General features: G+C 38.9%; 1 protein-coding gene across 2 annotated transcripts; it reads right to left on the reverse strand.

Annotated features, from left to right (window-relative positions):
* Nucleotides 1–6,074: 6,074 nt before the first annotated feature.
* Nucleotides 6,075–42,546, reverse strand: Ppat-Dpck (Bifunctional Phosphopantetheine adenylyltransferase - Dephospho-CoA kinase). Of its 2 annotated transcripts, none has more exons than XM_083120737.1 (7): nucleotides 42,422–42,546; nucleotides 29,707–30,493; nucleotides 25,745–25,893; nucleotides 17,087–17,287; nucleotides 14,523–14,777; nucleotides 9,904–10,086; nucleotides 6,075–8,115 (listed from the first exon to the last, which is right to left on the reverse strand). In XM_083120737.1, the coding sequence occupies exons 2-7, from the start codon at nucleotides 30,398–30,400 to the stop codon at nucleotides 7,858–7,860; spliced, it is 1,740 nt and encodes a 579-aa protein (XP_082976863.1). In that variant the 5' UTR covers nucleotides 30,401–30,493; nucleotides 42,422–42,546; the 3' UTR covers nucleotides 6,075–7,857. The 2 variants fall into 2 exon arrangements, with proteins under 2 accessions (XP_082976863.1, XP_082976864.1); XM_083120738.1 differs by lacking the exon at nucleotides 42,422–42,546 and adding an exon at nucleotides 42,257–42,275.
* Between the last annotated feature and the right edge of the window lie 29,543 nt (nucleotides 42,547–72,089).

Consider the following 72,089-nt stretch of genomic DNA (forward strand, 5'->3'; position numbering starts at 1 on the left):
AACACCTAGTAGGCTTAAAATCAATTTCATGCAATTTTGTTTTAATTTATTGATTTTCAATTCCTGTTGGTATTATTTTGTTTAATGTCTAGAGAGCCATGTATTTTGGTTCATAGTAACCATAGTAACAGATATTATTGACATTGTCATTGCTGGTATTTTTCTTGCAAATGTATTGTAAGTTTGCTAGCTTGAAAATGAGACGTGAAGAGGTAGTAAAAGCAGTAGCTCTTCGCGATGATGGTCGTAGTGTACACTATATTGCTAGGGTGCTAAATATAGCACGAAGTACTATCCATGAAGGTCTCAGACGGTATGATGCAACTGGTTCCTATGGTAGAAGACCGGTTTCTTGTCGGAAACGATGCACAACAGCATGGGAAGATCGTTTAATGCGTATCATAGTCTTAAGAGACCGTCGTACGACTTCAAATATTGTGGCACAGCATTTGAGAAATGTTCATAGAGCTGTGGTTTCTTCACGAACAGTTCATAGAAGACTGAATGAAAGTGGTTTATCATCTCGGAGGCCAGCTGCAGGTCCCAGGTTGTTAGCACGTCACCGGAAGCAAAGACTGGAATTTGCTACAAAACACTTACATTGGAATGTGGAGCAGTGGGAAAAGGTTTTATTCTCCGATGAGTCAAAATTCAACCTACGTTCATCAGGCGAGAGTGAACATGTGTATAGAAGACCTAATGAGCGTTATGCGCAATGTTGTTTCGTTGAAATAACACCCTTTGGAGGCGGTGGTGTCATGTGGTCTGGGGAGGTATCTCTTTACAAGGACGTACAGAGTTGGTTTGTAGAGAATGGGGCACTGGCAGCTTGTAGGTATATTACAGAATGTGTGGCAGATCATGTAGTACCATATGCACCATCCATAGGCCTGGACTTTGTTTTTATGCATGACAATGCGCGTCCTCACATTGTGAATATTGTCACGGAGTACTTGGACGAAGTTGCAATTAGAATAGCCACCACAAAGTCCGAACCTAAATCCGATAGCGCACATCTGGGATGAACTGAAATGACATATCAGAAACCGCGCAATAGTTCCAGAAACAATTGAAGAGCTAAAACGTGCTATTCAAGAAGAATGGGAGCAATTGGACCAAGAAGTGATTGCCAACCTTATTCGAAGTATGCCACGGTGGTTACAAGCTGTAATTGATGCCAGGGGAGGTAACACCCGCTACTAGACAGCTTATATACCCCAACAGTACCAGTTAACAATATGAAAAAAAATATTGGTAAGATTTCCTTTTTTCTTTGGTAGTTTTCTGCAACTTTCGTTTTTGTTCTAATTTATCTTATTAACAATACATTTTAATTTGCCTTCTGTTGAATATATTCAGGTTTTCTTATTTCCAATAATTTCTGCAACCTTTAGTTAACCTTCGAATCAGAATTTATGCATTATCACAAAAAATGCAAGTGTCCGGTTTTTTTGTCCAGCAGTATAGTAACTTTATTCAAATTGCTCCTCACTCTTATCTGAGTATCTGTCCTGTAAGTCATTGTTTTCACACTTTTCTTCATCTGCACTACGAAGACACAGTTCAGTACCTCGCAGTGACTGATCCCGGCATATGCATGAACATTTCCTCTTTCCACAATCACATGTCAACTGTAATCTTCTCTGAAGTTCTAGGTAGTGTGAATATGACAAGAATGATAATTTTGTCATCCTCATTTTCTTCTTTCTCCATTCAACAGCCTATTGGGCTGGGTAGATTTGGATGCTTCTTTTCTGCTTTTATTTCACTCGAATACTTGGAAGTAACTCCTCCTGTTGAAAGGTGTGAGAGTCACTTTGGCGGCAGCTTCACATTATTTATTAATGGTATCCCAGTTTGTGTTTGTACTTGCAAAGAAGGCAAAAAAGTTGTTGTTGAACGCATTTGATGGTGCAGAAGATGAAGTGCTTGAATCTCTTGCAAATCTTGGCTCTCCTGGATTCGATGAACAAGATGACATAATGAAAGAATGAATTGATTTATTTTACTTCTCGTTTCTGCTACTTTCGGCTAATTTCAAAGATGAAATAGATGAAAGGACAATCACAAACATGTGTGGGCAGCACACAACTCAAGTCCCATGGGTTCAGACGCTAGAGCATAGATTGATTGAGTTGGTGTTTTATTTAAGTCCACTTTATGCACAGTAAGGCTAATTTTGACTGGACCTACAATTTAAAGTGGGATCTGAACCGCTATATGTGCCTCCACTGGGTAACGCACTCAGGACCCCTTGATTACAAGGCGACGACGATACCACTGTGCCATCGGGGAGGTCCTAGACGTCAGAGGAATGTTAGTCTGCAAAATACAGTCCAGGGTGTACTTCGTGGAAGTGAGGTTGATATTTGGTTGTCTCTTACACCCCGAATATGATGACAGGATTTTGCACAACACCAAAATCAAATATTTCGGCAAATTACGATGGTATCTGTTCGCGAAAAGGGATATTCAAGGCTCACGTCTTGCTCCAACCAAAGTTCTCCTCACACTTTTTATCAGAAGAAGTTATTTCCAAGTATTGGAGTCAAATAAAAGCATAAAAGAATCATCCAAATCTACCCATCTCAATAGCCTGTTGATGGAAAAAGAGAAAATGAGGATGACAAGAAGATCATTCCTGTCATATTGACACTGCCTAGAGCTCCAGAGAATGTTGAATGAGGAAGTCACAGGCGACATCATTAATCCTTTACCATCATACGGTAGTGTCCAAAAAGTAGAAAAATTGAAGGGGGACACCTGCACGATCACCATAAATAATTATCAAGGAGTGTAACTCATCTTACGTGCATAGGCAACAGTACTGCTAGTGTCAAATAGGCCCGTGATTGAAAGATAAACAAAACACAACATATCAGAACAAGAGTGCCTCATTCTTATCGAACGCTCATTGGGATCGGAGGACAATCTCTTGGTAAAGCGTTCAATGTACAGTAAGAACATGGCACAAAGACGTCAGCAAAGAATCATTGGACGTCTGGAAGCAGGTCAAACTCGGACTGAAGTCACGGCAGCATTGACTGTCCCACAGTCATCTCCAGGCTTTGGTGACGGTTCCAAGACACAGTAGATGTTCATGGTAGGCCAGAACAAGATTGTAAACGAGTAGCAACACCACAACAGGGCCGAAATCTGGCTTTAACTGCACGAAGAAACCGGACGATGCCTGCAAGACAACTGTCCTCAAAGCTTGTAGCCACCTCAGGGGTTAGAGTTTCTCTCGCCAAACTGTGTACTGGAGACTCAGGACAGCTGGTCTCTATGTGTGTCCTGCTTGATCCAGTGCACAGAAGGGCCCGCTTACAGTGGAGTAAGCCAGGGTGCGAAATCATTTAAGACTGGGGGGGGGGGGGGGCAGAAAGATCTTAATCAACAAACCCCCCTCCCCCACAAACATACATATAAATTATACAATATACATATTTATAATGTTATTAAAAGTAAAAATAAATTACGAATGCCACCACTACAAACTCACAAGCCATATGAAAGTGATACATCACCAGCATGCAGACTAGCTGTGGCCAACGTTAGCCACGAGACAAGCAATGTGATGTGCCATGTAGGTCAGCCTGGAGTAAGTGAGAATGACACAGAACTCATATGGGTGCCTTTCCGGCATTCACCACATAAATATATTCGGAGGTCCTCAAAGTGCAATAATGATATACAAAGTACCAAAAAAACATCTTAGTTTGTATTTGCACCAAACCACAACTGCACAGGTGATTAAACTGAACGACAAGCCAAAATATATTCACTTTGTCCAGAATGTTTACAGGGAGATGGAAATTTCATAAACAAAGGGGCATTTTCTAATGACTACACTTTTCAAGTGTGGAGTAAATTCAACAAACATAATGGCTATATCTGGGGCCTAACCAATGAACACACTACAGTGGAACCACAGGCAAAAGAGATTGCACAGACCCGTGACTTCAGTGCATCGTACTCCTGTGTGGGAGGGGCAGGATCGAGCATGCTTCTTTAGCCCGAGTTGAACCGATGGAGGGGAAGGTGAAAGGAAACTTTTGGCCAAAGGTTCTTTTCCTTGTGGTCGCTCTATATGAGGTGCTAGGTAAGTGTCACAAAATTAATGGGTGGTGCTGTGTGATGATCGACCACATATCTAATTTTTTCCTCCAAAGGAAGTCAATGCTACAAATTACTTTGACAAGCTGGATCTGTACTAGAGTCATTCGAGTCCACAATTGGGTGACTGTCAACCAACAGAATTTTTCTAGCAATCTGGTGCACCACCACACTGGATTTGTAGAGATTAGGGCTGAACCGATACCAAAGATTGATTGATTGATTTGCTTTATTTTACTTCGCTTTTAGTGCCACTGGATGAAAATGAGTGGTGATATGATGAAATTGATGAAAGCACACTCACAATCATTCATGCCCAGGCCAGGATTCAAAGCCGGGACCCCTGGCATCGTAGCACGATGTGCTAACCACTCCAGCAACGATACAAAAAAAGATTCTAGCCACAGTGGCCAAGAGAAACAACTGATTTGTCAAGATAGGTCCTTTTCAAAGGTTCGTTCACTCTTGCTTGTGACAGGCTGGGGTCCCGCACAAGAATTCCATGTACATTTCCGAAAATGATGCACCCTCCTGGGAAGCAGATGACAAGATCAAAGGGAGGACTAAAGTGAAAGCGCTGCACCCAAAAGTGACATTGAAGACATGGTCAACGCTATGTGGAAATAATAGAAATCATTCATTGCCAATTCTTGCTTGCAAACTCGTGGGTTATGAACATGTTTTCAAAACCAGCATTATTATCATGTTAAGATCATTCCCGAGTTCCTGGGAAAGGGATGAATGTCGCTGTGGGAGGTAGGGTTCTTCATGTGTTCTTGCCCTTCTGTGTGACTGCTGCCCGATGCCGACACTGTCGTGACTTGTTTTTATTGCAAATGACAGAGAATAATGTGCAGTAGAGCATATGCAACACATAATACCATGAGAATTTCCCCTCACCAAGACAGCTGGACAGTCAATTGGTTCAGTGGTCATGTGACCCTCCCTGGCTTTCGATGGAAAAGACAAAAATAGAATTTTGAAGTTCTTTCTCTTACTGAACAGGCTTTACAGCATCTCAGCATGACAACCATCAAGTTCAAACTTCATCATTGAGGACAACAATCACTGGAAAGAACACCTCTAGAAAATGAGGTGAAAATAATGATGCTATGGAGACACATTGGAACATGCTGCATATGACAAAGCCCAATCTTCACCACTGTCAGGCACTGCACGATGCAGCCTTCAAAGAGGAAATTGCGAAGGGGTCAAAATGAGCCCTCCTGATGTTCTAGGTATATTAGATGAAATAACCATGGCAAATAAGATTTTCCACATTGAAATACATTATCGTAAAGAGAAAAATATAAGGAAAAGTCATAATATTTGAAGGGAGAAATTAGAACCGTGGAAAAGTTCTTCGAGAAAACTTCGACTTTTGTAACCCCAAGGTTAACTCTTTAAGTGGCTTGTCATATGAAGCCATGCCATGTGTTATATATAGTATGCCACTTCATTGTGCAAGCAGTCTAAAAATGGAAATTTTCTCTTTGTGAAACAACTACTTACTTTTTCATTAAATATAATAATAATCCGTTGCGCAACAGCCCATGAAGGGCCTAGGCTTACCTACCGACTGCCGGTCTCCCTCCCACGCTTTCCTTCGTCACCTCTAAGCGTGGAGATCTTCAACCAGTATTGGAATAGTCGGGGGGTCGGCCCGACGTATCCCCAGCCGTTATAGTAGGTCTCCGTGACCGGATTACGCTCACTCACTCGGAGCTCCCCAATTTCCTCACGATGGTGGGTTGCCACCGGCCCTATACGTAGGCCGAATAAATTCCGACCAGAGCCGGATTCGAACCTACGCCGTCCCGCAGCGAACGATCTCAAGACGAGTGAACGCCTTAACCCGCTCGACTACGGAGGAGGACTTTCATTAAATATACATACCAAAATATGAGAACTACAGTAACCATTATCAATACTTGTTGGTAAATAAAACATTGTTTAACATAAGTAATGTTTATTTTGAACTAAAATAACAGATTAGAATATAATATCTTAAACTGACAGTAGTTTCATTTTTACAAATATGCATATCTACATCATGTACACAACCCATATAATAAAAATATAATGTAACACCAATAACGACTAGAGGTCGCAAAACTCTCCTATAAAATTTTAATATAAAATTTCATCAACCAATCTTATTTACTACACACAGATTAATAAGTGCAGCTATATGAAAAGCAATACCACTTATAAAAATACTATTGTCTTGAAATGGGAACAACATTTCCATACAAATTCTCATGTACTATACTTGGCTATGCAAGATGTTGTACAGTCAACATATAATATTTTGTATGTGCAACTAAAGCATCTGATGAAAGAAATAATAGTAGAACAATAAATTCAAAATGACAAGAAAATATTACCTCAAGGTCATTCTACCTCAATGAAACAAAAATTTAGAACAATGATTAGAAGCAAAAGCTTGAAATGAGGAATTTTGAATGTGAATATTGAGGGTTTAAAAAGTCATTGAGAAACTTGAAGATAAAATTAACAAGAGTCAACTTTATGTATGAAATGGACATTATTTATGAGCATTGCTTGAATATGAATGGGCAACATCATTGCAAGATATCTTGTGGCATGAAACAAAGCAGAGTATGAGTTACTGCTTAAAAGGAAGATTTATCTTATCTGTCTGCTTACCATTTACATGCTCATGCGGTATTTTGTGATTTTTGCATGGAAGCATCAATTTTATTGCAATTAAACTTATGTATTTGTAAAGATATGATTCTACTATAGTACTTTCCATTCCAATACATATTACCAGCAGATTACAAATTGTATTTTTAAATCATAACTGAGCCATAACTAAAGTTATTCTCCATATGTTCATTAAATGCCCATTGAAAATTGACACTTTCAGTCTTCACATGAGGTCAAAAAAAAGGCACATCTGCTCTACTGAGTTATCTTACTTACACATTCAAGATCCTGAAACTATTTATGAGTTTTGAAATATACTAGAACGTACCTCTCAGAAACATGATATATTTGCAGTTTACACCGAGTCAGTATCCTAAGTTCCCAAACTATGCAAAAAATAAAGTAGGCAAATTGAGTGTGATCAATTAGAGCGAGAAGATTAAAAACTATGGTATCAGTTCCACGTAGAGTTCTAAAAGAAGAATATTATCTCAGTGTACTGTTTCTTCTTGAATTTCCCACCTGCCATATGAATAACGTACCAGCGTCAGATGAACTTATGTTGTCACATAAGTGCTTATGTGCTAGCGATGTAGAGGACTGTGCATTCTTGTGCAACATTTGTCATTCATACTTCCCCAGTCTCTGAAGTTTTATTGAAGTACGAGCATGTAATCACTGGATGTTTTAATTTCTTTCCATTGACAGAACAGAGCAAGGATATTTACCGAAAACAAAACCTTTCATGGAGCTTCCAATGCTTGACTAAAGGCACTAACAAGTGAGAAGTTAATTCTAGCCATGTAAGTTGCAAATAAGACTGCATAGCAACAAAAATGACAAAAATATCACATTTATCACACGATGATAAAAAGCAATAAAATATCACCAAGTATCTCAGACAAACAACCTTTATGGACATAAAGACAAAGTATATATCCCACGATGGCAGCAAAATTGTCCCTGTTTCTACTACCATCTTATAAATTAATGACTTTCTCAAAAGAAATAACATGGCCACCACAACAGTCATAGCTGTAAAAGAAAAGACTTACATAATTTTTATAGTTACAATGATGAAACTTGACGGACATTTTCCACAGAGCTTTCCGAATGAGTACCAAGATCCACTCCTATGCTCTGCAAATGCTGATGAAGGTTCTGCCATGCTCGCTCCACCTGCTGCTGCGTATATTCAGGGGACCACAATGTTGACAACACCACATCAGCTTTACACACACGAGACTCATTAGGTGGTTGAGCAGCCAAGCGACTACGGGCATCACTTTCACTCAAGTTATTTCGTGCCTGCAATCTTTTCACAGCCTACAAGGGAAACAACTAATCAAACAAGGATTTGGAATAGAACATTTAGCACCAAGTATAAAAGTTAGTTGCTAATTTCCAGAATGAAAGAACATTGGACATAAAGACATAAATCTCTGCACAACATTTATTTGTTAAATTTATCCCAGTGTTATGTGGCCGCGGTGGCTCAGTCGGTAACGCGTCTGACTACCATGCTCAAGGTCCCGGGTTCGATCCCCGGCCGGTTCAAATCCGGGAACTTTTCTAACGGTGGAAGCGGCCCCGGCGCCCACCCAGCGTCGAATAACATGGGTACCTGGGGGAAACCCTGGGGGGTAAAGGCGGTCAGGGGCGTGATGCTGATCACATCACCCCCACTCATGACCGGATCAAGAAAGTGTGGGGCGTTACCCCCACACCCCCTATACGCCTTCATGGCGTGGTGCTATGCACAGGGGAACACTTTACTTTACTTTTTACTTTATCCCAGTGTTATAATTGCACTGATCAAACTACTAATGAATGTCTGAATGTGTTCTTCTGAAACATTACTTCCAAAATGTGGCTGAATGCTTGTTACAACTGTAAACTACAAGAGGAATAATTCTTCAATGAAAGCAATATGTACACGAGGATTCATACCAAATTATACAGGCAGCATGATTTAAAAATGTACCGCTTTTGAACCCGAAATTGACTCTGTTTTTGTACCGAAATTTTGCTTTTTTATTTACCAAAAATATGTGCCTCTAATAATATGTTACATTTCATATAAATTTCCTCACATTCATATTTTTTTCTGTAACAATTTTTTAAAAGTAAAAAAAAATATAACATTCCATAATAATTAATGAAAACATAATTTGAATAGGTAATATAAAATTAACTCATGAAAATAATGTAAAAACTTTCTATTAGGATCAAAAACATCACTAACTGTAAAATCCGAAACGGGATCATTGTAAGAAATTTCCACAATGTGGATATAAATTATTAAATGCTATTGTAAACAAAAAGTATAAACAAAAGTACAAGTACACATAAATTTCAGCAGTTGCACAAGAGATGCATTGTACATTCACAATGGAATTTTATAGTGAACTCATCTTATTGGACAGTAATTGTACAATTTGCTATGCCCGTTACTTGTCTGGAAAGGGATAAAACTCACAACAAGAAAAAAAAAGAGCTGGTTTGATCACTAAGAGCTTTCTGTATCTGCAAGACAATGGAATCCTACATACTGGCCACTGTACAAATTTTCACACTACAGAAACTAGTCTGGAAGTTACTGCCACACTCCCCTTACAGCATGAACCTCTCTCCAAGCGATTTTCACCTGATTGGATTCCTAAAGGAGTTCCTCGGGGCCAGCATTTCAGCAGTGACAAAGAGGTGAAGCATGCAGTCCAATCACAGGTCGAGAATACCGAGAAATCTTTCTATGCTGCTGGTATTCAAGCAATAGTGAAATGATGGGATAACTGCATTAGCGTAGAGGGACATTACATCCAGAAATAAGTATTTTATATGCCCAAATGTGTTCTGTAATTCTGTAAAATCAAAGTCCTGGTGTGACTTGAATTGGTAATGATACTAATTGTTCTGCAGAAAACTGGATTGCACTTCTGATGAAATCCATACTGCACTACAAATGAAATTAAAACATAGTCATTTACTGAAATGGACAAAGAGCTGACAACTGAGTTGGAAGTTTGTGGACACTTAGCCTGGGCTTTGGCTCTAAAGAAACAAATATACTCTGTATTACTTCAATGCATATTTAGAAAGGCATACTGTACTCACCTCATCTGGTGGAACGAAAACCACCCATATTTCATGGCAGGACTCATCCCACCCTGCATCTAGTAAAAGAGCTGCATCAATCACAATTATCTTTTTTCCTGCTTCATGTAACTTGATCTGGCATACTTGAATTTCTTTGAAAATCTCAGGCCATACAATGACATTCAATTTCTCTAACTTTTCCTGCGAAGAGAGAATAAAAATACTCATCTCGGTACATGCCAGTCCAAGAAATAGAAAGTGAAGCAAACCTGTAATCATCACATAAAAGAAAACATGGGTATGTACAAGCTTATTCACTTTATTTCATTTAGGAAAACAACTATTAATTTTAACCCTTTCCCTACCACAGTCATGTATACGCATTCTTGTCTCTTATTGCCACATACCATGGATGCGTTTACATGTTCGCACTGGACTATGCTCTCTATAGGTATACCACGGTCGTGTTTCATTCTATTTCTCTCTCTTTTTCTCCAAGCAGTTACTGTTGAAATGTGTAACTCGTAAAACTGATCCTACCTTCTGTTGTGGTTATATGAAAGTGAAGAAACTAAAGTACTCTATTGGGAATAGGGCCTCCCCAATGGTGGTGTGGTAGTGTCATTGCCTTGTAATCAAGGGGTCCTGGGTTCGATTACTGGTTGGAGTCACATAGTGGTTCGGATCCCACTTTAAACTGTAGGTCCAGTCCCGATTAGCCTTACTGTGCATAAAGTGGACACGAAATCAACCAACCAAATCTTTTGGGAATAGTTTCTAGTTTATTCAAATATGGCAGACAGTGAACAACCTAGTAACATTAAGCAAGAGACTTAAGAATCAAAAAAGGGAAGGAATGCAGATATATGTGCAGGGGATGTGGAGTTGAACTTAGTGTGGATGAATCCTTCCGGAAATATCACACTCTCACCAAGTACTAAACTTCAAACATTCCAGGAAAACAAAAGTTTATTCTTCCAGTGATACAGTTGATTCCCATAGTATCTCCCCTCCCCTGCCTTCATCTTTCCTACTTCACTATCAATAGGATCATACCTAGAGGTGTAGAAGTATACTTGAACAACTGTAAGTACGAGGGTAAGTCAAAAATTATCTACACTTTTCACCCTAACTTTCTTTAGGTTGGCCACACTGTTCACAGCTCTCGTATCCTGATAAGTGGTACTCTTGTGGTTACGTGGCCGAGATTTCATATTAATCGCTCTATTTTTCTTTCTTTTGTAACAGAGTAAACATGACCGCTCTGCTGGCAGTGTGCACCAACGCAGAACAGAGAACAATGATCCGTTTCTCTGCTCCGAAGGTGTGTCAGGGGTTGTTTTTCACCTTAGCTTTCAGTACAATGCGGGGACAGTGCTCTACTCCGTAGAAGTGTATACGAGTGGATCAAGAGGTTTAAAAATGGCCGAACAAGCAGGAAGCACGAAGCAGGAGCAGCACGCCCATCAACCTCCACCACTGATGGAAAGAATCAACAAGCTCAAGAGATGATTCTGACGAACAGATGGGTCACAGGGTGGCAGCCGATGAGGTGGCATGCTCTCTGCAAATTTGTCATCAGTGACATGCCTGAGGTGGGAGGGTTGATTGGGGTTATAACCCCTCCCCTTTGGCCCAGTATTCTTAAACAAAAAGAACGTCAATGGCAGGGTAAGATGGCAAAATGAGGACAGACTACTAAAAAAAGTGTACATAACCACCTCCCCTTTAGAAAATTCGGGGCACGCCACTGTTATAGCTCTTTTCAGTTCTTACGGCGGGCACTCTAGAAGCTGGCAGGGGAAGTGGGGAACGGGGAAGCGACCAATCCAGCGGCCAGTAGAACGAGTTTCACGTAGTACTTTTTCCGGCCGCGTCGTGTGTCTCGGCGCCACTGCTGTTGTCTGGTTGGTCTGTTCCATAATCCCCGCTCCCCACTTTCCCTGCCAGCTTCTAGAGCGCCTGCCATAAGAACTGAAAAGAGCTATAGTCATGGTTCTGTGTGCGAAATCGTCCACGACAAGCTTCAGATCACTGATCTCTGTTTTCCCTTGGTGCACATTACCAGCAACACAGCCATGTTTACTCTGTTATAAAAGAAAGAAAAATGGAGCGAATATGAAAACTCGGCCACGTAACCAAAAGAGTACCACTTATCAGCATGCGAGAGCTGTGGACAGTGTGGCCAACCTAAAGAAAGTTATGGTGAAAAGTGTAGATTTTTGACTTACCCTCGTAAATCAGATGTAATTCATGCTTTGCATTTTTTTAAATTTTATGAAAAATAAATGAATGTCACATCAAAATATTTTCCCTAGCATGGTAATGACACCGTGGTAAGTACATAACTGAGTTGGTCTTCGATGGTAACATATTGAATCTTAACAAGGTAGGGAGAAAGGGTTACAACACATTTGTATGTAAGCTTCAGATATTCATGTTAAATATCTGTGTGTTCAAATCTGAATTTTACAACATAAAAAGAACCTCAGAACAGCATTTTCTTTTGCATATGAAGGGCCAGGGGGAAAAACGATGAATGTTCATTCGAGACGATTTGCCAGGAAATGAAAAACAAAGTATTTCTTTTCATAAGTACATTAATATATGCCAAAATAATAATGCGTTTTTCAGGCACTTCTCATCGTTTCCCAACCAAGGCCGTTCCCATTCTTATAGTACAGCTTCTGAACTATCAGATGGCGTTGCAATCTCAAAATGGGCGAAAAATCGACATTCATCGTTTTTCCCCCTGGCCCTTCATATAAAATGAGCTTCACATGAAAATGGTTGGAGTAACATAACATTTACTAATACTCATAGCTTACCAAAACGGTGGAAAAAAATTACTGGAAGTACTGAATATCATTTTCCTCCTCAATTACTGTAATTGACTGAGTAATAGCTTTAGAAAGAAACACTGTATTTTGAAATTTATTTTACACAGGTCACATAACTTAAGCCTATCTGATCACAGGTACTGCAAATATAAATTGTGTATCAATAGCATTTCGTAGGTTTGGTACGTATTACTCACAATTCCAGAATATAAAAAGACCTTTATTTTTTTTTAACATTAAAAACTGTACTTACGTATGCGAGTATGTTGTTCCTATTTTTCTTTCTGTAGAACTACGTTTCGGAGATTAACTATCTCCTTCTTCAGATTCGTATGAAAAAACTAGGTACTTAACACACATAGTCTTACCATAAATACTGTCACAAAGTCTTAAGTAAATTGACACAAAATGCTGAGAGATATTGTAATATCCTAATAACATTACTGAAATGGATGCATGACAAATCAAAATCACAAATCAATATTCATAATGGCCACGCTTAGCACGCACACATTCCGTAAGTCTTTGTGGCCACGCATCAATTGAAGTACGCAACACATCGACTGGAAAATGAGCAACTGCCTTCAGAAGAGACCGCTTTAAACTTTCAATATTGGGATGTCTCTTCTTGCAAGCCATCTCCTGAAGCTTGGACCACAATTTGTAGTCCAAAGGGTATAGGTCCGGACTTGCAGAAGGCCAATCCGAAGTGGGAATTAAGTCTGGTACATTTGCCTCCAGCCTCTGCTGTGTTGTTCGGGCTCCATATGTTGGGGCTGAATCCTGCTAGAAGCTCCAGTTCTGACCATGGAAGAGAGTGTTGTTGACATTCTTGACTAGTCTCTCAAGCACTGTCTGCTGGTACACTTTGGTTGATGTTTTTACCCCTTTTTCACAGAAATGGAGCGTGCCCTCATAGCAAATGTTAAAGACTTCATTTCCACTTCAGATTGGCCTTCTGCAAGTCCGGACCTATACCCTTTGGACTACAAATTGTGGTCCAAGCTTCAGGAGATGGTTTGGAAGAAGAGACATCCCAATATTGAAAGTTTAAAGCGGTCGGTATCTTCTGAAGGCACTTCTCCATTTTTCAGTCGATGTGTTGCATAATTCAATTGATGCGTGGCCACAAAGACTTATGGAATGTGTGCATGCTAAGGGCGGCCATTATGAATATTGATTTGTGATTTTGATTTGTCATGCATCCATTTCAGTAATGTTATTAGGATATTAAAATATCTCTCAGCATTTTGTGTCAATTCACTTAAAACTTTGTGACAGTATTTATGGTAAGACTAGGTAGTAGCTACCACGTTGAAATGCAATATAAGGATTGTGGACAAGGGTTGATGTGGATACATTTAAAATATTATATCCTCGCTCTAGAGGAATATAAAAAGCTCGTCGTTCACTAAAAAACATGCACAATAAACTATTATTAAATTGTGTATCATTTAACATCTCAGAAATGTTCACTCAATTATAGATTATTTGTAGAGACATCAGACTGGTGTAATAATTTGCAACCTGTACCAAGAAACTAATATACCAATACCAGTCAGGCAAGGTGTTTTAAGCAGACTATTTTGCCATGTAGAATATTGTAGCACATCCATACGCACATTGTTCTTCTTTTTTACATTTAAACTATGCCTATTCTGTATATGTTCATGCTTTTCCATTATATTGTTATTATTATTTGTATATGGCACACTAGTGAGTCATGATATACTCTTTGAGAACCATTATGTTAGAGTATGCTCAATTGCTTCAATTCTCAACACACACAAAACTTACCTGATCATTAAACACAATCCTACTTAGAACACCCCTATCAATTTCTAATTCTGAATCAAGAATTTCATCTCCAAACACTTTGACGAGTCTTTGGTAGCATAGCTTTCCATTTCTGTACACATTATGTCCAAGTTTATCACAACTGATTACGCCTGCTCCAAGAGCTTCCAGGCGAGTGGCAATAGAGGACTTCCCACTGGTGGTGCCTCCTGTCAGCCCTATTATGTAAGGCACCAATGGAAGATGGGGCTTGGGCTGCACATGAAAGAAATAAAACAAGTAAGATTACTCATATTACCAATTCCCAAGAATAGTATGTACAATGCAAAGCACGAGGCGCATGTAAAAAAAAAAAGGGTGATAATTTTTTTATGCAGGGTTGGCAACACTGATGAAGTTGCTTAGGAGCATGCCCTAGTATTCTGTGCTTGCAACAGAGATAGAATCGTCAGAGTGGGTTGCGTACGTGTGAGTAGCAGTAAGGTGAAATGACTGCCGTAATACAAAATCCCGCCAAATGTGAAGTGAGAACTGTCATGCGATTTCTGAACGCCAAAGGACAGAATGCAGCTGACATCCATCGGGAATTGTGTGCCATTTATGGACCGACAGTGATGAGTGAAGGGAAGGTCAGGCAATGGTGCAGAGTTTCAGGAAGGGCATTCAAATGTCCATGACGATGAGCGTAGCGGAAGGCCTAGTGTTCAGACGGACAATCTGGTGGAACGCATTAATGAGAAAGTGCGTTCCAATTGCCGGTTCACAATATCTGAACTCGCCAAAAAGTTTCCAGAAGTGTCTGCGAAAAACAGTGCATCGAATTCTGACTGACAACCTGGGGTATCACAAACTGTGTGTGAGGTGGGTACCAAAAATGCTCACAGACACTCACAAAGAGCAAAGAAGGACAGCTGCACGTGATCTTTTGGCCTGCTGGGGGGAGGATGGGGATGACCTCCTTTCGCACATAGTGACGGGGGATGAAACGTGGATATCATACGCCACTGGGAGTCGAAGCAGCAGTCAATGCAATGGCAGCACTCTGGTTCTCCTAAAGCGAAGAAATTCAAACAAACACCGTCAGTTCACAAAATCATGGCAACTGTGTTTTGGGACCAAAAGGGTGTGATTTTTGTGGAATTCTTGGAACCAGGACGAACAATTACAGCAGACGTGTATTGCGAAACACTGAATAATCTGCGACGTGCCATCCAAAATCGGTGGAGAGGAATGCTACGCTCTTGAATTTTTCTGATCCATGAGAACGCCCGCCCACACACAGATGCTAGTACTGTTGAGACAATTGAAAGATTTCGATGGGAACTATTCAATCATCCCCCTTACAGCCCGGACCGTGTCCCCAGCGATTTCTCTCTCTTTCTGCACCTGAAAATGTGGCTTGCATCGAAGCGTTTCAACGACAGTGACGTGCTCAAGACATCAGTTCTGGACTGGCTGCACTCTCAGGCGGCAGATTTTTACGCAGAGGGTATACGGAAGCTTGTGCCACGCTATCAGAAATGTCTGGAGGTTAATGGTGACTACATCGAAAAATAGCCAAGGTATGTACTGGTTTATCAATCACAATAAATTTCTTCTTCTTATTTTTTTAAAAAAGATCGGCCCTTTTTTCTGACATGCGCCTCATATTAAACAATACTAAAATAATAAAATGTATGTAGCAAATCTAAATACTGTACCTCCTGCAATGATAGGTGGGAGAAGATGATGTTATTTCGTTCTATCGCAATGTCATTTATCATTAAAAAATATTTGACTGCAGGCATATAAATAGCATTTGAACCATCAGAAAGAAAGTCTACAGGATTTTTTTTAAGAATATCAAGCTAAAATATTGAACATGCCATTTTCTAAAACTTAGCACAACTAAAAAAAACAACAAAAAAACAGTGCTTTTATTGAAAATTTCCAAGTTATACCTGTCCACTAACATTTGATGTAACTAACTAAAACTAAAAAGTACAACACAAACACAACCATGCAAAACATTTAGGATTTTAATTATAATTCAACGCACATTTAAGTTGCAAATGGAAAATTTGGACCTGACTTTCCATGCTGAGAATTCTCAGAGTAATTGAATATTCCCAAATTTTTGGGCACTCCTGATGGCATTTTATTTTCTGTTCCTTTGACAACTTTATGTGACTGATCACCAAATTAACAGGTAAAAAATATAAGATGCAATTATAAATAGCATGCAGGCAAACAAATGTAGTAAATTAGATCACTGATGCAAAATTAGGAAAAGTGTCTACTACCATAAAACATTCTAAACTAAAGCCAAGGTCTTTTACTCTCTCTCTGTTGAAATTTCCCCTATTCACTTATCTCCCCTCTTCAAATACATTTCTGGATTTCACATGTTCCTTCTCTTACTAACAGTACTTGTCAGTAGCTACATTAACCATTTTCCTAATTTATTACAATAATTTACAATAATCTATATCACCATGCCACAACAGCATAAATGCCCGAAAAAAATCAAAATGTTGACTCACAAGGTGCATCTCTCTGCAAGTATACCACACTATAAGATTTACCTTTGGTGTCCGTAGCCTCGTTCCCAGTAATCTCATTCTTCCAGAACTTGAGCTCACTTTCTCCTCCTCTTCCTCAGCCTCTCTCCCTTCATCTTTGAGTAGGGGAATTGTGTGCACCGCAAGGCCATTCAAACCATTCTCTGCTCGAGTTTCATTCACTTTCTTAGCTCCATTAATTGTCTCGGGACTTACAATCAACATCTATGAAAAAATGCAGACAGAAAATTGTTCAGGCTACAATAATTTAACGACAAGTGATGTCTGAATGACACTGCAGGTCATAAGTTCAGGTACTAATAGTTCTATTTGTATGAGTTAACAAATAAGTTTACATTTGTACGTTCAGTAAGTTAAGCTGTTGTCAGGAGGTGGGGGGGGGGGGCCTTTAAACTGTATTCACATATTTTTTGTATTTCCGAAATTACAGTGTTGCAAACTGTGCGATTATGACAATTTTTTCCAAAATCTTGTTAATTTTAAATTGCAATATTTCGGCAACCAGGGCACCTATAGAAGTGATTCAGATGGCGTTGGAAAGGTCTTAAAGGGCTCTTTCACACAAGATATAGCATGCCTATGGCAGAGATAAAAAAAACAATTACTCAATAAGCATACAAAGTTTAAAAATGGGATGCCAATGGGATCCGGAGTTATGTTAGATTTAGGCTTGGTTAGAGCAGGCTATTGTAGGTTAGGTAATGGATGATAACAGATTTTGATAGACAAATTCCGAACATTCAAAAGTAAAAGTCTAACAGAAATCAAATACAATATTGTTTGAATTAACGTACATGAATATGATGTTTAAATTCCAGTTTATTAGAAATACAGGGTGACTCAAATGTCCGGTTCCATAGGCAACTTCATAATTAGGTCACATAGCGTGAAATAAAATGAGAGGAAAGTTGGTGGAAGTAGGCGAGTTTGAATCTAAAGTGCTTGAAGTTTTCAACTTAGCATGCACCTTTCAGGATGTACACTGGTAGGACTTTAATTCTTAGCCAAAAATGACACATGCTTTGCCAGGATTACTGTGTTATTGCAATGCCATACAATTCTGGGTACATTAAGAATTGATGATCATAATTGCCTCTTTTGGTGAGTTCCTTTCAATTTATTTTAATATATTTGTTTGTTCTCATGGATTTTCTTCACACTTAAAATGTATTTTCTATCACATATAAATAACTGTTGACTAGAAAGTAATAATGTTATTTTGCTTTCATTAATATATTTATGTAGATCTCTACTACTTAATAGTAGTAGCAGTGGTGGTGGTATTAGTAGTAACAGCAGCAGCATGAGTAGTGACAGTAGTAGTAATTAAACTTAATACAATACTGGTAATGTGAATTTGGATAAACAGCTTTTCAACCTCCCCCCCTTTGATGATATCCGTGTGCGCTACTAGTTGAGCCTCTTCTAGTGGTCTGGAGAGGGGAGCGGGAATGCTCATCTAGAAATCAACGTTTTTACTTGTTTTCTTTGCCTTTAAGGCAATGAGGGACAATTACGCACCAGTTGTGCATTTATTTCAATATCATCGGAATGGGCACTGCTATATTAAAAAGCTTCTATCTCTCGTCATGTGGCAAGTGGAAACGGTTTTTCAAGTTGATTATTAAGCTAGCCACGATGTTTAAAAAAATATGATGAATAAGAATTTTCAGACTCTCATGTATTCCTTATGCAGGAAAAAAAAAACAAACAACTTAAACTTCAAGTTACGGCTAATCAAGTGGAGTTTTCGACTTTTCCGTCTACCATTCAGTACTTCAAAATGTCCTTTTTCCGTTGACATATATTTTAAGGCCATCGGAGGTTTTATGTTCCCCGGAGAACGAATAAAAAAAATTCTCCCATAAGGATCAATGTTAACTCCCAGTCTCCATCAGCGATCGTGGCACAGACCTCCCTCCCCCTCCGCAGCTTGCTGTGGAGGGTTATGGGGGGGAGGAGTCGAGAAGAGGTGTTTCTGCTGGTAATCTGAGAAGAACAGCATGTTCCTTTGAGAGGGTCCAATAATGTCCACCACAGTAAATAAAGATTGGATTCGCAAGCCCAGGTCAAGTCGGGCGAGGAAGCTGTGGAAAGCACATAGGGGGAAAAAGCACACAGCAGGAAATAGATGATTTGAGATAGTAAAGCAAATTATGAATAGTTTCTTGTAATATCCTGCAACGTACTTGAACAAGCCTGGAAAATTATGGGCAAAATACAGGAAAGGCATGGAGTTAGTATAATAATTATGTAATCTTCATTGATTTGGTCACAAGATGTCTTTGGGATAGAACATAAATTGCATAAATATAGATTTACATTATGTTCCATATTTATTTGATTTACCATTGTTTAACTATTGCAAATTAAAAACCAATGTATGTTCTTATTTAAATTGTTTTTCTCGCCATTACACTTTTCCGTTTCTGTACAATACATATTAATCTTTGGGATTCCTCTGCCTTCAAAAGGATGATTTATTGGTATTAGGGTGAGTAATGAAATCATGTTATTTTGTTCAAAAGGCTTCTTAAAAATTGTCTGAACAAATTATTTGGATTAATCTTGGATGCCTTTTGCTGTTAATGATAGTGAATTTCACACTGAACATACATTTATACAGTGGCCGAATTGGAAATAAATTACTGCTGGTATGCTCATGAGCCACGGTAGCTAAGTCCTTAGGGCATCTGACTACCATGCGAGAGACCCTAGTTCGATCCCCGTCATGGGAGAACCGGCATATTTCCCACCTGTTCAAGCGGCTCCAGCACCCACCCATCATCGTATAAAGTGGGTACCTGGAGGATGGAGGAGTAAAGGTGGCCAGGGGCATGGTGCTGATCACATCGCCCCCACTTTTCGGCCGTGATCAAGAAAGTGTGGGGCCCTAACCCCTATACACCTTCATGGCATGGTGCATATCACTTTAATTTACTTACGGTATGCTCGTACGCACAGGCCTGTCTATCTATTGATACAATCTTCCCCTTTGAAAAGGGGGGGGGGGGGGATTTCTTAAATAATATATATATTCTCATTCTCTCTCTTTTATCACCACTAGAGAGAGAGAGAGAAAGAGGAGGGAGAGAAATGAGCGAGTACATTGTCAGCCATTGCGTAGCTATTTGTGCCATCAGCTACAATAAATAAATGGAAATATTAAAAATTTACTGCCAGTATGCTTTTTGGCATCTTAATGTACTACCGGTATGTCATACCGGCTCATATCGACCTAATTCGATCACTGCATTTATACCATTCAATAATTTTCTTCACATTTTCTACTTTTAAGCATACCACTATTTTACAAAATGTATTTTCCATCATGGAAATCATGGGGAATTATCGGGGTTCCATGAAATAAAATGATTACTTTTTCTTTGTACCAGGTAATAATTGCACAACCATATTGATTTTATTTTACTTCATGTTTTGTGCCTCTTACCTAATTTGCAAAGATGAGTGATGAAATGATGAAATTGATGAATGGACATTCACAAACAAACATGCTTGAGCGAGATTCAAACCCAGGACCGCAGGCATTGCAGCGCTATGTGCTAACCACTCAGCCACAAGGTCCAGCACACAACCACATTCAGACACTGACCCACAAAGATATATGTTCACAAAATTGTTTCACAATTTTTCGTGTATTTTACATTCTGCTTTTAAAGAAATAAAATGCACTGATTGTAGCTGCTTGTACTTTTGAATGTTAGGAATTTGTCTATCAAAATCTGTTATCATCCATTACCTAGCCTACAAGAGCCTGCTCTAAACTAGCCTGAATCTAACATGACTCCAGACCCCATTGGCACTTTGTGCACTTATTGAGTAATAGTGTTTGTATGACATTTTTTTAAAAAAAATAATAATTAAAAGACCCACTTTTGAGAAAATGGTTACCAAAGTTTTCTTTACACCACGTTCAATTGTTTTTTTTTTTACCCTGGGATAGGCATGCTCTATCTCATGTGAAAGAGCCCTTTAAGACCTTTCCAACTCCATCCGAATCACTTCTATAGGTGCCCTGGTTGCCGAAATATTGCAATTTAAAATTAACAAGATGTTGAAGGAAAAATGGTCAAAATCGCACAACATTGTAATTTCGGAAATACAAAAGATACGAATCTGTAAAGTCGTATATTTTCGTACCTCAAGTGGCCCTTTCAATGTGCCAAATTTCAAATGAATCAAAACATTTGAAGTTGAACAGTGCCTCTTCACTTGCTGATTTCACATGCAGGGCAGCTACGATTTTTTGATTATGAAATTCCCTGACTTTTCCAGGTTTTCCAGACCAGAAATAAAATTTTTCCAGACATGTTTGTCATCATGATTTTTGCTTTTGAACCTCATGTTTTTCAATTAAATATGCAGGCACGTTAATTATTATGAATATGAATATACAAAGTTATTAGCTGAAAATTTACCAAGTGATTAATATAATGCTATTCAATGAAAAATTAAATAACTATTGTACTTCCCCATTTACACTAAGTCATTACAATTAAGGTGGTGTAAAAAAATCAATAAAAAAATGTGGCATATATCAAAGCTTTACAATGTAACCTGTATACAACCTCAATTAGCCTATATCAATACAAATGAGAAACAACAGAAAATTAGGTCATGTACCTTTAGAAAATATGCAATACGTTTAATGATTTTTAATTTATTGAAAATAGTACATACTACGGAAATTCAGAACTTGAATGGGGTCGGTGACCAACCATACACCTAAAAAATATATATACGCTGACCATACTTAGGAATCAAATATCTCCATTATTTGAGTTTTCCACATGCTGGAACCAATTTTATATTACGGAAAACATCGAAACCTGTCTTTTAAAAGGTAACAGTTCTGAATGTTTTATGATTATTTATTTTTTTCAAATTTTCCTAGCAGGAAGACTAATTATTATCATAGAATTTTGGCAATCATTGTGACACGAAATTTGAACCTTCCTTAAAATAATGAGCACTATTTGGATTCGAAAAAAGTTATTTATGTTGAAAAAAAACCCTTCAAAATGACCTTACTCAATCATACACGCTTCCCACGGACAAAGTATTCTCAGGTTGACAAGCAACAGTAAGTATCATAAACTAGTGGGAATGAATGTAGAAATAAATAGGAACCTTAGTAGAGTGCATTCAGGGTCTTTATTTTAATTCTAAGACAACCAAACCAGACATTCCTAACCTAACCACAAAAGCATTTATTCACAAAATCTTAAGTAATCACTAAACCTCTGCAGTATGTGTTAACAGACATAAATCGAAATCAAACCATGTAAAAGTTGCATTTGTAGCATGATGAAATCGTAATAAAACAAAAAGAACTTGGGCACATTTTCACCACTTTTCAGCATAATTTCATTCTACATGCAAAAAATACGTAAAATTACTATCGGCATGAAACCAACATACCTAACCTAACAACGATATGTGATCAGCGTACGTTTAATTCCTCTACTTCGCACCAGTTTTTTAAAAATAAATTCGTTCTACATGCACAAAACACGTGCATATTCAAATAATGACGTCACTGATACTGCATAAAATCAATAATTTCTGGGGTGTAACACATCTCTGCAATGTAAAAACTACGACAACGAGCAAATAAACTAGTTGATGAGATTGCTTCTGAACGGGTCGCCAACGAAGAACTCAAATTCACAGAATGGGTTCACGGGGGGAATGAAGTAGTGAGTCCCTTTGTTTTTACTCGGCGTCCGCACCCACCCAGTGTGATGTCAACCACAGACAGTTACGTGAAATTCTGCTCTTCAAGCTTTATTGCAGATCCAAAACCGATGAACTGTCCGAACACCAACCTGCTCCGCTTCACGTATCAAAAGAGAACTGGTTCCGAACAGGTGTGTTCTTGCAGAAAAAAAATTTCCTCACCACACACAAAGCTAAAGCAACATTTTTTCAGCAAGAAATTCTGAGGATGGCTGGTGCGTAGGTTTCATCTTGAGTAGCTTGTTCTCTAAGGACAAATCTCACGCCTCTCCAAATTCTGGTCTTGAACAGGTTCACAAGAAAGAGTCGCAAAATGAACGGATCCAAGAACCTAGATCCGAGAGTGAATAAATATAGAATTGAAATGCGAAGGAACCATAATTTTGTACGTAACAGACTAGAAGTCATAATGACGAGAGGAACAAGTTTCTGAACTGAATCTTTTGGGGGGACTGGAATCACAAGAACCGAATTCGGAAGTGGAAATGAACCGGTTCTCCTGCAACTCCAAAATGCAAGTTAATTCCAGAAAATATCCAAAATTCCCTGACTATTCCCTGACTTTTCCAGGTTTTCCAGTCGCATAGCAACCCTGCACATGGAATGCCCGTAAAGTTGGTGATTTAAGTCCACTTTATGCACTGTATGGCTAATCGGGACTGGACCTAGTTTAAATGATTGATTGATTTGGTGTTTTAAGTCAACCTTTTGCACAGTAAGGCTAATCGGGACTAGACCTACAGTTTAAAATTGGATCCGAACCACTATGTGCCTTCACTGGGAATCGAATCCGGGACCCCTTGATTACAAGGTGGTGACGCTACCACTGCGCCATCGGGGAGGCCCAAAGACTGGCAAGATGGAAATTATCACTCATTTGGATATGAAGATTACATTTAAACATCCACTACCAAGATCTTTCCCAAGCTTCCCATTGGCACGAGTTCACCACTTTGAAGAAATAGAATCTGTTAGGATGATTACATGCAAAGGCAGACAGAAGAAACTATAAAGGTAGGTGCCACGGCATATCTTTTTTTTTTTAAATGGTGATTCATTTGTGTTTGCATCTTCCTTTACATACCATGTCATAATGCTGTTCCTAGTTGCAGATACAGTTGTGGATAAGGGACTTCCGACAATTGCTTCAGCAGCAAAAGAGAACCAATATCCAGACCTGTCACTATGTGACTTTTTTTCTTCTTTTTTTTAATATTTAGAGAGACAAACAATCTCAAACCGACTATGCAGGATACAGTCATACCAACTAATCAACATTAGACAAGTAGTAATGGCTAAATTGATTTATTGTTGAAATTCCACTTTATGCACAGAAAAGCTAATCGAGACTGGACCTACAGTTTGAAGTGGGATCTGTACCATTGTGCCATGTGTCTCCACTGGGACCCCTTGATTACAAGGCGACGACATTACAAGTAGCAATGGGAATTGATTGGTTGAGATTGTTTATTTCACTTTGTTTTTCTGTCACTTTTGGCTAATTGCGAAGATGGGAATGAGTGATGATAGAATAAAATTGATAAGGGACAGTCACAAATAACAGCCATGCCCAGGCCGGTGAGTGGCAATGGGAAATTAGCTTAACATACTAAAGTAAATCTTTATTATACTCATATATTATGTATTTCATATACATATACAAGGGTCGTTCAAGGTTGACCGGGACTTTTATTTCTAGACAAGAAGTATACATACATAGAAGCACCAAACTATGTCAGGTTTTCAAAGTAGTATTCCCCCCGAACACTCAGGCACCGTTGCCATCGTCGAGGAAGTTCCTTGATGCCTTTGGCGTAGAAAGAAGTAGGTTGGTGTCGTAACCACCGCAGGACAGCGTTCTTGAGTTTCTCATCTGTCTGGAAGTGCATCCCGCCCAAATGCTCTTTAATTAAGAGCCCCAAACAAGTGGAAATCACTGGGGGCTAAATCTGGACTCTAAGGACTGTGTGGTAAAACCTCCCAGTGCAAGTTGGTCAGTGTTGTTTGAGCCAAATGGGCCGTGTGTGGCCTGGCATTGTCATGGAGAAGAATGACATGTGTTTCGACAACATTACAGGTCTTTTCTTCCAAACGGCCCAACGTACAGCACCGTGAAGCAGTGTTGAGTAATACTGGGAATTAATTGTAGTACCCTTCTCCAAAAAATCCACATGGATAACACCTTTCATGTTCCAGAAGACAGTTTCCAAAATCTTACCGGTTCAAAAATCCGTGCGGTTCATTTGCTACAAACTGCCGCCCTTCACTGAACTGTTGACACCATTCGTACACTCTTGCCCGTGACAGTGTTTGTTCATCATACTGTGCTTGCAGTCTACGCCAAATTTCAGCAGGTTTCACCTTCTCCTTCACGAGAAATTTTATTATACACTGCTGTTCCACAGCAACAGATACACTACTTGCCGCCATGTTCGCTGCAACTGCTGCACATGCGCGAAATACGAAATGCGCTAGTTACTCACGAAGGAATACATTACGTCACCTGCACATTTCATCATGATCCGGCTATTCATAGATTTTTTACATACGAAAATCCCGGTCAACCTTGAACGACCCTTGTATTATACTAAACTGAATCCTGTACCCTATTGTTAATATTGTTAAATAACAATGAAAAATATTTGTTATATTTTCTTAAGTTTTTGTTTTAGGTTCACTTTATGTACAGATAGACTAATCGGGACTGGACTTACAGTTTAAAGTGAGTTCTGAAACACTGTGTGTCTCCACCGGGCATCAAACCCAGGGCTCCTTGATTACAAGGTCATGATTACCACTATTCCATTGGGGAAACCCCAAATATTTCATTTACATTTCATATTGCTAATTTCAGTTTGAAAATTGTCAAGTTCCCATGGTCCACCCTGTATTAATAATTACCTGCAGCTTTGGATCATCTCTTGTTGGACCTAATGCATCTGATATTGGTACAATGTTGTATTGGAGGGTGGAATCAACATCCTCTAGGAAGTCTCTCACAGACTCAATGCGTTCAGAATATGGTTGGATCAGTTCTTTCAGCTTCTTTGCTGAAACAATAAATAATTTGATTACGTTGAACTAACAGTTCACAGTATTTAAAAATCAAGAAATTTTACACAAAAATTACAATTGCACACATTGATGTATTTAACACTGAAGTGACAAAGCAACAAGCATCACTTGGAAATGAACCTTTAGAAATAAATGCAACCTTTTCTACCGAACACAAGCTGAACATGGCAATTGTCGCTTGCAAGTCACCTGGACTGGGCCATCTTGTTAATAACTTGCATCATGTCACCACAGTCAGGTGGTTGCACTTGCGCGATGAATGTCTTTTTAACAGATTAGAGTTAACCATGTCACTTCAGTGTGAAACCTGTATGTTGCATGTCACTTGTTGCTTTTCAGTCTGAAAGTTATTTATTATTGCACTTGAATACTCTTCCTGAACATTGTACTAGTTATCACATGACAATAATTTTTTTAAAACATTCTTCAATACTACTGTTCTGAAACTACATGTTGAATGTTTGAATTCCTAGGATATCATACATACTAGACAGCCACAACACAGGTATGACAATGATTCACAGCTGCAACAGCTAGCTACAAGGCCAATAATGTTTTGGTTCTAGATGAGCAGCTTACTCTTGATAAAACATCAACCTGTTCCTAGGCCTCCCCGATGGCGCAGTGGTAGCGTCGTCGCCTTGTAATCAAGGGGTCCCGGGTTCGATACCCGGTGGAGGCACAAGTGGTTCGGATCCCACTTTAAACTGTAGGTCCAGTCCTAATTAGCCTTACTGTGCATAAAGTGGACTTAAAACAACAAATCAAATCAAATCAACCTGTTCCCTGATTTGTTGGTTCAAGTTTTGCAGTGGTAAGTTCTTTTCTATTTTCATGCCAAATATGAGAAATTAATGGAAAATTTTTAGAAATCCCACAGGTGAGAAGTTTGAGTTGTGAAGAAATGCAGCTTTAAGTTTAATCAAGGAAGGTCAACGGGTTTAAGATGAAGATCTCATTTCATTCATGCTTGCAATAGAAATTGGAAATATTGGGTTGATGCATAAGTTGTTAGAGTTTGTGTTTTGTATGGCAACACTGCAGTCTTAGGAGTTTGTTTATCATTTCATGTTCATCAATTGGAGTGGCATTGTTGTGTTTCTGAATACGCATTGAATTTTACAGATTTGAAGAAAGATGGTGTTATTTATGGGCTAAAGAACAATAAGTGTCCAGTGGGGGGAAAAGAACATTTCCAACATATTCTTCTATCCGAGTCTAACATAGGGGCAAAGGCAGCGGAGGCAGGTCGAAACATTTGTCCTTTGAATGGGGAGAATGCAAATGTGGAAAGCAGGGAAAGAAAATGGTTTTGTCATTACAAATACGGCATTTTTGACTTAAGCATTTCTCCACGTTCAGGAAGACCATCAGGCTTTAATGAAGACAGTTTAAACGATTCAATGCACGAGGATCCACATCAGTTGACTCGAGAATTAGCAAATGTGATGAACTGTGACCATTCAACCATCATCCAACATTTGCATTCTAAGGTTAAGGTTCAGGATACTGCATGCTTTAAATGGAAACAACCAAATCAGTGAGTAGGCCAAGAAGACAGCATCAAGTGCTGCGACACGATAATGCACATACACACTCCACTAACATGACAAAAGCTGTTATCCAGGAGCTTTGTTGGGTAGTTATTCCACATCCTCCTTACTCCCCCCAATTTTGCACCCTCGGATTGCACCTTTTCAGCTCACAATCCATCGATCTTCAAGGAAACTCCTTTGGTAACGAAAATGCTCTTGAAACTTGGCTTGACAACGATTTTAACCCCAAATCAGCTGATTTCAGCCGTTGAATTGAAAAAGTTTCCCCGTGTTGGTAGACAGTCATAGACAATGAAGAAAATATATTACAGATTAATTTATGTATTTTGTTCATCTCAAATTAGTATAAAATAAAAATACTTTTGCCATGGTAAAAAAAACAAAAACACTACGAACTTAAGCATCAGTCCAATAGTATTACTGGATGGCATTGTTGAACAATATGATGAAAATATACTACAGGGTGAGTCATAAGTCTCCATACAAATGTTGAAAACGGTAAGTAATGTTTCTTTTTCTTTTTCAGGCAGGTGAACCAATGAAAAATAGATGCCACTAACGAAGGAAGAACGGATTGACATCATTCTATTGGCTGAGAGTGGTACCACCCGTCATGTACCACGTACATTCAATGCAACCCACAGAAAGTGCATTTTGCAAGTAAACAAGTGCCACCCATACAAGCAGCAGCTCTTGCAACATCTTACAGAGGACGATCCCAACCGTAGAGCAGAGTTCTGTGAAAGGGGACTGAACATGAAGGAGAATGTTCCTGGTCTTGTTAGTTCCATTCTTTTTTCAGATGAGGCTAATTTTTATTTCACTGGTGAAGTGAACAGGCAAAATGTCAGGTACTGGACGGATAGCAATCCACATTGGATGTCGGACTGCACACTCATGGTGTGGTGCAGGATTTGGGATAACAGGATTGTTGGTCCTTTTTTCATTGAGGGAAACCTCAACGTGATGAGTTATCTCGACATGTTGAAAAATGACATCTTCATGTCAATCCTGGACGAAAGTGGGGACTTCTTCCAGCACGACGGGGCACCAGCGCATTATGGCATTGAAGTGTGCCAATGGTTGAACCAGCAGGTTCCTGGGAATTGAATCGGTCGACGTGGTCTGGTGGAGTGGCCACCCAGGTTGCCAGATCTTACTCACATGGATTTTTACATTTGGGGACACCTGAAATCGATTGTGTACCAGAAGAAAATCCGTAATGTTGACCATCTTAAAAGGAGAATCACACAAGCTTGCAATCAAGTCACAGGAGAAACACTGTCACGTGTTCGCCACAATTGGTTAGAGTGCCTAGAATTGTGTTCGGACATGGAAGGGAGACATGTGGAACATATCCTTTAACTGTAGCATAATATAATCCCATTTGTAAAAAGAAAATAAACATTAGTCACCGTTTTCACCATTTGTATGGAGACTTATGATTCACCCTGTACATATTAGTAAATGAAAACTCCAATAGTGCACCTTTCTGCATATTTCACAGCTAAAATTTATCACTGATGCATAACAATGCTTGTTTTCCCAGTGGTTTTCAACATACTTCTTGAAGTACAACCACAGCCAACCCAGTTCATCAGTTTTGACTGTCACAACAATAACCATTTCATTAAGATTGTATTTGCATATTTATTTTGTGTATCTCTTCTGCTATTTTTGGCATATCACAACAATGTGTATGAATGATGATTAGATGAAATTGATGAGTAGTCACTCAAAAGGGATCACACCCAGGCTAGGACTTGAGCCCAGAACCTCTAGTGGCAATATTGTGAGTTAATTGCTCAAAACTCCTGGCCACCAAGGTGGCATATTATAAAGATGAAAAACTGTTGAAAACAGCAACAATATTTCACTACATCTTCTTTATGATGTTCTTGGATTTTTAAGAAACTAAAGAAAGAGGGAAAACAGTTATTTATAAATGAACTCTGATTAGATTAGATTGATATTACACACCATTTCTATGTTCACACTCAAAACAAACAAAATGTTTCTTGTATGTACGCATTGCTTGCATTGTAGAATCATTTATCTTGTAGTCTACGGTTATTACAAGCATAACTATATCTTTAATCAAACTAAAAATAAATGTCTGATGAAGGGAGCATGTGTTCTCCTGAAATGTCACAACAAAAAACTGTGTTTTTATGCTTGTAAACCATAGATTACAAGAGAAATAATCATAAAAGAAAAGTTGCATGAACTCACAGTTTATCATAGCCTCATCTGTGACCCCAACAGTTAATTCCTTTGTGCATCGTAGAAGTGCTTCACTTAATAACATTTTGTGTCCAGTGTGAAGTCTGTCAAAAGTTCCACCTAATACTACAAACTCACAGGAAAAGTTGCACTCATAGTGTCTCTTCAAATTATGGAATGAAACATTTGCACTTTCCTCCACTTCTATAACACTGTCAACTGAAGCTGCATCAATTTCACTTCCCCTCCTCATCCTCTTAAATACTACTCCCTTCTCGTTCACACAATCGTCCACAGTATAGATATGACACAGTTTTGCTTTACTTGTGATGCAATTTTCCATAAAATCCTCTACTTCGGATGCATTGTACACTCTATCAAGAATCAGCACATCGATGTCTCTTTTCGTTGATAACTCGGATACAAATGGATCCTTCAGACTGGTCAATAGCACTCTCACGTCAAGGTTATGGCATGCAACAGAGGCTTGCGAATACAAGCCAAAAACCATATTGGTGACCTTAGCCATTTGATTTGGATTGCTCATAATTTTCATCTCGGATGAAACAGCTGGACATAAGCCTGTTTGTTCAGGCAAAAGGTGAATGTACAGTGTGTTACGAACATGCCTGGTCACAGCATGAAGTATCCGGCCCACTTTGCTAAGATTTGTCAGAACTAGAAGTCCAGTCTGAGCAACCATTCTGCAGCAGATTTATAAACTGGCTAATGGGTTAATAAACATCAGAAAGAGTGGCAAATCCTTCTACTTCTCAATGGCATGTGGCACAAAGTCCTGAAAATAATAACAACAATACTAATTTGTATGTTTTCCAATAAATACATCATGCTATATTATTGTTATACATATAGTGAAATGCCATCATATATTGACAAATACGAGGTGCACTCAAGTTCTAAGATCTCCTATTTTTTTTTTCATGAATATAATCAGTTATAAACGAGAGAGTTGTTTGAGATGAAGTATCCATTCTTGAAGGTTAATGAGGGCAGATGGCAGCATGTTCTGCCTCGTAGGAAGCTAGTGGCACTGTGTAGCAACAGGTGTGTTTTTGATACTGGAAATAGCACCGTTTACATTGGAAGAACAGCATGTTATTATCCATTTTCTTCACTTGCATGAAGAAACACCCACTGATATTCATCTTCAATTGACTGAGACAAGCTGTGGTGGTGTCATGGACGTGAAACAAGTATGACATTTCAAGTAAAACCAAACGCCATGTGAAGACAAACCAAAAGAGCCTAGGTCACAAACCAGCAACCGCCATTGCTGAGAAAAAGATGTTTGAGGACAGAAAAGTCTTTATACTCACACATTGATATGCCAAAGGTAGCACAGTGATGGATAGATGCTATGAAACGTTTTTGAGGATCAAGTTGCTTCCAGCATTTTGAGAGAAATGGCCGGAAAAGGCTGCAGCTGTTCTTTCATCAGGACAACACACCTCCTCATCGGGCAGCCATTGTTCACACATATTTCATGGAAAACAAATTTGAAGAGAATCCACATGCTCCGTCCATACTCACTTACCCTCGCAACTTGCAATTTTTGGCTCTTACCTGCACACAAGGACAGTCTGCATGGTCACACATTTCCAAGCCATTCCGCTCTTACAATCAGCAATTTTTAAATATACAAAACAGACTCCTAAAGAAGCATTTGCAAAGGACATGCTATCATGGTGTCAGGGTTGTGAAAAATGTGTACGTCTAGAGGGAGATTATGTTGAGAATTGACGACAGTTTCAGCTTTCTGAGGTGAGTATATTTTTCAGAATAAATTAGGAGACTTTAGAATTTGAATGTAACTAACTAACTAACTCTCTAGCCTTCTTAAACCCGAAGGTTCATGGCTGCAGCAACACAGGCCTTCCATCTTTCCCTATCTTGAGCAAGATCTATATACTCTTTTCCATCCCTACCGATTTCCCTTAGGTCCATCTCAACGTTGTCCTTCCATCTTCGTCTTGGCCTTCCTACAGGTCTCTTACCATCAGGTTTCCCAACAAGAATCCTGTATACTCCTCTTTCCTCTCCCATTCGTGCCACATGGCCTGCCCACCTAAGTCTTCTTGATTTAATTATTCTAATAATATCTGGACATGAATACAAATTATGTAGTTCTAAATTATGTAACCTTCTCCACTCACCTGTCTCCTCATCCCTTTTAGGTCCAAATATTTTCCTAAGGATCTTATTTTCAAATACTCTCAATTTATGTTCCTCTTTCAATGTAAGGGACCAAGTTTCACATCCATATAATACTACAGGCAAAATTACTGTTTTGTATATTTTAACTTTTAGTTTCTTAGATATTAAACGAGAAGACAAAAGTTTATGAAGAGAGAAGTAACATGCATTTCCTGAATTAAGCCTACTTTTTATTTCCTCTTTAATATAATTTTCATTTGTTAATATTACTCCTAAGTATTTGAATTTGGAAACTGGTTCAAACGAGTTGTTATCAATAATTAGATTTTGATTATTACCTAACACTTGGTTTCGGCCTGTAAGCATATATTTAGTTTTCTCTTTGTTAACTTCCAAACCTATCTCTCTAGCAGTTTTGAAAAATATTTTAGCATTATTCTTAATTGTATTCACATCATCCCCCAGTAAGTCTACATCATCTGCATATGCTAACATCTGAGTCACACCATTTAATTTTAGTCCTTCTTTAGTTTCTTTTACCTTCCTAACAGCATATTCTAAGGCAAAATTAAAGAGCAATGGAGATAATGCATCTCCTTGTTTTAACCCATCATGAATTGTAAATTTTTCAGACATATTAATACCCAAACGAATTTTACTTTCTGTTTCACTGGTGCATACTTTTATCATACTAACAAGCTTCTTAGGTATTCCGAACTCTACTAATATATTATATAGTTTATCTCTTTTGACTGAATCATATGCTTTTTTAAAATCAATGAACATTTTGATTATATTCCCACTTTTTTTCAAGTGTCTGTCTGATGTGAAAAATTTGATCAGTAGTTGATCTGTTACGTTTAAATCCACATTGATAATCACCTATAATTTCATTAACATATGGGGTTAGTCTTGTTAAAAGAATGTTAGATAATATTTTATATGTTGTTGAGAGTAGAGAAATTCCACGGTAATTTGAATGTACCTCGTATAAAATAGCAAATTACCAATGTGATGATGTCATATGGATGCAAAAGTATGAAGTATTTCTTGAACATAAATATTTTTGTCTTTAAGACGAAGCAGGGGCAGTGCCAGGGGGGCACGAGGGGGTGCTTGCGTGCCCTTTAATTTTCTTCTGCACCCCCTACATTCAACTGAAAACACTAACATTAATATGTAACATTATGTCATGTTGTCATATTGACTGCCGAATGATAGGTACTAAAGTAAGACCGTATTTATTATATGCAACAGGAAAAAACTGAAAGAGGTGACGATACCTTCCTGTACTGGCGGCAGCCTCTGTAGAGATCAGCGGCCATTTTTTTCTTTTGTCAGCATAGTTGTTATGAATTTTTTCATCTTTTGTTTCTTCAAGTGGTCTCTTCATGGTTTCTGATAATTGCCTATAGCTTAATGTGAGTTATGATTTTGTTTTTTGCATTGTTGATAAACAGTTTGTTTTCCACCTACTTGTTCTTCCTTACACTGGAGCAAAAATTTCATCTGCTTTTAAGGTACACCAGGTCGTGCTCCGGAAATTATTTAATGAGAGTTGTAACAAGAAGGGTATTTTTCTTCTTAATACGTTAAATGTATTGGTTCCACGTAACAAAACATTTTCGTAAACAACACGTAACAATTTTCACACATATAATTTAATTTCAGTCACATCAAATTGTTAATTATTGTAAGGGCGTTGCAGAAAAACGTTCACTTCAAATTGAATTAGTATATTATGAGAAGGGAAATATACCTAGTTTACCCCAACCCCTGAAGAAAAAATACTTTGCTTAATCCTCCCTGGTGGAAAGAAATACTGCGGACGCCCATGAACAACACTTTTTCTAAACATGAGGTTTGCAACACTGCTGTAAGCCTCTGGCCGTAGGTTTACACACAAGGGTTTTGGCCCGCTCTTCTCCCTATATTCAGTATGCTAAACCTTATCTGCCAAGGGAAAGTAAACTGTCCTCCCCCCCACCCCAGTTTGAAGATGAATAATCCTGGCGTCGCCACTGAGACCAAGGTTGAGAATGGTCATTATGAAATATGTCATAGTTAGGTACGTGAAGTTTTTGTTTTATTTTTCCCTATATTTTGGGATTATTTTTTACTGCAATTCGATGTTATTTTTACATGCATTTTTTACGGTTTCTTGTATGCATAAGATTTTCACATTGCTTTAGTTATGGAAAGTTAAGGCAAATTTTAGTTTTAATGACAAAAATAAATAAATCAAAGGCTTGCCAGTTACCTTTGTGAGAAATGACCAAATTTCTTGCATTTGGAAAGCTATTTCATCTCATCGGTCACTAAATATAAAATGTTTATTGAAAGATATCACCCAAATCTTTGAACACACATCATATTTCAAACCTTTCACTCTGATAGAATAAAATTTTCAAAAATTGTTTTCATGAATTCACTTTTCAGTTTACAATAACATTGATGATTTTCCACGTACAGATGGTGCATAGTAAATATTCACAGCATTCACTCACTCACCACACTTTCTATATAAAAAACAACCACCACTAAATAGAAAGATAGCAGTTTTTTTCATTCACCCTAACGGAATGATGGGTTTAACAAAGGATTCCACAATTCGAAGTGCAATGTACTCCTTGTCTTCTTTCCTTCTTTTAAGCTTCTCGAAGCTTTCGACGACAGAAAGTTGCCAGTGTAGTGGTATTGTCGCCGCCTTGTAATCAAGCGGTCCCGGGATCGATATCCGGTGGAGCCACCACAGGTTGGGATTCAACAGTCCCGATTAGCCTTTATGTGCATAAAGTGGTCAGGAAACAGCCTCTCACTTCCATTGCTCTTAATCAAGGAATCCTTCCGCTCCTATGTTATTTTGCAATTCAGTGATTACAATATAATGTAGTTCTATCTGAAGCATAAAGTCTCTCAGAAGCAAACTATTGCATTTACTGCTGGCTTTGGGATGCTGCGAAGTACACCTCAGAAGGAAAAGGAAATGAAAGACAATGCACAAACCATGTAGCTTCAGTGATTCTGCCTGACTGAAATTTCCCTAACAATGCCAAAATTCGCTCTCAGACCTCAAACTATCGTTTGGTGTACAGATATGCACCCACACCCCTATGCCCCTCCCCACACAACAGGTGTTACTAACTGATAATTTTTCAGTTACTACAAACTTCCCTTCCGAGAAAATCCCCACGGCAAATTCTATTTCAGGATGAGGTCAAAGCATTGTCACTCATTTCTGCGCCAAACTGCAATACATGAAGAATGACAAACTCTTTTGAATCGAACTTTCACTAGCTAGACTAGAAATGGACAAATCTCATAGTGCTTCTGGTAGTTCCTTTTGAACAGAAGAAGTTTTATGCCCAATTTATAGTGCATATTTCGTGGCGTTTTTCACGTTAAAGTTCAAATTCGGTGTGATTCAGAAAAATGGTATAATTAGCTTTATTTCGCGATTCCGAAACACCAAAAACTTACCTCCTTAACCTACCCAAATACATTATAAACACTTATTTTGCTTTCCTCAACTTTTCGGTGTTATCGTTAAAACGAAAACCTCATGTCCCCAGTTATAGTGTATCCCCCAGAACGTAGCTACGTAATATTCACCTGTACAATTACATTACCTCCCAAAAAAAATATCCTGCATACTCCTGTGTTTACAGCACATATTGAAAATATAATATGCACAGACTAAATTCACAGAAATGTGTAAGTAAAGTTTCTGGAAAGTGCCTTGTGCTACAACTTGAAGGTACCTTGACAACAGTGATACCATTTGTATGAGAAAAAGAGCTATGTATTTTTTTTTATTTACAAAAATAATTTGTACTAAAGTTTATATTTGGCTTCACAATAACTTACATGTATTTACATCACAAAACAAGCACATCTCTACATCAGTTTTCAGAACAAACATAAAGACGACCTGCCAGCCCTACATTGGATCAGAGCGCAATGTTTGTGGCGGTAGAGCTTTGTTTGTGATTCGTGTTGTGTGTAGCGATCAGATTTATGCAAGAAAGTGCTGGACTGAAATGCAAGAACAACAAGAACAATTGAGTTCTTAATTGAGTGAAGATGTAATTATCGGTAATGTAAGACCCACTTTTGTTCTCTCATGTTTCCTTCTTATAACAACATGTTTTCAACTCTATTTTTTTTTTTTTTTGCAAGTAGCAGTGGCAAGTGACAGCAAAATATGAAAAAACGTAAAAGTTGTTGAAACGTTAACACTGTCGTCGAATAGATATTACAAGCAGACATTTTTTATGCAGCCCACCGACACAAGCGAAGAGGTAGGCCATTTCGTTTACCCTGAAGAGATAACAAGAGGAGAGGGCTTTGAGAATACAATGTAAGGAAAGACTTTTTTGGGGGAGTTTAGGACAAAGAGTGCTATGGGGGTTATTCCGGTTCAGGTCTGGCGGAACAGGCCAGTGTTGTCACATTGGATTGGCAGAAAAGAGCTAAATCGCAACTAAAAATTGGGTTTCTATTTCTCGCAAGCAATTACATGTATTATAACCTGTTTATATGTTGCATAGTAACCTGTCATGTTGCCATCATAGAAGGGTCCCAAACAAGGATCCTATGTTCTATTATCATGTACAGGTGTCGACTCACACGAGGGGCAGAACAAACTACAATGCAAAGTATTCACACTGAATGAGAGAGCTCACCTTTACCTCTGTTTCTTCTTGAAAGCTTCCACCCTGTAGTGGTTATCCTAACACAATATGAAGCCAGATGACCTGATTGTGGGCATGTCAATGTTTCTTGATCTTTAATTCATTCTCCATGCATTCTCATCATCACGATTAACATAGAGCAGAACAAATGAGACGAAAATATCCAAAATTTAAATTACGTATATTTAGTAGCACATACAGGTGTCAGAAATTCATTTACCTGGAAAGCCAAGACTGGAATTAACTACAACCATTCCTTTGGTTAGACAACAGATAACAATGGTGTTTTCCTCGGTGCGAGGAAGTCTTGCTCCCAAAAATACTAAATTTGCAACAGTAGTTCGTACCAAACTGACAGTTGCTGAAAGTGTGGAATTCTGTCGTCTGCTCACATCACAAACGTCATACTGACCCAAAAATTATAGGGTTCTTTTTCACCTTTTCACCTCAATTGCAAAATAAATAAATAAAATAAGAAAAAAAAAGTGCTAAGAATTGACAACAGGGCTCGACCACTATTCATTGGATTTTTGTGATGTCTCATAATTGCTAGTTCTTTCTGGAGGTGTGTGTATAAATCACCCAGTGGTTGAAAAAATACAAAGAAAGAAAACACAACGAAATGAACAAAAAATCTAGATCAATGACATTTGGTGGGCGGGAAGGGATAACGTTTAACAGACATAATTATCGTACTGATGGCCGGTATCAACACTTTTCAAAATGTCTCCCACTGACAAGTAAAAAAGCAGCCTGGAGAGACACTGAACCACTCTCCATGACATAAACCCCCGCACCCCCCTTGTTTTACAGATTCAAGCACCTAATGGAAATTATCACACTTTTGTGACTACTCTACGCTTCGCCACTGCTAACATTGTTCACAGTATGTTCCACATTTGGTATGGTTGGCCTAAAGTTCAACCACCCGCATACGGTTACTCGAGTGTCTCTCTGGCTAAACCTGGTAGCCATATATAAATGTTAGGTACCTGTATCATATCTGCCGAACACGTCTCACTCGTTCATTTCGTCACTTTTTGCATTGGTACTTACGTATTGTGCATTGGGAAACATTCTTTTAGATGTTACTTTGCTTTTTGCATGAAAATAACTTCAATTTCTGACATTAACAGTTAATATTGTTCTTCGTTTTTCGCTTCCGTAACATCATATGGTCACGCACTTGGCTGCGCAGCTTGACTTGTGTAGTGGATATGCAGTGTTTCCAACCTTACTAACCGAAAAATGCCCCACACACCATTCACGGATAGCCCCAAAAACCATTCACGGTAAGGTTAGGTTAGGCAAACATAGTTAAAATTTGGGGTTATAACCGGAAAATACCCTACACACCATTCACGAATAGCCCCAAACATCATTCCCGCATAGCCCTCCAAACCATTCACGGTAACGTTAGGTTTGGTTCGGTAAGGCATACGTAGTTATCAAAAGGGACATCATTCTCTTGTAAAACAATGGCTTGGTTGGAAACAGTGACAGGAGATTACGTCATGAAACATGAAACATCCGGTTCATTTAGAAAAAGCAAATGGAAGCAATGGCAATTGGGCATCAGAGAGATATTTCTCTTCACAAATACATGAATTCCCGGCCAAACAGATTCAACAATGAAAGACAATACCTCTACGAACCTTCAAAATGCTACAGAAACTCATTTCGGTAAGTAGTTTCTTCTGTAAAAATAAAGAAATCTGTTCGGCGTATAGGATACTGTTACCAAACGTTAACTTCCATTGTATTTAGAAGTTTATTTTAGCGAGGAAGTAGACTGATGCAGTGTCTCTTAATTCAAGCGTTCATGGCATGTAGACTGTTTACAACAGCAGTTTCAACAGTGAAGGGCAAAAGAAGGACTCAAATAGATTACAACTGAGGAATAGAGCACATTAGTGATCAGGTCATTTTACTTCACTCCTAATCCCATTCTTCCCACCCCACACTCAAGATTCACTGTCTTGTTTCAGTTCTCCTGGGAAGAGGGGGAGTACGGTTACCAGATTGCTATAAGGGAAAAGTAAGTTAGGTATGACTTAAGATGACGGGACCCTCTCCGATTTTCTTCATATTTGGCATACTTACTAATTGAGGCCTGCTAATGACGAATCTGAAGTTAAATTGGTAACAGTTTCATAGATCGGAGACACATTAAAATTTGATATTTTGTGTTTCGCATGGTTCGTACTTATCAATTGTGTATTGCGGAACATAGTTCAAGGTGCCATTATGCTTTTTACAAGAAAACAAACTCAATTTTTCACATTCTGAGTGCTTTTTTAATTACTTGCTTCGCTTCCGGAACACGCAATATGGCGGGCACATCTTGACTCACGTCGTGGGTATGCAGTGTTTCAACCTTCTTCACCGAAAAATACTTACTATTGTGTTCGTCACCGGTGGAAATTATACATTTTACATGGGTAGCTGATGGATAGCCCCAAGAACCATACATGGTTAGCCCCACGAACCATTCACGGATAGCCCCACAAACCATTTCCGATAAGGTTAGGTTAGGTTTGGTTACGTTAGGCAAGCATAGTAGAAAAAAGGGGGTTGAAACACTGACAGGAGCATACGTCATCAAACGTTCGCAGCATTTGGTTGTCGTAGGGCAAGCAAATGAAAGCAATGGCAATTGTGGGTCGGTGAGACATTTCTCTTGAAAAATACAGGATTTCCAGGTCGAATATATTCCACAATGAAAGAAAATACCTCGACGAATGTTGTAAATCTTGGAGAAACTCATTTCCGTAAGTAGTTTCTTGTGTAAAATTGAAGAAATGTGTCTCCGTTGTATGAAACTGTTACCGTTAAATTTTGTTGGAAAAGTCCAGAAATTGCAAAATAATTGCGAACCATTGACGCTAGCCCCACGAATTATTGACGTGTGGTTAGGTTAGGCAAACATAGATAAAATTTTGTGTCGTGGTAGTATCAGGATCTAGAAATGGCTTCCATTTTTGTTAGCAGGACAAACTTTCATTTTCATTTTGGGCAATGACTGAATCCAAATAAATTTCACTATTGAGTTTGAGACTTGTAACTTGCATAGGGTCTGGATTTTCCCGGACATGTCCTACATTTTAGCCTTATGTCCGGCATCCGGGATGAATTTGAAAAATATCATAAATGTCCTACATTTTGAGCGTCACATAATATTAATTAGGAAAGTAGATAACAGAAAAAAATCATGCAAGTTACAAGTTTATGAACTGCGCTTCCAAACTCAATGGTGAAATTTATTTTGATTGTCATTGCCAAAAAAGAAAAAAGTTTGTTCTGCTATTAAAAATACGGAAAAACGGAAGCACTTAATGAACAAAGTTTTGGAACTGTTCAATGCCTGAGCAGAATCTCTTGCCTTATGGATGCAAGGTGTTGCCATTCTTATTCAATATAATTTGATTGTAAAGCAGGGGTATAGAGAACAAAGTTATTCAGGGTGTCTGCCAGAAAAGAAATCAACAAGTAAGTCAAGAAGTCAATAAAAAGGCAATAAATTATTCTTGTGGTCAATAATTTTTGCTATCATAATGACTGATTGGTTGATTTAGTTTATTTTACTTAAGTTTTTTCTATCCCTTTGGTTAATCGCGAAAATGATAATGAATGGCGGTAAGGTAAGATGGATGAAGGGACAGTCACAAACATATAGGGACAACCGACACAAGCCCCACATAAGATCATTGGCTTGAGTCCAGACGGCAAAGCCTTGCTCGTCTGCCAAACACAGTTCAGGATGCATTAATACGAGAAACCAGATCTAATTCTCTTCTTAAATTCAGCTTCAGTTTTCATCTTAACTAGCCCTTTGGTAGGGGTTTTCAATAAATAAATATTTATTTATATTTTTAATTCCAAATTTCCAATTTTGTCTAAGTAGGGGTCGGATAAATAAACGTTAAGAAAGATGGGAAAAAGATCTAGAAAAGTCCAGAAAAAAAAAGTAAAAAATTTTGGATATGTTATTTTGGTAGACACCCTGTTATTGAACTAAAGACTACCCAAGATGAAACTTCTCGAACTTTAAACTTCTCAAATTTTAAAATACGGTAATTGCTGAGTATTTGTTTAAGATTAGAGGTCATAATTCAAATGTTCAGAGAATACTTTTATTATCATCAGCCCAAAGGACTAACGAGAGAAATTATTTTTTTTATAAAGTCTGTAAAATGTCTGTTACTGGTCCCTATAATTTCAAAGAGTTTGACTGTCCGCTCTAACGTAAATATAATTTGACTAAACCTGAAATTTTGACAAAAATTGTCTCCTCAGAGAAGTACCACTTAAATCATGTATAAGAGGTGCATTGATTAGTATGATTGCAAGTCTTGAAATTTTGCATTTAAAAAATCATCAAGAATTCATTGTTTTAAAACTGAAAAGTGTAATTTTTCAACTACTTTCTAACGTGGTCTATAGAAATATGTATTATTTATTGAGAATGTTTTGTGTCCTACATTTCCCTTACAGCGATCTGGTAACCCTAAACTTGATTGAATTCTTTGTTAAACTGAAGGTATAATTTAACAATACAGAGAATTTATCCAATTTGTTTGAAGTTTGGGATACTTACTAATTTGGGCCTCGTAATCACGAATATGCACTTAAAATGTGGTGCTTATTTGGGGGCAGGTGAATCCGGCCAATTTCTAACATGCCTTTAACAGGGACTCTATAGAGAAAGCCGGGGAGCCGGAGCAGAGTGGAGGCGGGGCCACGTTAGCGGTTGGGGGTGATAGGTCAATTACCCCAGGGGTGGAGCCCGGAATAGGTCAGAAATTTGGACTCAAAAATTTCAAACTGCAATATCTTACCTTTAGTCGGCTATAAATTGGTAAATAGTTCTTTCCGTGCTCCAGATTTATGGTCTTCACAATTAGCATTACATAATGTTCACAAAAACAAAAAAAAAGTTCAAAATTGAGGGTGTAGAAATAAGAACTTAATTTAGATTATTTTGCTATTTCCACGTGTGAGCACCAAATTTTAACCGCAGATTCGTGATTAGGGGGCCAAAATTAGTGAATATGCCGAATTTCAAACAAAATGGAGAAATTCCAAATTCATTTCATGTGACGCTCAAAATGTAGGACATTTATGATATTTTTCAAATTCCTCCTGGACTCCGGACATAAGACTAAAATGCAAGGCATGTCCGAGAAAAATGGCCTACATCGAGAATGTGTGGGGTCCTACCCCCCACATCAGCGCCTTCATGACATGGTGCTATATGCAAGGTGAACTTTACCTTTTACATACAGAAAGGAATAATCTTCTATTTGTATTTTTGATGATGAAGTTTCATGTGTACTTCAATGTTCTGAGTATGTGGTACAACAAGCAAGGTTTATAAAATGCAAGCAAGAAATTGTTTCTTCCAGATAAAAAAATAATTAATAATTTTTCACCTCCATTCGAGAGATCATAATATATAGAAATAACTTTGAACAGGTCAAATGAAAAGTTTTGTGCTGGGTATGGTAATTGAAAATATTTAACTTTAAACAGAATTTATGAATCAAGTATAAAGTTCACGTAAATCATTATTTGCATATAAGCAAAACAAAAATAAAAACGTATACTGAAAAAAAAAATGGTTTCATTTTATGACACTTCACTGTCACTTTGGCTAATTGCTTTAGGGAAACTGAGGAAAGAACACTCACAAAACGAACGTTCACGCCCAGAGCATGACTCGAATTCAGAACATTACACTATATAAAGTAAATAAGTAGAAAATAAAACAATGGAATCGAAATCTTGACATTGATAACTTATTTTCCATGTTTCAAGAAAATAACTCGACTTATAATTTAGCAAATCATCCAAACCTTGTTTGGTGTTAACAAAAGTTATTTCACGCCGAATACTTGCAATGTCATTACTTCCTTCTGTACTTTGTACACACTATAGTGTAATTATATACAAAACGCGACACACTCGGTCAAAGTTGTAAACAAACCACACGTAACTAGCGCCGGTAGCACCACTGCGTCCAGAAGTGAAACTACTCATTTCGCCGAAAGTTGGAAACAAAATCGCAGCGATGGCCGACAACGGTGGCCAGTGGCGTACGGCATACTCAAGGAAAGAGGTCGCTTTAAGGGTTTCTCAAGAGAGAAAAGCGTCTCTAGACGTCTCTTGATAGGCAAATTGTCCATCGCTACTTTAATTACTTTTTTATTCTACATACTGTATTGTTTTAACGAATGAAACTATGTTAGTTCGATGCAGACATTGTTCTCTGCTTATTGAAGTCATTATTTCAATTCATTTTCTTCACATTGTGTAATACAGGTCGAATGAAAATAGTGGTGGACAATTTGTCTACCGGAGTAAGAAAATCATGCATTTTCAAAACATTCCAGTTACGAGCACAGCCGAAGACGAGCCGAAGCTCACCCAGGCCCGTAGCCAGGAATTCTTACTAGGGGGGGCAAATTCAATCCTAGAGGGGGCAAATTTTTAATATATTGTGTTGCATTGGCAGATATAGCAGGGTACAGAGGGGCACTTGTCCCCCTCCTCCAAAAGTGATATGTAACAGGAAAGAGATGATATCTTTAAACTCCAATGAACAAAAAAATGACTTCGGAATACCAAAGAATACAAAGATAAAGTTTAACATAAATAGCGACTGTATCGACTTTATATTTACAGGTCGAAAAGGTTAATAGACGATTAATATGTACCAACAGTTTTGGGCTTCTCTGCAGAACTGATTAAGGAAGTCCTTTATAAATCGTGCTTCATAATGTAGTACTCTAGTTCCCAGTATGCAAGATTTTTACGCACAAAGGAATCTAACGAGAATCCAACACCACCATTGTGTTGTGTTATGCAAGAAAAATCGAATTAATTAAATCGGGCCGCCTCGGCCAATCCATTTCTTTGGGTAATTTTCATCCAGCCACTGTCGCACGCCCAGGCAGAAGTATGGATGGGCGTAATCAACAATCATTTGATCGAGCCATTTTTCCTGCCCCAAATCTTAAATGGCATCACTTATGAACATTTTTTGAGGAACGGGATGTCAATGTTGTTGGAGGATGTGCCTCTAGCTACAAGACGTGACATGATTTATCAGCATGATGACTGCCCAGCTCGATCCCCCGATGGATTTCACGCCTTGCGACTTTTACATTTGGAGCCACATGACAAGACACCGGTAAACTCGCAAGAAGAGCTCAGGGCGAGGATCTTAACAGCTAGTCAACACATCAAGGACACCATCACATCACGAGTTAAGAGACCAAATGTCCGTTAAAACCTGCGTGCCTGCATTCGTAACGGAGGTGCCAACTTTGAGCAAGACGTGTAATGTTCTTTAATTGTATTGTTCATTGATTCCATTCACATGAAGATGAATGAAGTATTATTTCTTGTACACAAACGTGTATGTTAGCAACATTTGTACCTTGTTGGATAGCAGATGTCACAAGGAAGTAATTTAAGTAATTTGTACGCTTCGTGTCATACCATTTTTGTTATTAATACGTTACCAAGTAAACTAAGAGTGCATTTTTATCATCACTAGTAGGTTTAGACCTACCAGTTACTTACATGTGATTGTTATTTGGGAAAAACTTTTTTTTTTCAACGAACCACTTATTTGTTAGCTATCAGAAAACGCTGAAATAAGTTCCATACAATGATCAGTTTTTTCTCAATTCATCTTTTTATGTGGAAAATTGTCATTTGTCATTGTCAGAGTGAGCACTTGCTTTGAGTCATTCTGTAAGTCAATGTCATGTTTTCTTGTTCATGCTCTCTGTAATTTGCAGTGTACTGTTACCCACAAGAATACAGTGAACAATTCTTTCAGACAAATCTCATTTTTTGTAGTCAAACGTAGCACACCCTATCTCTTCCACGATAGGTCCAAAATGAGTTCGGATTGTCGTTTGTGGGACGATTGTAGCCTAAATTGATGTGTCATACATATCCCTTTCTATTTGAAAATATTGTGTGATATCCAATATGGCGGAATCCAAGATGGCTGCCATGATGGCCACCCCCCCATTCAATGCAGTTTCCGCACCAATACCCACTTGCAACATGTGATTTTCCTCCGTCCACGCATCTCATTATTACTGGCCTGTTCCGATACTTTTGACTAACCCTGTATATATATATATATATTATGAAAATACATTACGTGATCAATTCATATGCCAAATTTTCTCTCAAATGTGTACGCTCCTTTTCCTCAAAAGAATTGTTCATGCATTTAAGCAGCAACAATCTGAAGTATATATATGGCCTTACTTCTCTCTCTGGAACGTTGGAAACGGCCCCGGCACCCACCCAGCGTCGAATGACATGGATACCTAAGGGAAACCCTGGGGGCTAAAGGCGGTCAGGGGCGTGATGCTAATCACATCACCCCCACTCACGACCGGATCAAGAAAGTGTGGGGGTGCCACACCCACACCCCCTACACGTCTTCATGGCGTGGTATTAAGCACAGGGGAGCACTTTACTTTTTTTTTTTACTTTCTTACTTCTCTCTCGGGTAATTTAGAATGCATTACAGAGAAAAATCATCTTGGGATCGAAGCGAGCAGGACAATCTTAGATCCAAATATATGCAAACTGAAACAATATTGATTTAATAGGGCGCAAATAATTTCACGGGGTGCCATGGCATTCTCTAACTTTTTTTTATTTAGATCGTTTTGGCTCCCAGGGCTTTGGACTATAAGAATAGGAAAATGCGCACGAAATGTACTTTTATTTGTATAAAATTTGAAAGCGAGGGGGCAATTGCCCTTCTGTGCCCCCTGCAACTGCCCTTGGCCGTCTGGAAGAAAAATGCAAGAAAAACTTGAAAACTAATTCCATCTTGAATATCCATTTGTACTGCTATTCTTAAGACTGCTAGTCATGATTCTTTACTTCAATGTTTGCCCCCCCCTAGATTAGACTTCCGACTAAAATTGGGAGGGGGGCGATAATGCCCCTGTGCCCCGCTGTGGTTGCAGCACTGTTTGTGAGTGTCTCTTCATCAATTTCACGTCATCACTCATTGTCACGTTTAGCTCGAAGTGGCAGAAAGGCAACGCTAAGTAACAAAAATCGAACATCCATTCCCTCTCTCTCCCACATGAATCACTATTACCAATAGGTAGACTTCGGAAACAAAAGATAAAGCAGTTCAAACTTCATAGCAACACATCCAAGAAGAACATCCAAACACATTAGGTACCTTTCATACAAGACTTCTCAAAATGTCACAACTGTTCTAGGTACTGAAAATTATGAAATCATTTCCCAAAGTCTGAATCTAGAAGGGATTTTCTCCACCTAATCCTAGTACGACATTATTCGTAATCCCACACACGTTAATAAATCACAAAATCAATAAGTGTCTTTGTTATGTTGCTAGAGTAGCCTAATAGAGGATATAATTGGAAAGATTAGTAAGAATTCCAGGAGGAATATGTTCTGTATTTTTCACAGGGGGGGCAGTTGCCCCCCCTGCCCCCGCTCTAGCTACGGGCCTGAGCTCACCCGATCTCAAGTTGCCGCTATGGATGATGGGAAACCTGCCTGAGGCGATTGAACCGACGACGCTCATTGGCTGAGATTTCTTTTGGAGCATTCGGTTTACTCGATTTCCTACTAAATTTATTCTTTACATTCTCATCTGTAAGGTATACGTTACATATAGACGCATTCTACGACATCTCATCTTTTCATTGAAGTACGATACGCACCATAATTTTGTTTCATAACTCCTGTCATAATAATTAAAGCTACCCCTTTCGAAGGAAAATAGCATTGAGTTGGATACGAAGAAAACAAGTACTCTCGTTGCGAGGACTCAGTCCCAGCGCGTCGTCTGCTGTAACGTCACACTATTGGACTCCATCCACTGGATAAGAAGAGTCTGACGATGGATAATAAACCTTTTCGAGCAAGGCCTCATCTCCAGGAAGCTATCAACTCGCGGCAAGCCACGGCACCTAGCGACCTGTTGAGTGAGATTAGTCAAGGCAAAATGGATAATAAACCTTTTCCTGCTCCCACAAAAATAGGCAATAATTAGGCTGGAGAGTTCAAAGAAGTAACCGATCTCTAACTATGCACTGGCAATGATCAGTCCTGTTTTAGTCATTCAGGATGGGCGAGCGGTCTAAGGCGCCAGACTCAAGCCAAAGCTTCCATTTACTGGTTAGTAGAAGAGTCTGACGAAGGATTTTCTTGCCGTTTCATAGTTCTCTCTGTGGTTTTCTCTCAAGGTCCTTCTTAAGATTCGCAGTTTCATAAACGTTTCTTGTCATCGTAACACTGATATTTGGTCTCCTATGGCTATTTCTTATTAATAGGCCTCGGATTTTTAGGTTCTAAAGAGTGATCTTCTAGGTTCCTAAAATAGGCTCTAAAAATCCTAAAAAGGTTCGAAGAAACCTAAAATAGGTTCTAAAAATCCTAAAATAGGTAAAAAAATCCTTGTTAGACTCGAAAAATCCTGAACTAGGTTAAGAAAAACTTAAAATAGTTCAAAATTCCTGAAAATATTGATTAGGTATAGTCACCGGCATATGCACTATCTTCCATTACGTTATGTACGTTGCCTAACCCTACGGTGATTGATGGCAGAACTAACCATTGGAAATTTGCTATTAAAATCCACTCTTCGCCGTATAGTTAGGCAACAATCTTTTTTCATGTTATCCACAGTCAAACTCCGCAAATTTGTCTGTGAGGATAATTTTATTTGCTGAAAATAATCTTTTAACAAAATAAAAACATAGTCACTGCTGTAAACTTCAATGCTGAAATGCTAGTTTGCAAGGCGTGAATGTCACAAAGCACCGAAGTGACGCGAAAGTGAGCAAGGGATCAGACCACTTTGAATGGACATTTCCACTATGACATGAAAGACGTTTTAAATCTATTCATTTTACTGATAATGACACCAAACTGAAATGTGCAAAATATCTCGGCGGTATTTGTTTTGGTTCTCGAGATACACGCTTTCAAACACTGCTGAAATTCACCTCCTACGTCACAGATTTGAAAACGTCCTCTGCACAGACTAGACAGGCCTGACGTCATCCTTTAGAAATGCGTGCAGGCAGGGCTTCTGCTCGTCCCGTAATCTAGCATGGGCCGTGCAAGCGACAGTCATTTCTTACTGCGTAAAACAAGTATCTTGTTATAACTTCCAGTGCAAAAAAAATGTGTGCTCCATTTCTTGGATATGAATTATACTCTAACAGTATAGCAGTATTTACTATAATTCAGCCACTCGGTAGAGGGTTCTCATTAGGCTGACAAAGCAATACTGGTAAGGTAACACTCAATGCCTGAACACGTGAACAGCCTTGTTCATTGCCACTAATAGGTTCTGACTGGCAAGAAATTATTGTTACAAAAATGTCTTTTCTGGAATTACAATTATTTTCGTCATATTTTCTTCGCAATTTTTAAAATAACAATACGTTTAGACAGGGTGTGAAATCACTGCAGATTGGTGAGGAGAAACAGCAGACAGTCACACACACACACACACACTATATACCTAGGTGTATATACACACACACACACACACACACCATCACACACACACACACACACACACACCCACACGCACACGTATATATAATGTCATTAAACATGTGTCAATTATTAAATAATTAAATAAAATTATAAAATATACAATATATTATATCGACAGTCCATCATTCAAAATGTAATTGCAAATTGAAGATTTTAATGTAGCTACAACTGATGCTATGAACAATGATTTGCCTAAGGAGGGAGGGACAAAAATTAAGAGACATTAAGAGAAGATAATAGTTTGTTGTATAAAATCCACATATAAATGTTAATACGTGTTTTATTAATATATTTATGTACTTCGCGGTTGCTAACGAAAGCCGATGAGAAATGGAGAAGAAAAAACAAGGCGGTCTTATTTCTGTGTTCTGGGGATAGCTGCGCTCAGTGTCCTTAGAGATGAGGCTCTTTGTTGTCCGTTCTTTTTGTACGTTTTCGATATTATTCCAGTCAAATATATTCGAATCCCAAATTAATTGGTGGGGGAAATTTCAGGACAAGATCATTGGTAGGGGGAAATTCCCCCCTGTCCCCCCTGGATTTTGATATGGTAAAAAAAAAGTACGCGGAGTTTTTAAATTTCCTGCAGTAAACGACAGTTTTCTTCAGTTATGGCAAATTTATGTATTTATCCTACTTTTCCGTCATATTGTTTAATTGTTAGTATGTATCTTCTCTAATGTCACATTTCTTCTCACTTTTGGGTAATCGCGATAATGACTACGAGCAGTATTCGAAGTCGGGGTGCAGGAGAAACTTCCCCACCTGCACTGCCACCAACACCAACCAACACAATCTAAGTATCACCCAACCTGCCCACAAGACGAGACGAAACTTTGGTCCTTGAGCAACTTTGAGCAACACTAACGTTAACAATAGAAGTATCCCCTTAGGCGTACTGTCCCCAAAGGCTCGAGCAACCCCCCCTCCACTAAACAACTTCCACTTCAATGAAAGGATATTCACAAAGGAACAGTCAGCCCAGCTCGAGAGTCAAACCTGGAACATGTGAGTTCCCCAGTTAAATCATGAATTTTGGGTATAATAATTACAACGCCAGTTCATTCGTGGCAATTCTGAATCGGCAGTTGGTTTGCATATACACGTATAAGCAGGATAATATCCAGTTTTAGAAGGCTCGTAGCGTTGAACAAAAAATATTTAAGAAAAGTTGATTTGTCTTTATGATCTCTATGCACTGTGAAAGTTTGTACGATAAGCCTTTGCATAAGTTGTCAATTCTATATTTTTCGAGACTTGAGACAAGAACAAGAATTGCCCTCCGAAACCGAGACGAGACTGTCAACGAGGCAGAGGCGAAGATATAGTACAAGCAATGCAAGCACTGCTTGCATAATTCGAATATCATTTAATGTACTTAATGTTCTAACCGTATTTAGTTTCCATCGCACTCGATTTCGCGAAAAAATGTGGCCGCAAACTCCTTCAGCAGCTCTGTAGCAAGCACCAGCCTCAATGCTTGCAGCCGTTCTGCGGGAAAATAAGGCCTCCGAAGGAGTCACATGGCGAAGCGTGAAATTCTGGTGGAACCCGTCCACAAAGCTTCTACAAAAAGCTGTGCTTTCCGAGCTTGCGTGATTCCCGAAAATAGCCGAGTTCAACCGAAAGCAGAAGGATTCATCTATGGGCACGTTGCCAGCAAAAACTAGTAACGAATATTTGTCTTCATGAACACGTAAACAAGATCGCAAATATAATAATAATTGTTAGTCATAAAATAACTAAAAGAAGTTATTATCACTGTTCTAAATTCCATATATATCATATTATATTACAAATTATTTTAGATTTCGCGAAATGTAAAACGCGTAAAAAAAGTTGACATTGGGAGTTGGGGCAGTGGAATTTCTGCACCCCCGTGAAGAGTTTTCTCAGGGAGGGAGGGAAGATTGGACGGACCTTGGAAAGCGCGTGGGATAGTGTGAGTGTTTGTTGCTTCGTGTCTTGTGCTGTGAATTTATCGGAATGAACGCGTATTTAGGAACGGTTGATGTGAAGTGCGGGTGTATTATTGAGCAATTGAAAATTGCTTCGTTTAGCTCGAGAGAGATAAGTGTTAAAATGAAAATCGTGGAAGGGGGTCGACCAACACCAAGAGTTTGAAATTTATTGTGGTGAGTACATCGTCTATGCATGTGTTTCTTTGCTTTGAAATGAATTTTTTATTGTTTGTGTTTAACTTTTTATTTAGTGTTTAAGTTACTCCAATGCGGTTTTTAGGGTGCCCAAAAATACTAAATTACATAATGCAGCGTAAAATAAACAAATGATTCCCATTTTTTTAAATCTAAATCGGTTTGGTCACCGTTTGACCATATTAAATAATAATGAACAAATAAAGGTACTAATAAGTAAGTAAGAAATTCCGTGTCCCTTTAGTCGTATGCGGAAAGTTCGCATAGGATATGCAAAACGTTTAATATCATATGAATAACGTTACCTGGATTTTTTTTAAAAAGTAAATGTGACGTTTGCGGATCATATGGTTTATTTTTAGTACAGTCACTTTATTACGATATTTTGACAAATCCAGCGACTGGGTAAATGAGGCTATAAACCTTGAATCTTTCCCCTCGGCATGTCGTTGTACTACATGTTTTGTTGTACTGAAACATTGCTTGCCTCCTTCGTAAGACTACGCTTCGCTACTGCAACGAGGCATTTACAAATAAACACGAGACAGACATTTACAACTCTCAACGAGAACGAAACAAAGACTGCCATGTCTCGTCTCGATAGGATCCCTAGTGATGAGGTTGTGAACCAATTAATTACTGCGTTCGGGGAAAGAGTTGAGGCAGCTTTTCTCGCAGTACAAAATTCAAAATATATTTCAGTATGTGATATAATGTTATATAAAGGGTTTTCCAATAAGGGCGGGTCGATGTTGGAATGGAATAAAACAAGCTGTGTGTGAGGTATGAACAAAATTCTTTTTTTTATTTGAAAGGCCCATGTATGCCATTATGTATGGAATATAACATCGTTCAAATGTCCGCCGTGGTTTCTCACGGTGGCACGTATCCGAGTGGTCCAATTTTCAATGACTCTGCCGCATAGATCCGGTTGAATTTGAGCGATGGCCTGGGTGATGTTGACTTTAAGGGCATCGGTCGATTGCGGCTTATTGGCATAGACCTGCGACTTCAGAAAACCCCACAAGAAAAAGTCTGGCGGGGTCAAATCGCACGATCTTGGTGGCCAATTCACGTCACCTCTGCGAGAGATAACCATACCCTCAAATCGTTCATGCAGAATGTCCATCGTGGCGTCCGCTGTGTGGCACGTAGCGCCGTCCTGCTGGATCCACATGTCGTCTACGTCCATATCGTTCAATTTGGGCCAAAAGAAATCGATTATCATCGTTATGTAGCGCTCGCCGTTGACGGTGATGGCCTCACCAACGTCGTTTTAAAAAAAGTACGGACCAATGATGCCGCCGGCCCAAAATCCGCACCAAACACTAACTTTTTGTGGATGCAATGCCATCTGGAGAACCTCGTGTGGGTTGGCGTCGTCCCATATACGGCAATTTTGCTTATTAACATAGCCATTCATCCAAAAATGCGCCTCGTCGCAAAAGATGTGATATGATTCACATTTTTATGTGACGTCACCAGTAGAAGATATGTCACTAATGTATTTATTTTTGTAAAAGAAAGCGTAATTTCTTTGTTATTATATGTAATATTGCACCCTGTTTGTAATATATATCTCTTGTTTATTGTTTATTGTACTTTATGCTACATTATGGGTAATTTAATGTATCTTTGTTTGCAAGAGTGCAGTATACGAATTTGTATTTCTAAAGATGTATAGATGTCAGTTTTGTTGATAGTATCCTTTTGTAGATAGTGAGTGATTCATCTGTACTTTAATCTGTGTTCTCGAAATTAGTATAAAAGCGAGGATGTAGTGTAAGAAATCATCACACTTTTTCGCCACGGATCGACGAAGCTTTTAAACTTAAAAAGAACTCCTCGGTGTTGTGCATACATCTTGGTATGGTAGTTCGGGGCGCAAGCTAGGCCTATATGAACATAGGTACGCCGATAGCCATGCATTGATGATATGCACAATACTGCAACCATTCTACGTCAAATAATAAAGTTAGCCTAAAGATTAATTTGGAAATAAAAGGCTACAGAGCAAATATTGGCTCAGTTATCATTGCATATCTCTTGGTGTGGTAGTTCGGGGCGCAAGCTAGGTCTATGTGATCATAGGCTTGCCGATAGCCACGCATTGAGTTTTATGCGTTTTAATTGAGTCAATTCATCGACAAAGCGAAATCCTCGCCTTCGTCTCAAGTATAGTTGCATTATAATTGCAATAAATAAAGAATAAAACTTTTCAGTTTATACATACGGCAGTAATGTGGTTTTATTTCTCTGTACTGTGAATATTGTCTTTGCCTAACACTATCCCTGTATCTGAGAGGAGTCTGTGTACTTCACCGAGTCTCATCGTTCACCGCTGAGTATTATTAAGTTAATATTAATAGTAAAATAATACGACGCGTGAAGTAATTGTGCTTAGAACGTATCAAGTGGCAGCTCAACGTGTTGGCTCGATTTTGTAGTGTACAAGGGCAAGACAATTGTTTAAAGTTGAGATTCATTGTGCAAGAGCACTAAACTTTTATATTTGTAGAAAAGCACAGAACTACTTCGTTCGAAATGGAAAGAAAACATTTGCGTAGCGCAAATAAAAATCTTGCTTCAAATTCAGAGCTTAAGAGTGGCCTGGAGGTTGGCATGAAAGTAGTTTCCTGGCCCGATGCGATACAGAGACACCTAGCGACATATCAGAGGACTAGGAAGAGAACCTTCCTCCCTTCACCACCCCCACCCCTCCGCGTGACTCCCGCAGTGAGGTTTCCAGGAAAAGGACACCCACCTGTTTCTTTTAATTCTGGTTTCGGAGGCTAAAATTTCTCCACTGGCAAAGCAATTCGCATTTCACTGCTTGCTGGCTGACTCTTGCATGGAACGAGAACAGTGGCAGGCTCCCGAGGCGGAACCTTCATCACTGAAGTTTTGACTGAATAAATTTGGTTGATTACAGTGGCTACTATAATTATGTTGAATTTTCTTGTTGAGATTGGAATTATCAAATGAGAGTAAAGAAGGAGGTAGAGAATATCAGTTGAAAGAAAGTATTTTTTTAAGGGGGTGTTCTTTTATACAAAATCGATATATAATAATAATGATAATAATAAGGCAAGAATTAGTAACAATTATTATTTCAACTATTAACGAATCGAGTCCCTATTAGAGATGGGCAGGAGCGAAACTACCTGGAATTTAAAAAGGGGAAACGTGGACATGCATAATAACATATGGAAAAACTGAAAAGGAGAAAGACGGACAAAACAATGTAACAAAATGTACAGTAGTAACAAAGATGTCAGGAAACAATAGTATAATATTGAACATACACTTTGATGAAGTAGTTTTCTTTGTTATGATCTGAATTAAGTCCCTTTGCACAGTTCTCATCGTTGGAGTTACCAGCAGCTTTAATCGGCCAATATTGATTGATTTTGTTTATTTTACTTCGCCTTTCTGCCACTCTTGGCTAATGAGGATATGATGTAATCGATGAAGAGACGCTCACGAAGGACACATATGCCCAGACCGGATTCGAACCCGGAACCACTGGCGTCGTAGCGAAATGAGATAAATACTCCACCACGGGGCCGGCTAATCGGCCTAGGGTGGGGACAAACTCTCAGTGGTGATGGGAATCCCCTGTGGAAACATATGACCAGTTCCTGCATCACATTAGTTGCTTTCTCCTATTGTGATTTTTCCCAATGTTAATTGATTGCTTCCCAAGTGAAATTTCAGTCCAACTAATGATAGTATGATCTTCAAGGTCAGCACTATACGTGTTATGAAGAATTCGAAGTAATAATTTGTCAAGTTAGAAAGTCAGCAAAAATTATGTTTTTATACTAAATTTTACATTAATTGAAGATTTGCAAAGAAACAGTAAACCTTTTTGTTGGTTGATTGATTTAGTGTTTTAAGTCCACTTTATGCACAGTAAGGCTAAGAGGGACTGGACCTACAGTTTAAAGTTGAATCCGAACCACTACGTGCCTCCACCGGGTATCGAACCTTGAACCCCTTGATTACAAGGCGGCGACACTACCACTGCACCATCGGGGAGGCCAGTGTAAACCTTTTCGTAATCGTTCCACTCCAAAAACAGATGTTTCTGTAAGAGCCACATCAAGTTTGTTTGGAAGTAGTGATGTTCTATGACACACACACACACACACACACATATATCTCCTCAACAGGTCCTATAGACCAGCAATGTCAAACTCAATTCGTGAGTAGGGCCGCATAACGATAATGTCAAAACTATCCGGGCCACACATCTAGAACCCCAACACCTTAAAATCCAGAACTAAGTGGTTCGACCCAAGGGGGCCGAAGGGAGGGGGGGATTCCAGTGATTATTATTGCAGCATCGATATGTAAATTATATAGACCTCCCCCCATATTTTTTCATGGTTATAGTATTTTACATGTTACTTTCGAGTATAAATTGGTTACAATTGTTACTGTTTGTTTGCAATTATAGTTTCGTTTCGCACAGATTTCACTGTTTTTTTTAACAAGCTTCTCAAAAGTGTGCAATAAGTTTTTTGTTAGCATGAAACTCTTAATGCAGACAACAAATGTTTTGTCAGTCATTCTTGATCATTCGGCTGTTTCATTAATCTTCATTATGGAGAACAACTTTTCACCAAGGCAAGTGCAACCAAAATTAATAAAATTTCTACAGCAAAATAGCTTATTCGAGGATCCTGCTATGGGAGATATAAGAAAAATCAAGGATAGCCCACCTATACGAGTTGCACTGCAATCGTGTCATTCTTTAGAATGAAGGGATCTGAACCAGTTAACTGATGGGGTGATGTAAACTACTCATCATTCATCCTCTTGATGAGACCACTCGTCATTGACATGACGAGTTATTGCTTGGCATGCGAAAGGTACAAATAACACAAAGGAATTAAACTACTGAAAAGACAATGGCAACTCGTTGGATTTTGTGAACCGTTGAACCTGTATCATGGCTGGGTGTAGGATAATTACCTGTCTAACTGAAGTCTCTGAGCTGAATCGAAAATAGCGAAGTCCTCTGTAAGCTTCTCTCTAAGTGTTGACCAAAGCGTGCTTCCACTATCGACCTCCTGTCTTGCTGACCTCCTCTCTCTACCAACTCAATTCCCAAAGTCCAGTCACTTCCCAGCTTGTCTCACCTCTATATTCCCTGGCCATCGAGCTCTTCCTCCATGCCGAATCGCCGAATCGTGTTTATTATAATTGCTACCATGCAAACCGCTGACACCAAACCCAGAAGTGTTACCTGTTTCCTGAATGCTCAGGAGGTTTGCATGGCACAACACAATGCATTGTAAACATGCCTAAGAGGCTTGAGACAGCTGAGAAAAACAAGTGAATGCCCTGGTCAACATGAAGCGTTCAGAGAGACTTAATAAAATAAACATACAATCTTAGGGATTGATACGCAATTAAATAAGTTCCATTCGAAGTCAGGACTTGCACACGCATCATCAAAAGAAAAGGGAGCAGAGCAGAACAAGATTATTGCCCTTCGCACCCTCTGAAGTCTTGAAACCTGTTTCCAACTTCATCACGTAGTATTTTTACTGTGGACAAATATTCCTGTCATTCCTAGTATTCCTGAGAAGTTGGGAAGGACAAATTATAACTTTATTAAAAAGTTTTAATATAACGGAAGACTGTAACTTTGCAAAATGACCTCCACTTCCTTCAAAATATCAGCCCTTGTGTCACGGGGAGGAATCATTCGAGTAGTTTTACTGTCATATCGAGATAAGAATCGCATCCACGAATGAAGGGAGCTAACGGAGCTAGCTCACAGACGTGCGTAATTTCGCATATTGTGAGGGAAAATGCAACAACACGAACAAATTTCGCTTTCAATTGTTCATTGACTAAGTCATAAATCCTCTCCTCAATTGTATTTCTGATGTTTTTATTAGCGTTGCTTTTCTGCCACGTTTGCCTAATGGCGACGATGAGGATGAGTAATGATATGATGAAATTGATGAAGGGACACATACAAAGAAAACCCATGCTCAGGCCAGGATTCGAACCCGCAACCTCTGGTGTCGCAACGGGTTGTGACCACAGATTATGGTAAATTTATTTCGTGATAAAGAAATACTTCTGAATGGATTTATTTTATCAGGGTACAAAAGTTCTGCGCTTTTCAGTATTCACTTCACAACAAAAGTAAGCATTTCACTTGAAAAATCTACATTCCTCTTCTATAGTCCTTTTCTTACTCCAACGAAGTTTGGGCAGCGATATGGTTCTCTGAAACTTTTACAGAAACTGGCTTTTCTTCCAGGTAAATCCTTGAAAATCAAGAAACAGACTCATAGGCGACAGAAAGTATGCACGCTGCCCTCCCCCAGCTGGCAAGATATTTTCGTACTTCAGAAGTAACCTGTCAATCACCTTGCTTAGTTGACACAACACCTACTCTATAATGGAATGTATACCTGTGTAGGGAAAATTGGTCAATGTGTTGAAGTTTGGATGAGTCTGGTCTTGTATCACGAGAAAACGGGATAACTACAAATGTATAGATAATTTCAAGCATGAAGTGTTAAGTGGGGCCAAGGCGGGCCGCATTAACATATGCTGGGGCCTACATGCGGCCCGCGGGCTGCGAGTTTGACTGGCCGAAATATCAGGAGAAAAGTTGTTACGCTTCTCCCAGGAGACTCGAACCTACGCGCGTCCCGTAGCTGGAGCCCCAGGTACCAAACTCGGGACCTTTTGACATTATGAGGTTCATCTTTACCATTACGCTATAGGGGAGGCAAAATATATCCGAAACTAAGAAGACATTTTGAATGGACATGTAGAATGTAGGAGGCAGGGTTCGCGCTGAAGAGGAAGAAGACAGGGAATTCTCCCTCCCCTTTCCTAACCTGTACATCTCTAATGTAATTCTCAACCAAGCCAAGAATCTTGTCCTTCTACATTTTATGTCGCTTTTGTTATTGTTAATGAAGAATTCAAATTAATAATTTCTTTAAATCTCAAGTTAGCAAGTCAGCCAAAATTATGTTTTTATACTAAATTTTACATTAATTGAAGATTTGCAAAGAAACAGTAGACCTTTTCATGATCTTTCCACTCCAAAAACAAATATTTTGCAAGAGTCACATCAAGTTTATGATTGGAAGTAGTGAAGTTCTAGGAACCACACACACACATATATGTAAGCAACAACAATAGTAGGCTATTGTAATTTGGAGGATGTGATTTGTGAGCGGAACAAGCATCGGAATTTAACGAAGTTCCTTTGCGAATCATCAATTGTGTGTGTGTGTGTGTGTGTACACGTATTTCCTATCTGCACAAAGTACTACATGTGAGGTAAAACTATCGAAATGTAAAAAGAGGAAGCGCTACCACCCTCCCCGCCTTTTCTACATTTTATTCAAATCGAACACGAGGCACGTATCTAGATATATATTTCGGAGGGGCGTCCTAACGTAATGTCTCAAAATAATAATATTAATAATGTTAAATTAAAATAAGTATAATTATATTAAATTAATTAATATATTTTTATTACATGAATAGGTAAGAAGGCGGTATAACAACAGTGCAGTATAACATCACGTATTCATTATCTAGCTTACGTGTAGTTAAGGTCGGCAAAATTTGTAAATAAATAGAAACTTGCCTGGCAAGGAAATTAATGTCAAATAGATAAAAAATATAATATTTATTGAGTATGAAAAAATGATGTTAGATCCAGTTGACGAAAGTAAAATTCCTGGTAATATTTTGTTTGCATATTATTATAAGTAGTAATAATTCTTGCATAAATCTTCTTTGGTACTGTCATTCAAAATCGTATTGCTTTCCAATATTCTTGCGGAAATAAACAATTTGCGATTAAACAACAACCTTATTTTCATTACTTAATTGAAGTTATTTTATAATGTCATTATTTTCATTATTTAATTTTTGTACTTGGTAAGTCTTTCGGGGGGAGGTTGGGACACCTGGACTCCCTAAATACGTCCTTCACGGTAGGGGTCGAGATAAAGTTACTGTGTCACTGGTTGCAATTCACGGTAAATATGCTCTGCTTCTCTACACTCAAACATACACAAACTCATGGCCTTCCTGCTTTCTTGGTTTCTTGCCTGGGAAAGAGGCAATAAATCAAGCTGTGACAGCTACGGGACCTTCTGACGAGGGGACGGAACCCAGCTGTGCAGAGAATTAAAACACCCGCGCGAACTAGCCCTCCCGTCAGCCTGGGGCAATTTTCGAACAGACACATCTAGTGGCCAAGTGGCGAACTATCATGAATGAAATTCGGCTGAAGTGGCCGTATCTTTCGCCGTCGATAATATATGACATTTTTAAACAATCATTTTGGGCTGTGCAAGTGACTTTTGAAAGAAAAGCCCTCCCTAGCTTAGTCATAGAAGGATTGAGCATTACGTTAGTATGCATCATAATGGCCATTTTCGTTGGTGCTACCCATAAATCCTATAACCATTCTGTGCTTATTTACGTATTTCCTTATGGGAAATTGAAAAAAAATAATGGAATTTGTGCACATTTATCGAACTGAAATTGCATAAATGTGTCATGTACTCAAAGTTTCATAAAGTAAGTTCACATCTACTGCGTGTTTTCCGGCAAATTTTTGTCCTAAAACGTTATATTCAACAAAATGCAAAAAAGCCCATGTTAAATTTAAGCACTTTTCACGGCGACCTTCGCCAAACTCCACCTCCCTCTTAATGTTCCCGATTGTTGTCGGAACATTGATAAAGATAAAACCACATTTGTGTGCAAGAAATGTACAAAGCTTCTACATTATGAATGTTGTGGCTTAGATGTTCGATCTGAAAGCCACGAAGCTACCGATTTCGTTTGTAAAGAATGTGAATCATTGTCTACAACTATTACATCTGATCCATTAAATATGTTTGAAGCTTTAAAAACCATGATGTCGGGCCTCCCCGATGGCGCATTGGTAGCGTCGTCGCCTTGTAATCAAGGGGTCCCGGGTTCAATACCCGGTGGAGGCACCTAGTGGTTCGGATCCCACTTTAAACTGTAGGTCCAGTCCCGATTAGCCTTACTGTGCATAAAGTGGACTTAAAACTTCAAATCCATCAACCATTAAAAACCATGATTGAAGGAATTAGCAAGCAGCAAGTTGAAAGTATGGGAACATTACAGGCTGATATTAGCAAACAGTCTGAAGCACTGAAAGCTGATATCTGCAAACAGTCTGAAACACTGCAGGCTGATATTAAACAGCAAGCTGATTCCATTACCAGCTTGAAAGCTGATATCTGCAAACAGTCTGAAACATTGCAGGCTGATATGTGTAAACAGTCTGAAGCACTGAAAGCTGATATCTGCAAACAGTCTGAAACATTGCAGGCTGATATGTGTAAACAGTCTGAAGCACTGAAGGCTGATATCTGTAGACAATCTGACATATTGAAGGAAGATATCCTCAGAGAATGTGCGTTGCTAAAGGATGATATCGGTAAGCAGCACGATGAATCTATGAAAGCTTTAAGAGCTGAAATAGGCGAGATGGCCTGTGAAATACAACAACTAAAGTCTGAGAACGAGAACACTAGGGCCCGATTCTCTGAAGAAATTCGGCAGGCTAGAGAGATGGACTTTGATGAGTTCCGGCGTAGCTTGGCAGCCGATGTTAATAAAGCCACGGAAAGTGTTCGCATCGATGTAGAGGATATTAATTCGAGATTCACTGAGGAGTGCAATAAGATTATTGAAAAACAGCTGACTATGGAACAGATATTGGCCGAGGTCGAGACTGACAAAATAAAGTTCCGGGCTGAGGTTCAAGAAAATATTAGTCAGATTTCAGTAATTGTGTCTCAAAGAAGCAAGGACGTTGAGGAAATAAAAACTCAAGTAGAACAACTTACAAATCAGTTAGAGACCATGCACGTTACCCGCCAAACGGAAACAGAAACTGGATCTCGAACAGCTGGTCATCCGTCTGCAGTTGCTGAGAGTGCAGCGTTGCCAACCATGAACATAGAACTAAATGAAGCGATGGACAGAGCCGGTGGAGAGAGAACTAGAGAAGACAAACAAGTCTGTCGCCCACGAGTTACTGCTGATTCAAGAGCTAATGAAGTGGCGTCTGCTGTTCCACCTACCTTTAGTCTTTCGGGCGATGACAGAGGTTACAGAGAGCGTGAATCTCGCAGGGCCCGGCACAGTCTTTATGAAGAAAGGACAAAGAGGAAACGTCTAGAAAGGAAGAAAGATCGCAGTTCCTCCTCTTCCAGCACCAGCTCTGACTCTCAGTATCAAGCAAAAATCAGGAAGCGAACACGAAGGCATGGAAATTCAAGGAGCGGGCCAGATGAGTCGCCGCCAACAACTCAGCGATCAGCAATGACTGGAACTCCAAGGATGGCAGACCTTAATTCCTTGTCCAAGTTCAAGGGAGACCTGGAAGCCCAGAATGCTGAGCAATACTTAAAAGAACTTAATATCAATTTTGATTTAATGCAGATTCCATACGAATACCGATTGGAAATTATTCCTCGGCTTTTCAAGGGCCAGGCTGAGCATTGGTTTCGAGCAAACCAGTTAGAGTTCAAGTCCTATTCTGATTTCTGCCGTCGTTTTCGCAAACAATATGCTTCAGAAGAGGCCAAAGAGAGGCAGCTGACAGCAGTGAGATCTCGCCGATACTTAAAGCAGTCCGGTATGAGCATGGAGGAATATGCCTGGTCTATTTACTCAGCCTACCGCAATCTGTCTGCCCATTACATAGAACCTGAGATTGTGAATTTAATCATCTCCCAGCTTCCATATAGAGCTCGCAGTCTGAGTCTAGCTAATTTTCCTCAAACTGTACGGCAGCTACCCGACTTTCTGAAAAGGTTCGAGGTGCTTGAAGAGCAGGACAGTTGGAAGCCTGTGTGGAATAGGGAAGGTGCAGGCCAGGGAAATGCTCCCAGACAAAATAGAATTGGAAACCAACAACCCAGAGTCAGACAAGTTATGCAGAACCAGAGGAATGGATATTCCAATTACAACAAACGACGTAATCCTCCTAGAAGGGATGGCAGGAACAACTACGCACGTGGGCCGCGTCGTTCCAGATCTGATCCAGAAGACCATTCCCGTGACTCTTCACGTAACTCCTCTGAGACGGCGACAGGGGTGGGCACGGGTGGGCAAGCGCCCACCCAAAAAATCCTGTGCCCACCCGATTGCCCACCCAATCAAATTCAATAAGTACATATTCTCGGGGATATATGAATGATTAAATATTTAAGTATAACCTGGTGTTCATAACATGTATATTTTACTTGTGAATATTATCTATGCTGGAAATGTTCCCATATTATCAACCCATAAAAAGCCACTTTTGTCATTGTTGAAACAAAAACTGTGATCAAAATGAATACTTCCATGTTTAAAAGCAGAGTAGTCTTAGGAGGCTCAAAATTATGCAGGGTATGATCAAGATTATATCAGAATTGAGGGCGAACTTGAGGACTGCAGCTCCGGGCCTCCATTACGTATGTATATTCCGGCCTGGCTATGGTTAAAATAATCTCCAAATAAACAAATCTAAACATCATCTTAGCGTTACTTGTTCCAGCAACACAATGAATTATTTCGACTTTTTAATTAATATTAGAATAATTTAATCAAGAAGACTTAGATGGGCAGGCCATGTGACACGAATGGCAGAGGAAAGAATAGTTTACAGGATTCTTGTTGGGAAACCTGATGGTAAGGGACCAGTAGGATGGCTAAGATCGAGGATGGAGGGATAACGTTGAGATGGACCTAAAATAAATCGGTAAGGATGGGAAAGATTGGATTGATCTTGCCCCGGATAGGGACAGATTGAAGGCTTGTGTTGCTGCAGCCATAAACCTTCGGGTTTAAGTATGCTATATAGCAGCCATGTCCAACGCGTCGATCGCGGGGCGTTTGTTGGTCGATCGCAGTTATCTATTGTAATTATACGAATATACGTTATTTGAATTCAACTTCTATAATGTATAATGGCTGAGTACGTACAAATTTTTGCAAAGATTAACGATTAATAGTAGCTCACTGCCTGTTGTGACAATAAAAAGTAGATCACTGCTTGATTGAAGTTGGACATGCCTGCTATAGAGTATAATATAATTTTAATTAGCTCTGCATTGATATTCCAGAAGTGTTCCTTTCTTTCATTACAATTTTTATATACCTGTCATCTTCAAATATCAATATGGTATACGAAATATCAACTTTATAGTCGTTCTACTAATAAGAAGGAATCACAACTATCACTATAATACCGAAGTGAATACATTTTAATAAAGCAGTTATATGTGGAAAAAGCTACAGAATTATTCAATTGCTAATGAGTGGCTTATCTTATTTAGAAATCCTCGTTCCACACAAAAATTTTGTCACATGAATCAGCCGAAAATGTCAACAGAATCTGCAGATGCAGCTGAAGTAAAGAAAAAAGTTATGTCACGAAGTATACAGAAGACAATTTTGTTAGTTTGTTTCTAAGCCCACTTTCATGCTCAGATAGGCTAATCGGGACTAAACCTACAGTTTAACGGGTAGTCCGAACCAGTGTGCATTTTGCTTTCACCAGAGGGGGGGGGGGGTCAAACACAGGACCTCTTCATTATAATGCGACAGCGTTATGCCATTGGGGAAAAATATACAGAAAGAACTCGCATCAAACGTGGCATTTTATCACCAGAAGATGTGTCTATTTTAAGAGGGTGATTGCCTGAGACAAATATTTGAGACTTTCGGAAAAAAACGTGATTGTTCACGGAATTAGCTGCCTTGATCCACTAATGAAACGCTGTGCGATTTGAAATTACCACCTCAACTTTCTAAGAGGTATAAAGTAATGAAACTCCATTTTTGGAAGAGTAAGTTCTGGTTGATTTGTTTCATTTTAAGTCATTTTTCTGCTAATTTTGATAATGACGACGATAAGGTTCAATGGTGATTAGATGAAAGTAACGAAGGGGCGAAAACAAACACACGCTGACACTCAAAATACAAACCCTCATAAATTATTACTTTGACAGTGGCGCCAGGGACTCGTTGCCCTGAAATAATAAAGTTTCCAGAGTATGCTGCACAGGATAGAGGTTGACATTCTAGTGTGTTCGAAATGGTCACGCAATACAACCCAATGAAAAATAGATGAAGTATTACTGGTACGATGATCAACTTCGATGAATTCCTTGTGTCCTAAATCATTTTGTTACCTCAAAAAATATGTTCATGTAACCATACGTGTATTGCTTCTCCCGCATTAGTAATATTACAGTTCTTCAGAAAACGAATAGCAACTTAGCTAATAATTTCATAAATTCTGAACAGATTTCTCAATCTTACTAGTTTATTACTTATGACGAGTGATATTTTGTCAAAATAGCTTTTCATTGACCTAGGGATACTTAATGGACAATGAACAAATAATTTGTTTTCAGTGTGTGTTTTAAATCATTCCTAATAAGATGTTCATTTTAATCCAAACATTTAGTGGCGGCGATTAGGACGAGCGGGAAGGGGGGGATGCAGTTCCCCAGCCACTTTTTGCCCCCGCACTATGGCCTCTTTATTCTAAGCCCTTTCTACCAAGAAAATGTATATTTAGGGGTGCCCGCAGGGGGGATTATGGCGCAGGCTGCGCCATCGAGATTCTTTGGGGATTTTTTCCCCTTCAAATAATGTAAAATTGAACATTTATATATTTTTCCAAAATACAGGTAAAATTTTACACCTTAAATTCACCATATTTAATCCATTAGATGAAGAAAAGAAATCGTTTAAGGTCATTATTGAAGGTGCGGGGGGAGATATATATCCAACTCTTATATATCAGGCCTTAATTGACACGTGGGTTCTGGGGGAATTCTGAATTAAACGTTGGCGGGGACAGTATTCAACTCTAAGTCTTAGATTATGGCGGGTATTTTAGTTAGAGGGGCACTGAGCATTAAGGTATCCAATTCTTGTGTATTACTATTGTCTTAGAATGTTACAGAAATTCTGGTGTGGAGACTGAGAATTAATTTTTTAGAGGAGGCAATATCCAGTCTTCAATATCAAAAGTAAGTCTAAAATTGGCATGGACAATTTTGTGGTAGGATTGAGTATTAAATTTAAAGGGGGAGATAGGAAGCTTAAATTATCAAGGGATTTCTGTAGTGAAGAGAGAGTTTGAACATTAAATTTTGGAGACTGTATTTAGCGATATGGTATCCACACGTTTTCGACCCCGAACGTGCCAAAACAGAAGTTGGAAAAGACTAAATATCCCGGGATCCTAAGAAACTATTGACACCCCGTTAAATTAATATTCTTGAAAGCCTGCAAAGAAATGGATGTAAAAATGTTTTTGCTTGCTTCGCTCGCAATGATGTGTTTGTTGCAACAATGCGTGTTTGGCGCTTTACTGAGGCGGATGCGAATTTTTATGATATAGCTGCATTACAAGACATGAGCGATAATCTCCATATTCATGTGTAACATCATTTCTTAAAATATAGTACTTAGTGTTGGTATACTGCTTATTTTAAAGCAGGTGCATCATTTGTAACAAAAAGCTAAGGAAAAAGTTACTATCGGTGTAGGGATTACGATATAGTTTCAGGGTGCAAATAATATGATTGGGGGGGGGGAGGACAGATGACATGGACATGATTTTTGTGGGGATTCGCCATTGGCCTTGGGGGGGATGGGCACCCCTGCGTATATTGTCCTTGCCCCTCAAATGTTGGCACCCAATCGCTGCTCTACAAACATTCAGATAGATTTGTCAGTTGTACAAACGTTGTAAGCTAAGAAAAGTAACCTCCAAGGAGTAAGAAAACTCTTTCAATCAAAAACTTATACGATGAAAATACTATGCTCAGGAGCATGCATTTAAATTACGAGAAACTGCACGATTGTCTACCATCGCACTTTCTATAATTGTCGCCGAATACATAAAATCAAGTATGTGCCTTGTATTTGCAACACAAGCTTAAATCTAATTCAAATTTATTTCACTGTATTAACATGCATGAAAGAATGTGATTAGAATGTAGGGCTGGGGTATGGCTGCGCATGTGTAAATACTTCCTTGAAATAATTGTGTCCATCAGAGACAAAATGAAAGGAAATGGAACAAGATGCGAGAATAGATTAGAAAAGAATAAAGAGGAAAACAAGGAAAGGGAAAAGAAGTAAGAGGAAAATCGGGGGTGTAAGAGAGAGGGGAATACATACGTCTTACGTACACATACATGGTCTTACATTTATACTACCCACCCTAATCTAACACTTTGGAGCTTCTGCCCACCCGGTCGAAAATTTCTGGCGCCGCCCCTGCCTCTGAACCCAGTAATTTCAGAGCGACGGCGCCTCCGTTTGAACCTTCTGCTTCACGTTTGACGAACGAGCAACGTCAAAGCGTCGACATAACCAGAGACTTTTGTTGGGCACCATCGACTAGTGCTAATCCGAGTGGTATGCAGTCGGATTTAGCCAGTCGCCCAACGTGAATTCTTCGTTCCCGATCACGGTTGGGCTAAAATCTTGGACTTCTCTGGGAACCGATGACAGCGATATAAATAGTGAAGATAATCATCTTTTTGTTGTGCTGACTCTCAATGAGGGAGAACAAAGTTTAGATAGAACACTACAACAGGCAGGCAGAAAGGAAAATTTACCCAGGGCTCCGTTAATTAAAGCAACTGTAACCGGCGTCGATTTTATTTGTGTTCTGGACACTGGCAGCGAATGTAATCTCATGAGCTACGCCGTTTGGAAGAAGATTAAAGAGAAGCTGCCATCATTGCAGTTACAAACATGTCCAGATGTTAGGCTGATTTCACTGGGAGAAACAAATCTAGAGTTGTAGAATGTAGACAAGTATATCTGGAGATTGCTGGAAGAAATTTATTGGAGGACATGTTTGTCTTGAAGGGTCTCGAAGCTGACTTTATTTTGGGTTACCCATTCCTCAGGAAATATGAAGCAGGAATTGACCTACAGCGCGAGAAGTTATCCCTCACCGTAGACAGAGTTCCGGTAGAGCAGGACCTCGTGAATAATGGATCTTCGAAAGGGACGAATGTAAGAAATGTCCGTGAAGATTCCCATGTCGATCAGTGGACGGCTAGTCCTGACGACATTCTGCAGAAGGTCAATGCGAATGAGATTTTATGCGAAAGGGGTAGAAGCCAATTGAAAGAAGTCTTATCGAAGCATAGAGATGTATTTTCCGAGAGACCAGGTACTATTAAAAACTTCCAGTGTGAGATTGAACTCACCACCACAGAACCTGTGTATCGATCTCCATATCCCATACCTATAGCAAAAAGGAAACTCCTGGAGGAAGAATTAGAAAAGTGGAGACAATGGGGTGTTATAATGCCTTGTAATTCCCCTTACTTGAACCCTTTAATTGTAGTCGACAAGCCTGACGGTACAGTACGCCCATGCATTGACTTCAGAAATTTGAATAAAATTGTCCGTGTTCCACGAAATTCAGTTGAGCCCATTTCGGATGCCTTACAAAAATTTAAAGGTGCTCGTTATTTTACAAATCTGGATCTGGCTTCTGGATATTTACAGATCCCTGTAAAAACTGACTGCCAACCATGTACTGCCTTCTCTTATAAAGGACGTCAGTGGATGTTTGCTCGAATGTCTTTTGGTATCTCTAGTGCTGTGTCAATTTTCATAGCTGCCATGCATGCTGTATTTGGTCCTGAAACCGAAGAGTATCTAACTCAATATATGGATGACTTGCTGATTTTCGACAAAGAACTCTCCAAGCATCTCGAACATCTGGACGAAGTGTTGCAGCGACTCCAAGAAGTGGGGATGACGGTAAAGCTGCGAAAATGTGAATTTGTCAAAAAGGAAATTACCTACTTGGGTCACATTGTTTCTGGAGATGCTATCAAAATCCAACCAGACAAAAATTCAGCCGTTAAATTATTTCCTAAACCTAAAACTAGAAAGGATGTTCGGAAATTTCTTGGCCTCGTCAACTGGAGGCGGAAGTTCATTGAAAATTTTGCAGCTAAATCTGAACCGCTCGCCAAGCTGTTAGGTAAAAATCAACGTTGGATTTGGCGAGACGAGGAAGAACAAAGTTTCCAGCTACTGAAGAATGAACTTGTAAGAGATGCTGAATTAGCACAGCCTGATTTTGAACAGGAATTCTGTATCCAATGCGATGCTTCTGGGAAAGGATTGAGTAGTATTCTTTTCCAAATGGATGGTGAAGAGAGGAAGGTCATTCAGTATGCAAGCCGAAAACTGAAGGAGAACGAACGCCATTACTCCATCCATGAGTTAGAATGTTTGGCCATAATCTTTGGAGTTGAGAAGTATGCTGTTTATTTGAAAGGTAGGCCTTTCACTATCTACAGTGATCATAAAGGGTTGGTATGGTTACAAGACGCCCGTAACTGGAACAGTCGTTTGACTCGCTGGTCTCTAAAACTCCAACAGTACCAGTATAAAATAGTATACGTCTCTGGTCCCCAAAACGATCTGGCAGATACTTTATCTCGGTATCCTGCTGATGATATACCCCAGATTCATCCTGAAAATAGCCAGCAGACATTCAGAATAAACTACCTGTGGGCCGAAAGAGGAGAAATAGATGACGTCGACAAGTGGAGAGAGGCACAATCTCAAGATGAATTCTGCAAAAATTTACTCCAATCTCTAAATTCTCAGGAACCTAATCTCAGATTGCATCGTTCCTATCGCATTCAGGAAGGGATTTTATTTAAGAAAGGATCGGATAATCAGTTCCTTTGGAAATTGTGTGTTCCGGTGGCAATGAAGCAACCTCTCTTGAAAGTAATTCATGATGAAGCTGGACATTTTGGAGTATCCAAGACATTGAAGCGACTTGCAGTACGATACTTCTGGAAAGGCATGAAGGATGACGTGATACAGTACAGTGGGATCCATGAGTATTACCGTGCAAATTGTCCATCACCATGTTCGTGCACTTTATTTGACCCAATAAGAGCTTCAAAAATTGAAAGAAAACTCAAAACAAGCTGTTGACAACTTCTGCACCAGCATACATAAAAATCCATAGCTTAAAAACATACAGGATGGAAGAGAAAAATTAATGAAAATAGTCATGGACAATTTGCATGGTAATACTCATGGATCCCACTGTACATCCGAGATTGTGAAATTTGTGCCCAGAGTAAACCAGACAAATTAGGGATACTCAAGGAGACCCTTCATATCAGTCCCAAGCAACCTCATGAGATGCTTTCTCTGGACTTGATTGGGAAGCTTCCTCGGTCTAATGGATACCAGTACATCTTGAGCCTTATTGATGTGGGCACACGTTTTGTCTCCGCATATGCTTTACGGACTGCCAGCACCACAGAAATTATAAACACGCTTCAGAGAGGATATTTTACTCACTATCCAAACGTTACGTTTACCCTAAGCGATAGACGAGCTCAGTTTACCTCTATGCAGTGGAAGGAATTTACCAAAATCCGTGGTATCCATCATGTTTGCACAACAGCTTACAATCCAAAGGGGAACATGATAGAACGAGCAAATCAAGAGATAATCAGATTACTTCGTTTATTTTGTTATCGAGAACATCAGACTTGGTCCCGATACATATCAAAAGTTGTTTGGTTAATTAATTATTCTATTTCTGAAACAACTGATATTCACCTGCTGAACTATTCTTCAATCATCCTATACCCAGAGAGATCCTAACACATTTCAATTGGCCCGAACGGGAAGAAGCCCAACCGGATTGGAAGTCCAAATTATTCTTAGCCCAAGTCAGGGAGAAGAAGAAGCTGTCGAAGGATTTAAAACAGAAGGGAAACGCCAAGACAGTGACAGTTGGAGACTCCGTGATGGTTAAAAATCATTCCTTAAGCTCGTCACTAGATAGGACCATTCAAAAGTTATTTATGTTATGGATAGGACCTTATCTAGTGGACAAAGTGGAAAATAATGTTGTGACATTGCTAATTCCAAGGACTAAAGAATTATATGATAAGGTTAACTTGGATAACCTAAAACTGGTGCGTTTTTCGGAGGATAAAAAGAAAGAGTTTGTACTTTAAAACTAAGTTTCCTCCAGGTAGATAACTTCCTTCCTGAAACTTAGTTTCCGAAAGGAAGGGGCAGATGATATGATCCACATTTTTATGTGACGTCACCAGTAGAAGATATGTCACTAATGTATTTATTTTTGTAAAAGAAAGCGTAATTTCTTTGTTATTATATGTAATATTGCACCCTGTTTGTAATATATATATTTTGTTTATTGTTTATTGTACTTTATGCTACATTATGGGTAATTTAATGTATCTTTGTTTGCAAGAGTGCAGTATACGAATTTGTATTTCTAAAGATGTATAGATGTCAGTTTTGTTGATAGTATCCTTTTGTAGATAGTGAGTGATTCATCTGTACTTTAATCTGTGTTCTCGAAATTAGTATAAAAGCGAGGATGTCGTGTAAGAAATCATCACACTTTTTCGCCACGGATCGACGAAGCTTTTAAACTTAAAAAGAACTCCTCGGTGTTGTGCATACATCTTGGTATGGTAGTTCGGGGCGCAAGCTAGGCCTATGTGAACATAGGTACGCCGATAGCCATGCATTGATGATATGCACAATACTGCAACCATTCTACGTCAAATAATAAAGTTAGCCTAAAGATTAATTTGGAAATAAAAGGCTACAGAGCAAATATTGGCTCAGTTATCATTGCATATCTCTTGGTGTGGTAGTTCGGGGCGCAAGCTAGGTCTATGTGATCATAGGCTTGCCGATAGCCACGCATTGAGTTTTATGCGTTTTAATAGAGTCAATTCATCGACAAAGCGAAATCCTCGCCTTCGTCTCAAATATAGTTGCATTATAATTGCAATAAATAAAGAATAAAACTTTTCAGTTTATACATACGGCAGTAATGTGGTTTTATTTCTCTGTGCTGTGAATATTGTCTTTGCCTAACACTATCCCTGTATCTGAGAGGAGTCTGTGTACTTCACCGAGTCTCATCGTTCACCGCTGAGTATTATTAAGTTAATATTAATAGTAAAATAATACGACGCGTGAAGTAATTGTGCTTAGAACGTATCAGATGATTTTTTGGCCAAAATTGGGGTCCTCTTCCAAACGCTCCGGAGCCCAGTCAGCGAACAAACGGCGTTCTCTATGGTCATTAACTTTGAGCTCCTGGGTCAGTTGGATCTTGTACGGGTGTAGGCCCAACTCCCGACGCAAAATTCGTCAAGTTGAAGTCTGCGAAAGGCCGAGTTCTTGTGCACGGCGAGGAATTGACTGCCTCGGGTTTTCCTGCACACTTTCACAGACCGAGCGATGTTCTCAGCCGATCTTGAGTTCCTTTGACGTACGGGTGTTGCCTGATTGTTTACCGAACCGGTCGTCTCGAATTTGGCCACCAAACGTTGGAGAGTCGACTTTGAAGGGCCACCGCGTCTGCCGTAAAATGGGCGCAACGTTGGCACTAACGAACACTCATTTTGATAATAAAGTTTTATCATTTGGACGCGCTGTTCAATAGTGTAACTTGTCATGGTGATTTGGCATCAGTGCCTGAAAAAGCAACAGATTAGACAGACGCCACCAAAACAACATGGCCGCCACAGGCTGCCAACATCGACCCGCCCTTATTGGAAGACCTAATACAATACATTATTTCCTTGAAATAATTACACATAAACTTAGCTTTGAAATGTACTGTGCAACTGATGTAATCTCCTCAGTGTATTTTCTCTTAAGTAGAGTAATCATATTCCTTCAAAGCAATACTTGGTACGAGGCCTATTATTTTTATTAATTTAAGCACAATGGAAAACCTATTTTGACGATGTTTTTGTTGATTTTATACTATTGCAACTCTGTGATTTTTCATCTCGTACTTCGTACGAATGTCATAATTTCTTTCGAGTTAAAGTACGTAACGCCTATACCCACGCACACCTACACCTACACCCATGCACACCTATGTATACCCACACCTACACCTACACCCACGTACACCTATACCCACCTACTCACACCCACCTACACCCACGTACTCCCACGCACACCCACGTTATGCAACAAGTTATTACGCAATGTTTACGCAACAAGTTATTACGCAGACCCGTATCTAGCGTGTTGTTGGTTATGACGTAATGGGATGTCTTCTGATTGACTTACTGTTTCGGATGTTTTCATCCGCGCTTAGGTTACTTAAAGGCTTTTCGCATTACAGATCAGTCAGTATCGTGCGAGTGTTCGAAGAGTACGGATGTGTTGTTGCAGTGTTAAAAGTTAAGTATTTAATTTATTTTAAAGCTACATACTATTTATTATTTTTAAGTTTAAAAAAAGTGTATCAAGTGATTTTTTCATAGTAATTTCGATCAGATTGAGTTTTGGTGTATTTATTAATTTTTTTATACTTAGTACAAATATATATTTTATATATAATAAAAAATAGCTAATATAAAATAAAACGTCATGAATATTTTTGGGTTTAAAAAGCAACAACATAATCAGCCTGTAGAGAGAATTCCAGTAAACATGGATGTATTTAGAGAAATTTATCATCAATTAAAAGGGTTACTTCTTGTTTATTTGAATAGTATTTGGTCTCATGTTGACGAGGATACTGGAAAGCACTTATTTGTATTTAATAATAACTTATCATCATATAAGTTACCTGTTAGTGGGAAAATTCAAATAAACGTTTCACCACCCATTGCGGCAGTTTTGCACATAGGTCGAAATT

The sequence above is a fragment of the Lepisma saccharinum genome, chromosome 4, assembly GCF_977018435.1.
Source record: "Lepisma saccharinum chromosome 4, izLepSacc3.1, whole genome shotgun sequence".
In the NCBI taxonomy this organism is placed as follows: domain Eukaryota; kingdom Metazoa; phylum Arthropoda; class Insecta; order Zygentoma; family Lepismatidae; genus Lepisma; species Lepisma saccharinum.

Bases quoted from the DNA above. Each gene is read 5' to 3' on its own strand.
- Ppat-Dpck (XM_083120737.1), bottom strand. From the start codon at position 30,400: ATGGTTGCTCAGACTGGACTTCTAGTTCTGACAAATCTTAGCAAAGTG. The intron at 25,894-29,706 runs GTGAGTTCATGC...TTATTGTTTCAG, and splicing joins AGATGAGGCTATGATAAACT to CAAAGAAGCTGAAAGAACTG. The intron at 17,288-25,744 runs GTAATTATTAAT...ATTTTTTCATAG, and splicing joins GAGATGATCCAAAGCTGCAG to ATGTTGATTGTAAGTCCCGA.